Source organism: Vicia villosa, linkage group LG1 (genome assembly GCF_029867415.1).
Source record: "Vicia villosa cultivar HV-30 ecotype Madison, WI linkage group LG1, Vvil1.0, whole genome shotgun sequence".
In the NCBI taxonomy this organism is placed as follows: domain Eukaryota; kingdom Viridiplantae; phylum Streptophyta; class Magnoliopsida; order Fabales; family Fabaceae; genus Vicia; species Vicia villosa.
This window is the reverse complement of record NC_081180.1, coordinates 144,297,673-144,369,761: the sequence shown is the minus strand read 5'-3', so window position 1 is coordinate 144,369,761 and position 72,089 is coordinate 144,297,673. Positions and strand designations below refer to the sequence as shown.

Genomic DNA, 72,089 nt, shown 5'->3' with positions numbered 1-72,089 from the left:
CATTCATGACCAACTTAATAATACCAATATTTAAGTGCTGGGGTATGATTTGCACACATATCAGATCCATCATTTATAACATTTATCAAACTAATTTTTTTTTAAAAAAAATACTAACGAGGGTTCTAGAAAGATTGATTAAACTCTTAAATTGATAAGATTTTTTTTGTAAATGCATGTCTTCACTATATTAAAAATTAAAATAATTAATTTTTACAAAAAAAATTATTTTTTATTTAATATTGTTAAAAGTATTCCGAAACACTTGTTAACATGATTTTTTATTTATTTCACCATCAAATTTTTAAAAGATCTTATGTATGTCAAAAATATTTTCCTTTTAAAAATAAGCATCCGGTAGTCAACACATCCGGGCAGTCGTGTTAGATACAAAGAAATCAATGTGATATCCAGATAGATAATATAGCAACATCACACGCTAATACACAGAAACGTGGCAATCATATTTGACATTTCTTACAATCTCATCTCAACTTGTTTTTGACTTCAGCGCCATATCAAAATCAAAACTGGCAACTCAAAATGCATAAATAGAGCTACCTCTGCAACGTCCTCTCCAACTCAACCCATCATCTCTACTCATCTCTAACCATGGCTTACTCCAATTTCCATCACTTCATTACCCTTCTCCTCATACTTTTCTTCATCTCACCCACTTTCTCTCAACAATCTTTCAGACCAAAAGCCCTCGTTCTCCCAGTCACCAAAGATAGCGCAAAAACTCTCCAATACACAGCTCAAGTCAAACAAAGAACCCCACTAGTCCCACTAAACCTCGTCGTCGATCTCGGCGGCCAGTTCCTCTGGGTCGACTGTGAAAACAAATACATCTCCTCCACATACCGCCCCGCACGCTGCCGCTCCGCCCAATGCTCCCTTGCCAAAGCAAACGGCTGCGGTGATTGCTTCTCATCACCAAAACCCGGCTGCAACAACAACACATGCGGCCTACTCCCCGACAACACCGTCACCCACACCGCTACCAGCGGTGAACTCGCCGAAGACGTTTTATCAATCCAATCCACCAACGGCTTCAACCCAGGAAAAACCGTCGCAGTTTCACGTTTTTTATTCACATGTGCACCAACTTTCTTACTTAAAGGATTAGCCAGTGGTGCTTCTGGTATGGCCGGTCTCGGAAGAACCAAAATCGCTCTTCCATCTCAACTAGCTTCCGCTTTTAGCTTCGCTAGAAAATTCGCCATTTGTGTTTCCTCTTCAAACGGTTTCGTTATCTTCGGTGATGGTCCTTATGGTTTTCTCCCCAATATTGTATTAGATTCAAACTCTCTCACATACACACCGCTTTTAATCAACCCCGTTAGCACAGCTTCTGCTTTCTCACAAGGAGAGTCTTCAGCTGAGTATTTCATCGGTGTAAAAACAATAAAAATCGACGAAAAAGTGGTTTCAGTTAACACAAGTTTGTTATCTATAGACAGTAACGGTGTTGGTGGAACAAAGATAAGTACGGTGGATCCTTACACGGTTCTAGAAGCTTCTATTTATAAAGCTGTTACAGATGCTTTTGTGAAAGCTTCTATTGCAAGAAACATAACGAGGGTGTCTTCGTTTGCGCCGTTTGAGTTTTGTTACAGTTCTGATAGTGTGCTTGGGACGCGATTGGGTGCGGCGGTGCCTACTATTGAACTGTTTTTGCAGAATGAAAATGTGGTTTGGAGGATATATGGTGGGAATTCGATGGTGAATATAAATGATGATGTTTTGTGTCTTGGGTTTGTGAAAGGTGGAGAGAATTTAAAGACTTCGATTGTGATTGGAGGGTATCAGTTGGAGGATAATCTTGTACAGTTTGATTTGGCTGCGAATAGATTGGGATTTAGCTCGCTGCTCTTTGGACGACAAACCGGATGTTCTAACTTCAACTTTACCTCCAATGCATAGATTCATTTTGCCAACTCTAAATGGCATTGAAATTCATGTATGGCTTGGCAAAGTATATATTTGTTTGATGTTGTTTCCCCTTTTATATACATGGTTGGGGTTTATATGAGTATTACTATGATTGAATAATTTGTCTCAGACAAACCGAAATAAATATTTCATTTCTCATTGATTCTATTCCATGCATTAATCCTTTAGTAATATGATAATTGCCAAGTTAAGTCCTTTCATTTTAATTACAATGAAACCACTTTTAAGTTGGAAAATAAATCTTTTACACTTTCTGTTGGAAATATTACATGGAAACATATCTAAATTCATATTTTAAGAAACATCCAAAAAATAATAATTTTGAATTTATTTAAATTTTAATTTTTTTAATTAAATTTATGAAGTAATTGTGATAATGATTGAGAAAAAATATTATATTTATTTTTAAATAGGATAAATATATATATATCACCCCGCCAATAGGGCGAGTTTTGAATTTCCCCTTTTATAAACCACAAATTCCATTTTTACTCCTCCCTAAACTCATGTTTTGCTAACTGGCCTTTGGTCAATCCTTGTTGGCAACGTTTGATTTAGCGAGTTGGATTTAATTGATTTAAATTAACTTTTATAAATTAGGATTCGTCAAATTTGTTTTTTCTTGTACTTGAAAACTCATAGTATTCATCTGCTGACAACACTATATTGTTCATCATTCATGTTTGTTCATCTTCTCATACTGTTCATCGTTCTTGTTCTTTCTTCTACTTCTCAGCATACGCGATAGTTGTTGTTCATTAACCATGTCAACTAGAAACTCGATTGGAGGCAGCAGTACAAGCCATACGTTTCCAGGTCCACCCAGATGCGGATGCGAGCGTGCTATGAAGATGTTGTTAGAACAAGATTTGTTCTGATCAATTATCTTAGTTTTGATGATAACAATAATATGAATTTTGCTTAAGATAATATGGTACTCTAATCCAATGCAATTTCCTTTTCAGGAAATATATAAAGAGTACGCATAATTCAGCGCTCAGAAGCTTTGTCTCAAAGGGTTCAGCATGCAACATCAGAACATGGTCTGGCAAGACATCAGAAGATGGTCGAAGCAGAATCAGAACATGGGTCTATGGAAGCATCAGAAGAACATGAGATCAGAAGCACTGAAGTTCTGATGGTATCACGCTCAGAAGCACTTCAAGGTCAGAAGATCAGAAGATGCTTTGCACCAAGCTGTTTGACTCTGATGATATTCAAACGTTGTATTCACAAACATCAGATCAGAAGGAAGTACAAGTGGCAAGCTACGCTGACTGACAAAAGGAACGTTAAAAGCTATTATAGGCAACGTCAGTAGACACAGCGTGAACAAGGCTCGAGGTAGTTGACAAAAGCGTATAACATTAAATGCGATGCTGTACGGAACACGCAAAGCATTAAATGCACTCAACGGTCATCTTCTCCAACGCCTATAAATATGAAGTTCTGATGAGAAGCAAGGTTAACGATTCTGCACAAAACAACTCATATTAACTTGCTGAAACTCTGTTCTATTCAAAGCTCAGAATCTTCATCTTCATCAAAGCTCACTACATTGCTGTTGTAATATATTAGTGAGATTAAGCTTAAACGTTAAGAGAAATATCACAGTTTGTGATTATAGCTTTTAAGAAGCAATTGTAATACTCTTAGAATTGATTACATTAAGTTGTAAGGAACTAGAGTGATTGTGTGGATCAGAATACTCTAGGAAGTCTTAGAGGTTATCTAAGCAGGTTGTAACTAGAGTGATCGTGTGGATCAGAATACTCTAGAAAGTCTTAGAGGGTATCTAAGCAGTTGTTCCTGGAGTGATCAGTGTGTGATCAGAAGACTCTAGAAGACTTAGTTGCTGACTAAGTGGAGAACCATTGTAATCCGTGCGATTAGTGGATTAAATCCTCAGTTGAGGTAAATCATCTCTGCGGGGGTGGACTGGAGTAGTTTAGTTAACAACGAACCAGGATAAAAATAACTGTGCAATTTATTTTTATCTGTCAAGTTTTTAAAGCTACACTTATTCAAACCCCCCTTTCTAAGTGTTTTTCTATCCTTCAATTGGTATCAGAGCGCCGGTTCTAAGGTGCAAGCACTTAACCGTGTTTAGAAAAGATTCAGGAAGAGAAAAACGCTTCAGTAAAAGATGGCTGATGAAACTGCAAAGTCTACACCTGCATCTACATCTGGCTCTGCTGAGCAACACAACGGTAACAATGGTTATACTAGACCGCCGGTATTTGATGGTGAAAACTTTGAATACTGGAAAGATAAACTGGAAAGTTACTTTCTTGGTCTAGATGGTGATCTATGGGATCTTCTGATGGATGATTACAAACATCCAGTAAATGCCAGTGGCGTAAAGCTGACAAGGCAAGAAATGAACGATGATCAGAAGAAGCTTTTCAGGAATCATCATAAATGCAGAACTGTTTTGCTGAATGCTATCTCTCATGCTGAGTATGAGAAGATATCTAACAGGGAAACGGCCTATGACATATATGAGTCCTTGAAAATGACTCATGAAGGAAATGCTCAAGTCAAGGAGACTAAAGCTCTCGCTTTAATCCAGAAGTATGAAGCCTTCAAGATGGAGGATGATGAAGACATTGAAAAGATGTTTTCAAGATTTCAAACTCTTACTGCTGGATTGAGAGTTCTTGACAAGGGATACACCAAGGCTGATCACGTAAAGAAGATCATCAGAAGCTTACCCAGAAGATGGGGTCCTATGGTGACTGCATTCAAGATTGCAAAGAATCTGAATGAAGTTTCTCTGGAAGAGCTTATCAGTGCCTTGAGGAGTCATGAAATAGAGCTGGACGCAAATGAGCCTCAAAAGAAAGGTAAGTCTATTGTATTAAAATCCAATATCAAGAAATGCACTAACGCTTTTCAGGCTAGAGAAGAAGATCCTGAAGAATCAGAATCTGAAGAAGAAGATGAACTGTCCTTGATCTCCAGAAGGCTAAATCAACTCTGGAAGAACAAGCAAAGGAAGTTCAGAGGCGTCAGAAGTTCAAAGAAATTTGAACGTGGAGAATCTTCTGATGACAGAAGATTTGACAAGAAGAAGGTCATGTGCTATGAATGCAATGAGCCTGGACACTTCAAGAATGAATGTCCAAAACTTCAGAAGGAAAATCCCAAGAAGAAGTTTCATAAGAAGAAAGGTCTTATGGCAACCTGGGATGAGTCAGAAGATGATTCAGACTCTGAAGATGAGCAGGCTAACTGTGCGCTGATGGCGACAGAAGATGACGGATCAGAATCTACATCAGAATCAGATTCTGAAGAGGTATTTTCTGAACTTACTAGAGATGAGTTAGTTTCCGGTCTAACTGAACTTCTGGAATTCAAGTCTCAGATTAGTCTCAAATACAAAGAGCTGAAAAAGCTATTTGAATTTGAAACAAAGAAGCTTGAGTTGGAGAATTCTGAATTAAAAGAAAAACTTTTAAAATTATCCAATAATGTTGGATCTCCTTCTGATTCAGAAAAATCCACTCCTAGTCTAAACCATATTCTGAAAGAATATGATTTAAGTTTCAGGAAGTTCTTATCTAGAAGTATTGGCAGAAGTCAGCTAGCTTCTATGATATATGCTGTGTCTGGAAACAAAAGAGTCGGCATTGGTTTTGAGGGTGAAACCCCATACAAACTTGAACCTGTTGATGAAATGAAATTCACATACAAGCCATTGTATGATCAGTTCAAGTATGGCCACTCCCATGATATTAAGCACACTTCACATGCTCAAAGTTTTCACATAACACACACCAAAAAGCATGTGACACAACCTAGGAAATATCATGAAACTCACATTAAAAATTATCATGCTGTTTCTCCTATTGCTTACAATGTTAAACCCAAGTTCAATCAGAACTTGAGAAAATCTAATAAGAAAGGACCCAAGAAGATGTGGGTACCAAAGAAAAAGACTATTTCTTTTGCAGATTCTCTTGGCGACAAAGAAGATAAAAGTCAACATGTCATGTCACCTGGACTCAAGTTGGTCTCAACACTTGAAGGGAAGAAGGACTGTCTCCCAAGTTCTGGTACTTAAATCAGTGGAAGAATCTATATTCGTAGGAGATCAGAAAAGAAAGTTTATTAGTCTTGGAACCATCTGTTTTGTTTGTTTCTAAAGCAATGTTGTTTCGTTCCTGATTATTCTGAAGGCTCTAAATGTTACAGAATATACAATACTGAAACATTGATTGTAGAAGAATCAATCAATATCAGGTTTGATGATAAGCTTGGTTCTGAAAAACCAAAGAAGTTTGATAATTTTGCAGATTGTGATATTGATATATCAGAAGTTGTTGAGCCAAGAAGCAACGCATCAGAAGCAGAGCTTCTCAGAAGCAAAGAATCTGAAGATCAAGTATCAGCTTCTCTGGAGAATCTAAGCATTTCTGAAGAACCATCTGTCAGAAGATCATCCAGACTCATCTCTGGTCATTCAGAAGATGTCATTCTTGGAAAGAAGGATGATCCAATCAGAACAAGAGCATTCCTTAAGAACAATGCAGACTGTCAATTAGGTCTTGTATCTTTGATCGAGCCAACTTCTGTTGATCATGCTCTAGAAGATCCAGACTGGATAATTGCTATGCAAGAAGAACTGAATCAGTTTACAAGGAATGATGTTTGGGATCTTGTTCCTAGACCAGATGGATTCAATATAATCGTTACAAAATGGGTCTTCAGAAACAAGCTCAGTGAGAAAGGTGAAGTGGTAAGGAACAAAGCCAGACTGGTGGCTCAGGGTTATAGTCAGCAAGAAGGGATTGACTATACAGAAACCTTTGCACCAGTGGCCAGGTTAGAATCTATTCGTCTATTAATTTCATTCGCCACTCAACATAACATCACTCTCTATCAGATGGATGTTAAGAGTGCCTTCTTAAATGGTTATATAGATGAAGAAGTTTATGTCCATCAACCTCCTGGTTTTGAAGACTCTATGTCTCCTAATCATGTTTTTTAACTAAAGAAATCGTTGTATGGATTGAAACAAGCTCCCAGAGCTTGGTATGAACGCTTAAGTTCTTTCCTTCTGGATAATGGTTTCACTAGAGGAAAGGTGGACACTACTCTCTTTTGTAAAACCTTTAAAAGGGATATTTTAATTTGTCAAATATATGTAGATGATATTATTTTTGGAACATCTAATGCTACGCTTGGAAAGGAGTTTGCTGAGTCTATGCAGGCTGAGTTTGAAATGAGCATGATGGGAGAACTCAAGTATTTCCTTGGAATACAAATAAATCAAACATCAGAAGGAACGTATGTTCACCAAACCAAGTATGTGAAGGAACTTCTGAAGAAGTTTAATCTTCTAGACTGTAAAGAAGCCAAAACTCCTATGCATCCAACATGCATCCTAGGTAAGGATGAGGTAAGTAAGAAGGTAGATCAGAAGTTATACAGAGGTATGATTGGATCTCTTCTATATTTGACTGCTTCTAGACCTGACATTCTGTTCAGTGTTTGTTTGTGTGCTAGATTCCAATCAGATCCTAGAGAATCTCATTTAACTGCTGTTAAGAGAATTCTAAGGTATCTGAAAGGTACTACTAATGTTGGCTTAGTTTACAGAAAATCTAAAGAATACAACTTAGTAGGATTCTGCGATGCTGACTATGCTGGAGACAGAATTGAAAGAAAGAGTACTTCAGGAAGTTGCCAATTTCTTGGAAGTCATTTGATCTCCTGGTATAGCAAGAAGCAAGCAACTATTGCTCTATCAACAACAGAAGCAGAATATGTCGCTGCTGCTGGTTGCAGTACACAGATGCTCTGGATGAAGAGTCAGTTAGAAGATTATCAGATATATGAGAGTAACATTCCTATATTCTGTGATAATACTTCTGCTATATGTTTATCTAAGAACCCTATTCTTCATTCAAAGGCTAAACATATTGAGATTAAACATCATTTCATAAGGGACTATGTTCAGAAGGGTGTTTTATCTTTAAACTTTGTGGATACAGACCATCAATGGGCTGATATCTTTACAAAACCCCTGGCTGAAGATAGGTTTAAGTTCATTCTGAAGAACATCAGTATGGGTTTATGCCCAGAATGAGAAGATGAGAAGTTCTTACGTATGAGTATCTTCTGAAATAAATGTGGATGTTTTTTTTTAATCAGAAGTTCTGATTGAAATCTTTTAGAAATTATGATTCGGTTATTACTAACGTTTCATTGTCTAAGTTGATTCAGAACCTTTTTTAAAGCAAAACAGCTGTAACGTTTTATCTCGGGATGGTAAACCTGTCGTTACTGTTCATGGATAAGCGCGCGTGCAGTTGAAGGGACGCCGACCATAGGTAACTGTGCTAGTCACCTCATTTGTCTTTATTATCTCTCCTCATGTCACGTAACATTAAATGCTATCCATCATTTGTTTCATTTTATTTTCTTTTAAATACTCTTCAAACGCTTCTCCTTCCCTCTTATATTTTCTCTATTACACTCTGTCCTTGTTTTCCTTCTCTATCTTTTTGCATTCATATCAAACCCTAGCTGCTCATTATCTGCAAACCCATCATGAACTCTTCATCAAGCCCAGGAAACCATGAAAATGATCAAAACAAAAAGAGAAAAGCAGTTGAAACATCTTCTTCCAAACCCAAAAAGATAAAGATCACCTATGACCCTCTCAAGGTGAATCCATTCGAAGCAAAGTTATCTGGAAACTATTCTAGACGTGTGTTTCAACCCCCTGGTGAAAGCCCTCCATCATCTCCATCTTCTTCCTCATCTTTTTACCTTCAAGACTCAACTTCCTCCTCATCTAACCTTTCCTCTCCCTCAACCCATTCCAAAGAAATCTCTTCACCTACTGAGAATGTTGTCTCTGATAAAGATTGTGGAAGATCTGCATCAGAACCAAATCTCCCTGACCCCTCGCCTGGAAGCCCAAGAAGCAGTCAATGATGCGTTTCACTCCTTCATGGCAAGGAAAAATGCAACTAATGACAGGGTTCAAGACATGCTGGCACAGATTTTGTCTTAGCTAGGGTCTTAGTCTTTGGTCTTAGTAGTTTTCTTTCCTTGTTGCATCTGCTTGTTAAACATCTTCTCATGTAATATCTTTTGATTATCAATGAAAAGTTTCTTTGTTTTTACATTCCAGTGATTTTATTTGTCGTTTTATTCATCTGAATCTTTTGAAATATTCTTTTTGATGTTATGACAAAAAGGGGGAGAAGATAAATGATAAATGATTTGATTAATCTATCAGTTGCTGGGTAAAGCTCCCACACATTTTCTAACAAGAACTGCAAGTTCTATATGGTTTAAGTGTTTTGCAGGTATAAAGAAGTGAAGAGAATCTTCAAAGCAAACACAAGAAGCAAAACCATAAGAAGTGTTATTCTGTAAAAAGAATAAGCTCATGGAAACTGAAGCAAGCTGAGTGCTGTCAAGCTTCAGAAATCAGAAGAATGAATCAGAAGCACTGATAATAGAATTTGATCCATATTTGTCTATTTGCTGTGACAAAATTCTATTTGCTCTGATACATTATTTTAGCCTATATGGCTCTGATACATATCATGTGTTCTAATATACATTTTATGTTTTGACTCGTTCATGCTGACTTTTGTCGTTTAGTTTTTGTTCTGTAACATTTCAGGATGTAGAGATGCTCTGATGATGCTCTGGTACATTCAACAATGTTCTGATACAAATCTAGCATGAAGTGATGATTGGTAAAAATTCAAAGCTCTGAAGCTATCCGAGGGAAGCAGAAATCAGAAGCTGTGAATGTTCTAAAGATCCAGAAAACTCAAGTTCTGAAGCTGTCCTAAATGGAAGCAGAAATCAGAAGCTGTGAATGTTCTGAAGATCAAAGAAACTCAAGTTCTGAAGCTGTCCTAAATGGAAGCAGAAATCAGAAGCTGTGAATGTTCTGAAGATCAAAGAAATTCAAGTTCTGAAGCTGTCCTAGATGGAAGCAGGAATCAGAAGCTGTGAGTGTTCTAGGGATCTAAAGAAATTCTAGTTCTGAAGCTGTCCAATGGAAGCAGAAGTCAGAAGCTATGAATTCTCTAAAGACAGAAGCTTATGTGATCGTCTCTACCGAAATAATCAGGGAAGTCTTCTATTAAAGTTCTTCGAGTATTTATTTCAGGGGGAGATTATTTATCTCAGGGGGAGATTGTTAATCTCAGGGGGAGACATATTCATATGCTTATGCTATAGCTGTGTAATTTGTCTTTTGCCGTCTGCTCTTTCTGATCGCAAATTCATATCATTTATATATGTTTTTGTCATCATCAAAAAGGGGGAGATTGTTAGAACAAGATTTGTTCTGATCAATTATCTTAGTTTTGATGATAACAATAATATGAATTTTGCTTAAGATAATATGGTACTCTAATCCAATGCAATTTCCTTTTCAGGAAATATATAAAGAGTACGCATAATTCAGCGCTCAGAAGCTTTGTCTCAAAGGGTTCAGCATGCAACATCAGAACATGGTCTGGCAAGACATCAGAAGATGGTCGAAGCAGAATCAGAACATGGGTCTATGGAAGCATCAGAAGAACATGAGATCAGAAGCACTGAAGTTCTGATGGTATCACGCTCAGAAGCACTTCAAGGTCAGAAGATCAGAAGATGCTTTGCACCAAGCTGTTTGACTCTGATGATATTCAAACGTTGTATTCACAAACATCAGATCAGAAGGAAGTATAAGTGGCAAGCTACGCTGACTGACAAAAGGAACGTTAAAAGCTATTATAGGCAACGTCAGTAGACACAGCGTGAACAAGGCTCGAGGTAGTTGACAAAAGCGTATAACATTAAATGCGATGCTGTACGGAACACGCAAAGCATTAAATGCACTCAACGGTCATCTTCTCCAACGCCTATAAATATGAAGTTCTGATGAGAAGCAAGGTTAACGATTCTGCACAAAACAACTCATATTAACTTGCTGAAACTCTGTTCTATTCAAAGCTCAGAATCTTCATCTTCATCAAAGCTCACTACATTGCTGTTGTAATATATTAGTGAGATTAAGCTTAAACGTTAAGAGAAATATCACAGTTTGTGATTATAGCTTTTAAGAAGCAATTGTAATACTCTTAGAATTGATTACATTAAGTTGTAAGGAACTAGAGTGATCGTGTGGATCAGAATACTCTAGGAAGTCTTAGAGGTTATCTAAGCAGGTTGTAACTAGAGTGATCGTGTGGATCAGAATACTCTAGAAAGTCTTAGAGGGTATCTAAGCAGTTGTTCCTGGAGTGATCAGTGTGTGATCAGAAGACTCTGGAAGACTTAGTTGCTGACTAAGTGGAGAACCATTGTAATCCGTGCGATTAGTGGATTAAATCCTCAGTTGAGGTAAATCATCTCTGCGGGGGTGGACTGGAGTAGTTTAGTTAACAACGAACCAGGATAAAAATAACTGTGCAATTTATTTTTATCTGTCAAGTTTTTAAAGCTACACTTATTCAAACCCCCCCTTTCTAAGTGTTTTTCTATCCTTCAGATGTGGGTATCAAACACAGCTCGAAACCGTAATCGAAAGTTTTGGAAATGTCGTAATGCTAGGGTAAGTTTGTTGTTGAATATCTAGATGATTTCTCATATATTCTTCCTTCTACCCCTAAATTCTTGGTAATATTTTTGTAATTTGTTTATGCAGAATGAGAATAGCACAACTTATTTCTACGGGATGATGAATATGGTGACTCAATAAATCAGAATCAGACTGATTTTCAAGGGTTTTGCAAGTTGTGTGACAAGAAAAAAATGAAGTTAGAAAGTGTTTTGAAGAAATTAGAGAAAGCAAAAGTGAAGGTTGAAGTTGAGAGAAAGACAAACTTTATGATGAAGTTGACACTTGTTCTGTCTTGGTTGTTTTTTGCATTGATGTACACCCTAATGTAATGTTTTATGTATGTTGAAGTTAATGTAATGTTTCTACCAAACAATTGGTTTCTTGTATTCTTAATGTAATGTTTTCTGAATGTTGAAGATAATGTAATGGTTTCTATCAAATTATACCAGATTATGTCAAACAATTTGTAGCTACCAAATAGTCTTAATATTCATAATCATAAGCACCAAAAGTGCGCAATTGTCATTACATCATATCAACAATAGTGTGCAATTGGCATACCAAAAAAAAGCACCAAAAGTATGCAATTGTCATTACATTGAATAGCACCAAAATTGTGCATCACAAAATAGTATCAAAATGACATCACGAAATATCAGTTAAGTGCATTACAAAATAACAGTTAAGTGAAATCCTAAAGTTTGGAAATTGATTTCTTCTTAGCCTTCTTTGGAGCCTTCTTTCCACTTTGAGATCCACTGCATACTTGGGTCAGAATTCCTTCTTCCTCTTCACTCAAACACAAAGGCTGATCTGAGTTTGCACCTGGTCCAATGATGGGTTTTTGAAACCATCTCAGTTTTATTCTTTCACTTTGCCTTTCTCTTTGGTTTGTTTTCTTCTTTCACCTTTGCCTTGCCCTTCTTCATCTTTGGTTTGGTTTCTTCTTCATCTTGCACAGGTTGAGTAATATCAGGTAATGATAATAGCATTTCATCTGTTACATCTCCAAATAAATCTGCATCGGCATCAATATGAGTTGCAGCAGTTGTAGTGGCACCATCTGCATCAGTTCCACCACTTGCATTCAGGATGGAAAGGTTTGGTTTTTTTATAACATGACATAGTTTCAACTGTTAATAAATTGATGAACTTTGTGGTGATTCACTTATTTATTGTTAAATATATCCTACATCTTTGTGTTTCATTATGCTTTTATACATTTCTAGCATAGTATAACTGAAATGAACTAAACTGAAGTTTCAAAAATAAAATAACTCAGTAGAACCATTCCGCCTGTTTTTGTTTCATTGTTTTTTGGTGTAGTTCTGTTTTTCTTTATCATTATTTGTTCATGCTTTTCTAAAGATTTGTTGTAACATTAGAACAAATGTTGCCCTTTTTGATATTTGTTTCTTCAAACATGGCACAGGGTGATCAAATTCACGTCATCACTAGGAGCTGTATCCTTGAGGACTGACACAAGGATCATTGCAAAGTCTTGCCTTACTATTGGCACCTTCTTTCAAAACACACACATTATGTTTTCTCAATCTTTTCAAACAAAACAAAACGAGCTAAGCAAACTAAGAGTTCATAGATAACTACGGAAGAAAAGGGTGCTAACATCTTCCCTTTTCATAACTTACCCCCCGAACTCAAAATCTTTTAAAGGTCTTTCATGTACTTTTATACCTTTTCTAAAATTGGACAAAATAAAAGTCGGTGACGACTCTTGATATCCGCATATTTAAAAGTCAGCTCTCCCACCATGTTACAGACGTATACAGGATATCACCTGAAATTCCTCTATCGATCAAAATCTGCAAGACATCATGGAGTTCATTATAAACTAGATATTTACCCGCGCGATTCGCGGGAAGACTTAAAAAAGCTAGTTAAAAATATTCTCATATATTTTTAAAATATTTTTTATTTTAAATGTCTTAACATTATAATTTATTAAGATTATAATATTTATAACTTTAAAATTCTAAAAACTTGCTCTTCCATTTGTTTAATTTTGTCTTTTCTTCATGATACTTAGAAATGTTGTAACCAATATATAATTTATCATAGATATTTTAATGGAAATAGATATTTTTTATTGTCAATTATTAAGGTTGAATGCAATACTTATAAACAAATTCTTTATTGATGTGATTTTACATATAGTATATTGTAAAAATATATTGAGAAAATAAATTAGAGTTATTAGTAAAGTGAGATGGAGTATTTTTGTAGGTCTAACTCTTTCAATTTGTTTTAGAGAAACATTGTAATATGTTTTAAATTTGTTAATATGATATAATTTATTGAAAAAAAGAATTTAGGTTATTTTCAATACATTTTAGTCCTTCATACTTGAAGAAACTGTGGTGGTTTATTTTCCTTTTTCTTTTTGGTAGAAAATAGTGACATATATAATTGCCATAAAATAATTACTACAATAAAATAAAAAAAATAAAAATTTATAACAGAATAAATAAAGAGTCAAATAAAATAAATATGAAGAGAGTGACTTCAATAAGGTTTATGTCCATCAAATATTAAAGTATATAAAAAAATATTCATTTTATTTGTAACCAAAATACGTACTGGTAAATTGAGAGTCATATTTGGAGTTAAGTTTGTAAACACAATAAATTGATATAGTTACACTTTTTTATTAATTACTATTGTTCTATTATTATTTTAGAAGATTTTCTTTCCATCACACCAATCTTTGATCTACTTTTTTTTATATTTTTTTTAATGATAAAATATACATATTTTTGGACATTATATTTATATAAAATAATTAGTTAATAAATTTTAAAGTTACAGTTTTTATTAGAGTTCATTTTCATTTTATCAATATAATGCAAAATTTAATATGATATTATTATAAACTAAATGAAACTATATAGAGATCAAAAGATAGGAAGAGAAGAGAACAAGCAACATTGTATTATATTCTTCTCAAGGGTGAACTTTACATTGTAACATGAGTCTTATTTATAGGACCAAATGGAGGTAGGAAATTAAGTACATTAAAGTGGAATAGGAAGATGAAGAATAAGAAGAGGGATGGACATCCACTAGTATAAATGTTTATAACACTCCCCCTTGGATGTCCATTGAGGATATGCCTCGTTAAAACCTTACTAGAAAAAACTCAGTGGGAAAAAAATCTAGTGAAGGAAAAAGAGTACAATATCCTTTCATTTCTCCCCCTCAGTTGAACAGTCATTTCTTCGATGAAGACCAATCTTGTGTACTAGTTGATTAAAAATTCTGCTTGGGAGTGACTTTGTGAAAAGGTCCGCAAGGTTATCACATGAACAGATTTGTTGGATGCTTATATCACCATTCTTTTGGAGATCATGAGTAAAGAAGAACTTTGGGGAAATGTGTTTTGTCCGATCTCCTTTAATGTAACCATCTTTCAATTGAGCGATACATGCAGTATTATCTTCATATATGATCGTTGTATTTAATTTTTCAAAAGATAAACCACAAGTATTCTTGATGTGCTGAATTAAGGATCTCAACCAAACGCATTCTCGACTTGCCTCATGTAATGCTAAAAGTTTTGCATGATTAGATGATGTTGCTGCTATGGTTTGTTTCACCGATCTCCATGAAATAGCTGTACCTCCACATGTAAACAAATAACCAGTTTGTGATCTACCATTATGAGGATCTGACAAGTAACCTGCATCTGCATAACCTGTTAATTCGAATTGGGATACTTTTGTATAAAACAAACCCATGTCTATTGTACCTCTAAGGTAACGAAGTATATGTTTGACTCCGTTCCAATGTCTTCGTGTAGGTGAAGAACTGTATCTTGCTAATAGATTTGCAGCAAATGATATATCAGGACGTGTATAATTAGCAAGGTACATTAGTGCTCCAATTGCACTGAGATATGGTACTTCAGAACCAAGCAATTCTTCATCCTTTTCTCGAGGTCTGAAAGGATCTTTCTCCACATCTAATGATCTAACAACCATTAGAGTAGACAACGGGTGACTTTTGTCCATATAGAAGCGTTTCAACACTTTTTCTATATAGCCTTCTTGATGTACAAATATTCCTTTGTCCAAATGTTCAATTTGCAAACCTAGACATAATTTTGTCTTTCCTAGGTCCTTCATCTCAAACTCTTTCTTTAAACAACTCATAGCTTTTGGGAGCTCTTCAGGAGTTCCAATAATATTTATGTCATCCACATAGACAACTATTATTGCGAATTCCTTTCCTGATCTTTTTATAAAAATACAAGGACAAATGGAGTTATTTGTATATCCTTCTCTAAGCAATTATTCACTGAGGCGATTATACCACATTCGTCCAGACTGTTTCAGCCCATAAAGAGACTTTTTCAATCTTATGGAGTAGCGTTCTCGAGATTCGGAGTTGTGTGCATCTGGTACATTGAACCCTTCAGGGAGTTTCATGTAAATTTCACTATCAAGTGAACCATACAGATAAGTTGTTACAACATCCATCATGTGCAAATTAAGCCCTTCATGTGCTACTAGGCTTATTAGATATCGAAAAGTGCTTGCATCCATTACAGGTGAATATGTTTCATCAAAATCAATTCCAGGTCTTTGGGAAAATCCTTGAGCGACAAGTCGAGCTTTGTATCTCACAATTTCACCTTTTTCATTTCGTTTTCGTACGGAAACCCATTTGTATCCAACTGGCTTCACACCTTCAGGTGTTCGGACTACAGGTCCAAAAACTTGTCTTTTGTAGAGTGAGTTTAATTCTGCTTCAATTGCATCCTTCCATTTTGGCCAGTCCTCACTTTGTCTACAAATTTTGATAGACGTTGGTTCCTCATCCTCTTTGCCATTTATCTCATTTAGCGCTATATTGTATGCAAAAACATCATCAATGTCGACTTCGTTTCGGTTCCATTGTATTCCATTTTGGACATAATTTATCGAGATCTCTTTATTTTCATGAGTTTCAGGTACCTGATCAATCTCTTCTAGAGATGAAATGTCTATTATGTCTGACGATTTTTTTAGATTTTCTATATCCTCACTTGGGCCATCTTATTCTTAGCTCCCTTTCTTGTTCGAGGATTTTTATCTTTGGAACCGATTGGTCTACCTCGCTTCAGGCGTGGTTGAGACTCATTAGATTGTCCAACAGGGATATCAATTTTTATTGGAGCATTTGCAGCTGGTATATATGATTTAGTCACACCTTTTGGATAAGTGAACGCATTTGGCAATTGATTTGCTAAGTTTTGCAGGTGAATTATCTTTTGAACTTCTAGTTCACATTGTTTTGTTCGAGGATCAAGATGAGATAATGATAATTCATTCCAACTGATATCTTTTTCCACCTTCTTATTCTCTCCCCCTAATGCTGGAAAATTTGATTCATCAAAATGACAATCAGCAAAATGAGCAGTGAATAAATCTCCTGTTGTTGGTTCAAGGTACTTTATAATAGACGGATATTCATATCCAACATATATTCCCATCCTCCTTTGAGGACCCATCTTATTGCGACGTGGTAGAGAAATTGGAACATACACTGCACATCCAAAAATTCTTAGATGGGAAATATTAGGTTCTTTACCAAAAACTAATTGTAAAGGGGAAGAGGTGTGGTAACTCGTTGGCCTGATGCAAATTAATGTTGCAGCATGCAAAATTGCATGTCCCCAAGCAGAAACTGGGAGCTTGCATCTCATAATCAGTGGTCTTGCAATTAATTTTATTCGTTTAATAAATGATTCTGCAAGTCCATTTTGTGTATGAACATGTGCTACTGGGTGTTCAATGTCAATCCCAATAGACATACAATACTCATTAAATGCTTGAGATGAAAATTCTGCAGCATTATTAAGACGAATTTTCTTGACAGGATAATCGGGGAAATGAGCTCTTATTCGAATCAGTTGAGCTAGCAATCTCGCAAACGCCTGGTTACGAGTTGACAACAAACAAACATGTGACCATCTAGTTGATGCATCAATTAAAACCATAAAATATCTAAATGGTCCACATGATGGGTGTATTGGCCCACAAATATCACCATGTATACGCTCTAAAAAACTAATAGATTCATTTCCAATTTTTGTTGGTGATGGCCGAATTAACAACTTCCCCTGTGAGCAAGAGCTGCGTGAGAACTTATTCGATTGAATAATTTCCCTACTCATTAATTGATGACCGCATGAATTTTCAATTATTTTTCGCATCATTATATAACCGGGATGGCCCAACCAGTCATGCCAAATTAGAAATTTATCATTACTTGTAAACTTCTGATTTACAGTTGCATGTGCTTCAGTTGTACTAATATAAGTGTAGTACAGGCCAGAGGATAAAGCTGATAGCTTTTCCATTACACATTTTGTGTCTGAATTGTGTTTTGTAATACACAGATGTTCAATCCCTCCATCATCTCCTGTTTCAATATGGTATCCATTTAGGCGGATATCTTTGAAACTTAATAAATTTCTATGGGACTTGGGGGAATATAATGCATTATCAATGTGCAATATTGTTCCACCACGTAACAACATATGGGCTCTTCCAGAGCCTTTAATTATTTTTGAGGTGCCAGAAATAGTACTGACATCAGTTTTTCGATTCACTAAATTAGAGAAATATCTTTTATGCTTGAGAATTATGTGGGTTGTTGCACTGTCAGCAAGGCACATATCTTCATTACTGGAGCTAGCGTCCATATTCATTCTAAGAACAATAATATATTTTTTTTAACAATAAGTTATAAGCGCACATTAAAAACACAAATTATTTAAATAGTAAATTATGTAAACAAACAAGTAGAAAACACACTTTATTATTATTAGAAAATAAAATTCAAAACATCCATAAAACATAAAAAGAAAATTTCCACAAATTTTATTTCTTGACGCTTCCATCTCCAATAAGGTGATCAATTTTTCCATCTGGATCAGCAAAGAAGTCACCAATATCTAAATGGGTAACATCCATATTACCGTAATCTTGATCATCATCTTCATTAGCAAAGTGAGTCTCGATCCTTTCCTTTTTATTTTTCAGTGATTTTTAATAAAGATCAACAAGGTGTTTTGGAGTACGACAAGTGCGACTCCAATGACCTTTTCCTCCACAACGATAGCAAATATTTTCATTTGTTTTGCTACTCTGACCCTCTTTTTCATTCTTTTCAACATTTTTCCACTTCGGGTGGAAATATGTGTTTTTATGATTCCCATTGCGACCACGATCAAAACCAAGACCATGAACATAATTACGACCACGACCACGACCACGTGCGTATGCACGACCGCGACCACGACCACGATTTTTCCTATAGTGGTCGTGCCTTGCCACATTCACTTCTGCGAATGGAGTTGTACCAGTGGGACGGGCCTCGTGATTTTTCATCAATAGTTCATTATTTTGCTCAGCCACAAGAAGACAAAATATTAGGTCAGAATATTTAATAAACCCCTTTTCTCGATATTGCTGCTGCAGGAGCACATTGGATGCATGGAAAGTGGAAAATGTTTTTTCTAGCATATCTTCATCAGTTACTTTTTCTCCACATAATAATAACTTAGAAGTTATTCTAAACATTGCAGAATTATAATCACTTACACTTTTAAAATCCTGCAAACGTAAATGCATCCATTCATATCGAGTTTTTGGTAGGATAACCGTTTTTTGATGATCATATCTATCTTTCAAATTTTTCCACAAGACATGTGGGTCAGTTACGGTAAGATACTCATTTTTAAGATCCTCGTGAAGGTGACGACGAAGGAATATCATGGCTTTTGCCTTTTGCTGATCAGATGATTTATTTCCTTCTTTAATAGTGTCACCGTGACCTTCTGCGCTTAAATGAATTTGGGCGTCTAGGGCCCATGTCAAATAGTTCTTTCCCGAAATATCAAGAGCCCCAAAATCCAATTTTGTAAGATTTGACATACTTAGTAGTTCTATCATAAAAAAAAAATAAAAGAAATAAAAATATTATAATGAGATAATTATCATAAAGGAAATATTAAATGTTAATATTTAAAATAATACTTTTGTAAATTCTAATATTTAGAAATAACACAATAGTAAACTAGATTGTCACATTAGTCTTAAAATTATCTGTTTTTTTTTTTATATAAAAAAAATAAAATATCAACTTAGTGACAAAATACATCTTACATATACAATAAAATAAAATAAATAAATAAAGCATTATGAGTTCTTCATGAATTATACAATGTTATTTCACTATCCTTCAGGGATGCTTTGCTTTTGTTACAAACAATGATCTAAAAATTATAACCATCCTTCTGGGATGCGTTAAAATTAAAACCATCCTTCTGGGATGCAAAAAATTATTTCTTCTTTCTTTAATTCAATTCCACCGAATAAACAAAGATAATTCTTTCATGTTTTAAGCCAAATCCACCTTTTAATCCTTTGACACAATTAAATTTATTTGTGCATTATCCATCAAAATTGGAATCATTGTAAAGCCACATGTGTTATCCACAACCTCAACAACATCAACCCATCTTACTTAAAGTTGAGTTGCTACCTGAGATTTTTTTTTATATAATATTCTTAAACATACATCAATTCTATGACAAATAAAATTACAATAAAATTACATAATCTTAACCATAAAATTACAATAAAATCATTGAACAATAAAATTACAAAATTTTAAATGTCCTAATATGATTATATTGACTGAATATCATAAATAAATAAAAACAATGATCTCTTCCAAATCATACCTGAGAGCGTCGTGCTGATAACGTATTATAAACTAAATGAAACTATATAGAGATCAAAAGATAGGAATAGAAGAGAACAAGCAACATTGTATTATATTCTTCTCAAGGGTGAACTTTACATTGTAACATGAGTCTTATTTATAGGACCAAATGGAGGTAGGAAATTAAGTACATTAAAGTGGAATAGGAAGATGAAGAATAAGAAGAGGGATGGACATCCACTAGTATAAAATTTTTATTTTCATTCTAATCCATAATAACTAGTTTATTATAAAAGTATTTTTTACTTGTTTATATATTTATATTTATTTTATGATACCAATAATTTTATAAAAGATAAAGAATATCATTTTATGCAATGGTATTTAGATTACCAAACAAAATAATTGATGTTTTTTCTTTGAGGGAAGATCCATTTTAGTCCCTCACAAAAATTGCAGAGGTCGGATTAGTCCCTGAGAAAAAAAACTCTATTAAATCTTTTACAAAATTTAACCGAGTCATATTAGTTCCTCTACTAATATTTTTTTCAAACTGGTTTTTTTTACTTTTAAACCGTGATTTGACTGCCAATGAAGACCCATTTTAGTCCTTCACAAAAAAGGGAGAGTCCAAATTAGTCCCTGAGAAAAAAAAGTCTTTATTTAATTCCTTACAAAATTTAACTGAGCCATGTTAGTCTCTCTTTTAATATATTTTTCAAACGATTTTTCCTATTTTTAAACCGTGACTGGACTCCTATTTTACGACTGTTGATTTGAAATTATTTGTGAAGGAATTGTAGATAAATCATCGCAATACCACGATGTTCTTTTTTTGTTGGGATTATTATAAGGCTTATGGGTGGGTGACTACGATTTTTCTTGTTATATATTCTTGTGTGTAAGGTGTTGTTATTGTTTATGTTGTTAATGTTCTTTTAGGAAGGTTTAGTTCTGCTGCTGGGGTAATTTAGGCTAATTTCTTACTTTTGTAAATAATACTCGTGGCGGAAATAATACACATGATAGGTTGGAAAAAATTGGTTTATACCATTTTCCTTAGGTTCTGATGATAACAAAGTATTTAATGAACAATTAGGTATACTAGGTAACCCAGCTTCTGGTGAAAACTCAGAAAGACCATGTGCAAAGGAATTTAACCTCTGACCCGTACTCAATTTCTGAAAGCAGATCTATCTTGTCTAGTCTAGTCACGATTTAAAAACTAAAAAAAATCATTTGAAAAAATATTAAAAGAGAGACTAACATTAAATTTTGTAAGGGATTAAACAGGGACTTTTTTTTTCTTAGGGACTAATTTGGACTCTTTTTTTGTGAGGGACTAAAATGAGTCTTCATTGACAGTCCAGTCACGATTCAAAAGTAATAAAAAACCGGTTTGAAAAAAATATTAGTAGAGGGACTAACATGACTCGGTTAATTTTTGTAAGGGATTTAATAGGGACTTTTATTTTTCAGGGACTAATCTGACTTCTGCAATTTTTGTGAGGGACTAAAATGGACCTTCACTCTTTTTCTTTTATATTTTTTGTTCATTAAGACTAATAAGTATAATTGAAATTTACTGTATTGTTAAATAAAAAATTAATGAATTTCATTATAAAAATAAAAAACAATATAGTTATAACCTCATCAAAAATAAATTTAGTATTATTTTAGAAATGACAGAAATTCATTTTAAGAAAATAGATAATAAAATTAATTTTATTCATATTATCATAAACTATACAAAAATGAATTTTAATATTTATTATTCTAATTTAAAATTTATATAAAACTATTAAGATAAAATAAATATAATTATTAATATAAAATAAATATAATTATTAATATAAAATAAATATAAATTTTAGGAATATCACACCTATAATTACAAAAAATTATATAAATTAAGGTATTACTAAGATAAAATAAGTATAAAACATTACAAAATTAAAATAAAATTACCAATATCTAAACTTATGTAATTAAAAAAATAGATTAAAGATATAAATGACTTACAAATCATTACAATATAATAAATAGGGTTAATAGTAGTTTACCCCCTATAATATGAGTGTGTTTCGGTTTACCCTCTACCGTTGTCAAAGGCAGGTTTTGGGAACGGTTTTTTTGAAAAAACCGTTGCCAAAAGATAGGGAGGGGGAAAAGCAAAATTCTCTAACATTACAGGGGTAAATTACTATTAACCCTAATAAATATTATTGGTCCTAACACAAAAATCTAGAAAAACATGAAACAAATGAAGTTTAAAAGTTATTTGTTCAACTATATTCAACTCTTGATTCTAAATAAGAATACTTTAAAGACTTATTAGAAAATTTCTTTAGCCACCTCCCTATGGGGGTCACCCCCAGCGAAAATCCCAAAATACCCCTGCTTCGGAAATGAACTTCCGAAGCGTTTTTTTTTAAAAAAAATTTCCACAATTCGGAAGTGCATCTCCGAAAACACCTCATGGGGGTGTCTTCGGAGATGAACTTCCGAAAACACCTCATGGGGGGTGTCTTCGGATATGAACTTCCGAAAACACCTCATGGGGGTGAATTCGGAAATGAACTTCCGAATTATGCAGAAACTGTGTTTTTTTTTATGCTTTTTCTTAAACAGTCTCGCATTTTAATTAAACGCAAACGCCAAATAAAATAAGCAACAGATAAACTGAAAATACTAATATGATAAATCCAATCCAAATAATATATACAAACCGAAAATAATAATAATACTGTGCGAAAGATACAATCCGAAATCAAAAAATAAATAAACCCGACCACTACTGGGTGTGCCTAACCCTCTCACCCTGGGCCCTCCTCTGCCGCCTGTACCCCGCCGCACTGCCCGCATCAGTGACGATCATCTCCATCACGGCGACTGCCTCTGGACTGCCCTGATCAACGATACCTCGATCCAACGCGTCCCGCCCAAGCATCTCTATCTGCTGGCAGATCGGCATGAGATCAATGGCGTGGTCATCCTCGGCCTGCTGGTTCTCCAGGATCTCCTCATGTGCTGGCCTAGGAGCGCCGGGAACGTCGGGTCTCAGTAGAGGATGGGACACCCGGTAGAACCATGTGACGTACCCCTCCTCACTGTGCCAGTCCTTGGTGACCCGAGTGAGACGGTACTCCTCTGGTACCACATGATGCTCCCAGTCCTCCCATATGGCAGTGAGCTGCACTCAGGTCACAGTGTCGGGAGCAGCCTCAAAGGGTGACCTGGGTATCCGCTGCACGAATCCGAACTGACGCATGCACCGGTCAGGGAGATATCGAACCATGATGCCGGTCCCGCAAGCCAACCAGCCTGAATATAGTGCAATGCCGTCAAAGGCGACAATCTGAGCGTAGTCGCTGAACGGCCTCCATGTGACGTCGTCATGCATCGTGCGGTCCAAGTACAGACGGTATGGTCCCACCGCATCGTTCCCCCTCTAGAGAACGTATCTGGCGGCCCTGGGCATGGCGTCCACGTACGCATGATCGAAGTGAAAGCCGTGGATGCGGGAGAAGTAGGAGATGATCCAGCTCTGAAACAGAAACACGATAATGTATTAAAAATAAATACGAAACATAAATAAATAAATAAATACGATAATGTATTAAAATAAAACGTACCGTAAGCAGTGTGCAGGATCCGACCAACTGCCTCGTCCTCCAGTTGGAGGCCTCATTCAGCTTCTGGTAGAGATATGCCAGAGTAGCTGACCCCAGTTCCACTGGTGAACGATATCCAGGTCCATGAAATAGCGGAGGTAGGTCACGTCGACGTACCTTGCACTCTTGTCCACAAAGCAAGCAGCGCCTACCACATGCATGTACCAGCACCGGAGAGCGCAGCCGCGGTGGTACTGTGTGAATAGGTCATCACCTGCCTGCTCGGCATCGGCCGCCGTGTCCAGGTGGTGCTCGAAATAGCGGCTCTGTGTGGTGAACCGAATATGAGGCCTAGAAGTCGTGATGCACTTGAATTCAGTAACTTCGGGCTCCATGCCCAAATAGAGCGCCAACCACTGACTGGCCTCGACCCTCTGGATCCAGGAGTGGTGCAACAGCGGCCCCCTGATGGGCAGGTGGAGAAGACACTGCACGTCATGCAAGGTGATCGTCATCTCCCCCACCGGCAAGTGGAAAGAAGACGTCTCCTTGTGCCAGCGCTCCACAAATGCCCCCTGTATGCCGGTGCTGATGGTGGTGTACCCGGTCATGCAGAGCCCGCTAAGCCCTGAACCTCGCACATGGTCGTTAAACCACTGAGCTGCTAGTTTAAACAGACTAAAAATCTTCCTGGCGTGGTTCACCATTTTCAATGGCTCTCTCTCCTGTTACAAAAAAAAAAAACAAATAAGCGACATATATTAAATAAGCGACAAATAAACGGTAAAATTATAAAAAATGGTGACAAATAAACGGTTAAATTAAAAAAATACCTCTCCCTCCCAGATCCGCCGAGCGACGTGATCGTGGTAGTGAATCAGCACAGAAGTGTCAAAAGGCCCTCCCGGATAGCTGCCCCCCTCCTCATCCTCCTCCCCGGCTGGAGGGTCAACATCCGGTACCCCCTCCGGCTCGTGGTATGGCACTGGCATCTCCTCCTCCTCCTCCTCATCCTCCTCCTCTCGCTGGCGGGAAGAAGATACCCGAGCCAGCCTACTCCTAGACCCTGAAGCTGATGTACCCTCTCCCACGTCCTCGGGTACTCGCACACGTCGTCCCCGGCCCCGCCCCCGTCCCTGTGTCGACGCCAGCTGCGCCGCCGCCCGCTCGCGTCTAGCCGACGCAGTCTGGGTCTCCCTACCCTGTCTGATGCGTGCTGGTTGGTTGCCTGACATGTTCCTGTAAACAATTGAAATCGATTAATATGCGAGACAAAATAAAAAACTAAAAAATTTGAACTTCTGATACAATTCGGAAGTTCATTTCCGAAAACTGGGATGGAGGTGTTTTCGGAAATGAACTTCCGAAACACCCCTGGGATGGAGTTTTCTGCAACTTCCATGGCAGTCCCCAAAATCAAACATAAAATCAATTCAAAAAGCTTCTAAACAACCTAAATACTACTAACAACCAGTCCCATATATCATTTATGCAATTGAAACCCTAAATAACATGCATTTGAATAATGAATCTAACAAATTCAAAACTTACAAATTGAGTGATTTGAGGGCTTTTGAATGTTGTTTAGCAATGTGATTGGAACCTTGATGCAGCCTTAGAATTCTGTTTGCACAAATTTTCGCCTTTGCTTGTTGTTTTCGGAAATGAACTTCCGAAATAAGACAATTTTTTTCAAAAAAAAAAAGGCGCTTTCGGAGATGCTTCTCCGAAAACACCTTTTTCTTGCATTTCGGAAGTGCATTTCCGAAGTTACGGGTAGTATGGGGTTTTCACCAGAGGTGGACTAGAAGGTAGGGAGGTTGGCAAAGAAATTTTCACTTATTATCTCTCACCACATATGTTCAGAACATATTAAATCAGAAGTCTTCAAACACATTTTCATCACTAAATCAGAATTCTTCAAACACAATTTTAGCATGCAAGGTGTTTGAGTATAACCTTAGACAACATATGTGATCAATTTTAGACAAAAGAAAACTATAAAATCATTAGTTTTATAATATATGCATATCTCATTGAAGAAGCTTCAGAATATTATTTTTCGCAATACAAATTTTTTTTATCACATAAAAATTGACCTTTTAATAAAAATCTTGTATTATTTTTAAAACCTGCCCATCATTTTAGAAAATGAAAGAAAATATTTGTTTAAATAAATAAAAAAGAAAACAAATAATGAAATAAAGGATCCAACATTCATATACAAATATATGGGAGATTGGTGTAACTACTAATTTTACAAAATAAAAAAAAAATTTCAAAAGTTTATAATATTTAATGATAATATGAGTTATAAAAATAATAAAATGCTTTAAAGAATGTTAATTGTGATATAAATTATAAAAATTAACGACAAATTTATTTCACAGTGTTTTTTATAGGAATAATATATTTAAATATATTACCCAATATATATATATATATATATATATATATATATATATATATATATATATATATATATATATATATATATATATATATATATATATATATATATATATATATGAGTTTTGCTACAATAGACCCACTTGTTTTTATGAAGGTCTATTTTAGCAAGTGCACCTTAGGGTGCATTTAAGTATTTTTTTAGTTAAAACTTGCTAAAACACACCTTCATAAAAATAAGTGGGTGTATTATAGCAAACCCCTGTGGGGTTTACTATAATACACCCACTTATTTTTATGAAGGTCTATTTTAGCAACATGCAGCTTAAGGTGTATTTAACTATTTTGTAGTTAAGACTTGCTAAAATAGACCTTCATAAAAACAAGTGGGTCTATTATAACAAAACCCTACATATATATATATATATATATATATATATATATATATATATATATATATATATATATATATATATATATATATATATATATATATATATATATATATATATATATATATATATATATATATATATATATATATATATATATATATATGGAACATATCAAGTGAGAGCATTTTATAGTAAGAGATGATAGGAACATATATCAACCATTAGATTCATCAAGAGAGAGAATGTTAATGCATTAATGTGACTATTACTTTCTCTCTCTTGATGAATCCAATTAGAGGTGTGGGCCAATTAATTTGAGCCCCAGCCCCATAATAATGGGGCCTTTAAAAAATTCAAAAATAATAGGCCCTTAAACACATAGGGCCCAAACTTAAAAGGCCCCAAAATTTAAAAGAGGGCCGTTAGGCCCCAAATCAAATAAAATTAAAATTTTAATTTAAAAATAAAATAATAAAAAATTCAAAAAATAATAATTTTTAAACAAAATAAATATATTAAAAATTATAGATAAATAAAAAGTTTTTTAAAAAAGCTTTTTTTAAAAAAATTAAAAAATTGCGTTAAAGAAATTCTAAAACTAAAAAAAAAAACAATTTTTTAGAAAAAACTAAAAAAAAATTTTCAACAAAAAAAATTAAAAAATTCGTTTAAAAAAAATTCTAAAAATAATTATTGGTATATCAAATCCAATGTTAGCACATCCACATTTTCTTTAGTTTTGTTTGTTACTTTCTTGTTTGATGAAATTTTCTTAATAATGTACAGTATATAGTCATAGTGCTTAACTTAATATATATATATATATATATATATATATATATATATATATATATATATATATATATGTAAATATGTAAATTTTTTTGGTTGAAGTTATGCCACTACTTCAAATATTATAGCGAGATAAACTACTTGATTAAGTCTCACAAATCAATAACTCTAAGTGGAAATTGCACTGAGTGGAATTGTCAATAGTTCCTCAATGCGAAAAATCTATGTTAAACTTTAAAATTTGGACGGTTGGATTTTATTATATAAAATTATTATTTATTATTTATTAATTTTATAAGAAATATGAATTAAAATAATTTTATAAAAGAAAATAAGAAGTACATAAAAGTTTAATAAAAATGAAATTTTATAAAAGTTTAATAATAAGAGTAATAATCCATATTGGAACTAGAAATGAAATTTTTGAAACAAAATAAGGCCCCTCAATAGGGCCCAAAAATAACACATTAATTAAAGGGCCTAAAATTATGGGGCCTAAAAAATTTATCATTAACAAAGGGCTTAATAAAGTAGGGCTTTAGTGGGGCTAAAAAAATGGGGCTTTGAAAAATTGGGCTTATTTGACAGCTCTAAATCCAATGGTTAATACGCATTCCTCTCATCTCTCATTATAAAATGCTCTCACTTGATATGCGCTCATATATATATATATATATATATATATATATATATATATATATATATATATATATATATATATATATATATATATATATATATATATATATTACATTTGAAAAAAATAGAGTTGTATAAAATATTAAAAAAATTTGAAAGGTGAATATAGTATTGTATAAAATACATAATTATATAAAATATTATTATTATTATTTAAAAAATGGCAGCTGAAAATTATATTATTATTATTGCTACTACTTTATAAAATAGCAAAAGTATTTATTTGAAAAAACTATAGAATTTTATATAAATATTTTAAAATAATTTTTATGTAGGTAATATTAATATTATTATTATTATTATTATCATTATTATTACTAATATTATTATTATTTAAATAGTGGCAGTTGAACATTATATTATTATTAATATTAATTTATAAAATAGAAAAAGAGTGTTAAAAGTTTATAATATTTAATACTAATATGAGTTAATTGTGATATAAATTAAAGAACTTAATGACAAATTAATTTGTCAGTTTTTTTTTGCAAAATGTATTTGAGTTACATTTGAAGTAATATAGAATTGTGTAAAATATTTTAAAAAAATTAGAAGGTGAATATATAATTTTATAAAATATAGAATTGTATAAAATAACGAATTTTATAAAATATAATAATAATAATCATATTTTTATTTTTAATAGTGGTAATTGAATATTATATGATTTTTATTATTATTATTATTATTATTAGTACTAATTTATAAAATACAAAAATTAATTTAAAATTTTATAATATTTATTGATAATATAAGTTATAAAATTTTAGCTACATTTTAGAAAAATATTTAATATTGAGTTGTATAAAATATTAAAAATAATTGGAAACTGAATATATAATTGTATAAAATATTTATTATTATTATTAGTATTATTATTATAATTATTTTTAATATTGATATATGAATATTATATTATTTCTACTATTACTAATTTATAAAATAAATAAAAAAGTAGTTTAAGAGTTTATAATATCAATTATAATAGGAGTTATATATATTAAGATTAACATATTTTCAAAATAAGTATTTCAAATTTTAGGATTAATTATTTTAATTATAGTTATAATTATAATTATTATGTTTATTATTATTATTATTATTATTATTATTATTATTATTATTATCATTATTACTATTTTAATTATTATTATTTTGTTAAATGAGTTTTATTAATGGATAGAATTTTGTGAGCATGACACATAAGCATGAGGCTATGTGAGAATGACACATAAGCAAAGGCTAGGGTTTTATTCTAGGGTTGTCATCATCACAACCTTAGATTTATATTAAGTAGATGCCCCTAACTTTCTCGGAGTCCTGCAACCCTAGTATTGACCGATAAGGGGTTTTGGATGACGAGCCATAATTGTTTTTATAGATGGCCGTCATTTCATTAATCTTCCATTTGACCGTCCCTTTGGAAGAGAGTTTGCCCGAGGCGCGCCTCCGATGATGGTTGTGATATATAGGCATTTGCACACAATTGAAAGAATATAAACAGTTTGAGGAAAATGTAATACACTTAAAAAGTATAATAATTATTTCAACATTAGATTGGATGTTCTTGTACATTGAAGTTAAAAGATTGAAAAATCCATTCCACCACCACAAACACAAATTAAATTAAAGATGGTAAAATTTTAATAATAACCATAATCATAAATCTCTTGGATAAAAATCAACTTAATGACTTATCCTTTCCATTGAATAAAGTTTTCCTTATACATTAATACTTGACCAAGTTGGTGATATTTGTCTCCTCTAACATCAAGCTCCTCAATTATTTGAGTATTCAAATTTAAACAAACTATTTCACCATCTTCTTGAATGAAAAATATATCACCATTCTTACCTGACCCTATAGGATTTTCGATGCAAGATAATGGTCCAACACTAAAAAGTTTAGTCCATAATTCTTTTACACCGATTTCACTTAAAATTGATATGTCAAAAATACATGTACTACGATATGTCCAAGAGATCAAAGCAACGGAACCACATAACTCCACCAAATGTGTTGCCCCAAAATGTATATCTAATGGTACGAGTGTAGTACATAACACCTCATTGACCAAGTCAAATGATACCAAAACTACTTGAGCATCAGGAAGATCAATAAAATTCCACCAATGACACGTTCCATCCAAATACAATAGCTGGCCGTAAATATTATTGTGTGCACTACAATTATATGACACACCTTCAAAGCACACATTCATATCATCAAGTTTTTTCCAAGAGTTATTTCTAAGACTGTATATCTCCCATAAAGATTTACCATCTAATACACCTTCCCGTGGCACATCATGTAGGCCAAGATCTTCACAATCTCGATGGCTTGGGCGAAAGTAATATATATGCTTAATTAACTTATAATCATCGCTAACATGGTCATATCCAAACCCATTAATAATACTCAAAAACATTTGGTAGCGTGGTACGGATTCACCCGGACTTGGAGGAATGACTTTAAATTGTTGGATGGATGGATTCCAAAATACAATTGGTACTTCTTGGTCTCGATAGAGACAAAGAATTCCGGTAATACTACCAGAATCTAAAATTTTAAAAAATGGATCCTCCTCTTGAAATGGATTTGGTAGATCGACAGTGTTTTCAAATTCAAAATCATCATTATCGGACAATATATGAAACTCTCTACCAGTAACTCGCAAGAGGAGAGATGTATCATTATATAAAGATTGATGATTGGATATGAAATTGGAGCGGAAGATAGTCATAAAATAATGGTTTTCAAATAAAAGTGACCATGATTTGCTAACACAGCCAAATCGCTTCAGAGATTTTAAGGGCAATTTTGAGAGAATGTTAAATGAAAGATCATCGTTGATGAAGTTACTACTACTCACCTTCTTTTCACTTGTCGTAGTAGTTGATTCAAACATTATCGTGAGAGCAATCAATGGTAAAATCGCTGGCGGTTGCAGATCGGTCTCAGGAGTTTCCAGATCAGAGAATCAAACAGACTTCCCGGCGGTAACTCTTGCAGAGGCTTCAGTGGCAAAAAACGAGTGGTTGCAATTTTGAAGGTTACCGCGGCAACAAATTAGGAGAGCAGTTTCAAAACCACAGGAAATGTGTGATGCAACGGTTAACAAAAAAAATAAGCAAAAACTTAATTGAGAGTAATATTATATAAAAGATTCCGGCGATGAAGCAGCATAGCAGTTCCGAATCAAACGCAGAGCATTAATGGTGTGTTTGGAACAAGAGAAACACATAAGAAAGAAATAGGTGAGAGAGAAGTAGAGGAGAGATAGACAATTTCTTTTGCTTGGGATTGAAGAGAAGTAGGGAAGAGAGACCAAATAGTGGTGGGACCCACACCTTTTCTTATTCTCTCCAATTTGAGAAGAAAGGAGATGACTAAGTGTGTTTCCATTTTTACCCCAATTATTTACACTATTTTTTTAATGAACAGTTATATAGAGATAGCAATGGCATAGACACGTGATTGCTTGGTAAAAAAAGACAAATTTTCAGCAAAGTAATATGTGTTGATTAGTTCATTAACGTTAAACCAAAAATTTAGATATGATAAATTAATTAATAATTAAAATTATTATTTTAAATTATTTGAATTAGTAATGCGTGATTTTTATTTTTGGATTAGTGAGATTAATTTAACTAATTAAATTGATTAAATCAAATAATAAGTAATTTAATAAATTATTTTATTTGAACTAAAAAATAAGGGTATTCTTGTAATTTTAAAAATATTAACACTTCTCTCTCTTCTATTTCTCTTCTCTTTCTCTCAAATCAAACAATACCTAAAATCTACTCTATTTCTTTCATATTTCTCTCTTTTCATACTCTCTCTCACTTATTTCTCTCTTCTTATTTTCTCTTTACAACCAAACAAAGCCTAAAAGCTATAATGTAGCGTTTTCAAAACCACCAGAACTCTCAGGAAATGTTAAATGTGTGATACAGCTGTTAATATTTTTCTTTAATATAATCAACATGAAACAAAATTAATAAGTCAAAAATAAATTTAATTTAATATTTTTATATAAACCAAGAAACAAAATTAAGAGTAATATTATAAAAGATTATTTGTTAACTTAATTGAAAAGTATACATAATAAAATTCATTGAAAAATAATTGTAATATTATTCAAATTTATTTGGAATATACTAACGGCGTAAAGAAGTTTCACACCATCAATAAATCACAGTAGTTAATTTATTGGAAGTGTTAGACTTCTATTTTAATTTTTTTAAAGTAATGAAATTGAATGGTTGTGATACATTGATAGTGTAAAAAGTTTTACACTAAGAATGTATAGCAATTAAGCCCATATTATTATTATAGAAATGACATAAGAAATAAAGAATTTTTCCTATAATATAATCAAGCAGCTTAACCAAAAATTTAATTAAAAAATATTATTTGTTAACTTAATTGAGATGTATCCATAAAAAAATTCATTAGTATTTTGAGGTCAGACTTATAGGATTCTGGCGATTTCTCGAAATACTAGGATGGAGTGAAAGTTGTAGAAAATTTTTGGGTGATACATAGTAATTGAAACAAGAATGCCTTAGTCTATACGCTACAACAACGGAATAACAATATTGACTATTGGTCCCCAGCAACGGCGGCAAAAATTTGTTGAACCCACAGAGACCAATGTCAACCTACTGTAATCTATCGTCGCTTTGTAAAGATAAGGCTAGTTAATGTTTGATTAAGGGGAAACTAAGAACTAAAACTGAAATAAAAATAAAGATTAAGTTAAATAGAAGAAAAGAGAGATCGGAGTGTGATTCCGTGTACTTCGGGAACTCTGTAACTTGTTGGCTTATAAAAATGTCAAAAATATATTTAGTAGAAAATACTAGCTTAAAGACTAAACCTCACTCTCGTGGTTTTGAATAAAGTCACACTCTTTAACCGTATGATTTGGCTCTCGCTCGCCCACTTAAATCAAGGAACGCGTTTTGAAAACTAAACAAGTTCTAATTAATCCTAAAGTGCTCTCGCTGTGTTTAGGATTAATGCATAATTTTTACTATCTGGTTCGACCCCCACGCTCTCGTAGTGTCGATTCAAACCTTAATAGATTTCTCACTCTCGTGACGAAATTGTGATAAGTAACCTTTCACCCTCGTGACAAGGTTACCTAAATTAATATTAAAAACATAAATCAAAACAGAATTTAATAAAAATTAATTAGGCCAAGACAATTGTTCGCGTCGAGCAGAACAGATGGCCAGCAACAGTAGGCTTGATCTCTGGTGATGGTTGAGAAAAAAGGGGGTTGTACCTGCAAGGCACTCCAATGCCAAAGTAAGTAAAGGGACAACGAAGGTACAACAGAAAGTATGAGATTTTGGTTGAGAATATGATTACCTTGTCCTTTAGAGGTATAAGGCTATTTATAATGCTATTCTAGGGGAAATGGATCTCCTATCTTCATGGGCTTAAGCGTGACTTCCGGCCCAGAATATAGGGGATCGTTGACTATGTCTTGACTAGTCATGTCCGGATACTAGCCGTTGGCAGGGACGATGTCCAACGTGCCCGACTATTGCCCATTCGTGCTCGGGGTGAAAGAGAGATGTCCACCCGGTTGGATTTCGTGGGTTGGGTCAATGCTTGTTGGGCCGGTTTATGCCAATAGTGGATTGGGCCAAGTGGGACACTTAGGCTAGTCCATAACAGAAACCCCCTAAGTCGTTGCTTCTGGCCTTGGGAGCAATGACTTAAGGTTGCTGCAAATGGTCATAAAGGACCAACCAAGGAGAATCATGGCTACCTGTCGAACAGGGCTAAGCTGTCCGATGAGAGTGGTCGTCAGACGGGGAGAGGACCAATTGTTTAGTGGGAGAAAGGTAACGTGTGAGTGACAACCTTGAGCTTCGTGCTGCATTTAATGCGTCATGATGATAGTTGGCCTAGTGGCTAGGGTTTAGGGTTTAATGATGACCCCATCGTTTCCTAAGCCCACGCGTGCACGTCACGTGAGGATTTTGTCACCTATAAATAATTTTGAACATTCTCCCATTTGAACCTTTACGCTCTCCTTCTGTTCTATAACCCTTCGGTGCTTTGCTGCCTCCTTCACCGTTGTCTCCGCCGTGAGTGTTCAAGTTCTCCGCTCCTTCTTCAACATTTTCAAGTAAGACATCTCACCTTCTGCACTTGTTTATATATAATTTAGGAATGCATGTGATAAGATAGTCTTAGGGCGGTTGGTTATTTATTTTCCAGTGAAGTGTTGGTGGTTTACGGTGGCGATGTAGCATTTTTCACCGTTAATGAGAGTTAGAACGTAGGTGTTCCATTGAGAATTGCGTCTTTGGCCTTATATTTCTGAAATTTCCATAAGATTCTGATTGGAATTCCCCTTTTGCATGAGTTTTCCTAACTGTTACTAAGCAATATCTAGTGCGACTTCAATCAGAATCTGAGTTCTCTATAAGCTTTTCATCTATGCTTCTGATGATTGGCTTTTCTAGTAGGGGCCTGCCCGGGAGTTTTTCGTCCCCGAGTCAGTTTCAAGCCCTTTCACTTGATTAGCGGTGGAAGGGTGGATTTGATTTTATCGTTGAATTCACTTGTATCCTCTGCTTTTCAGGTGAACATGGCCGAACCCAGAGATGATCGGACGCTCCTTTCCACCTCGGCATCGCCCTTTGCTACACTCATGTTAAAAAGCAGCTTACTGTGGAGGAATGGGTGATGGCTGAGGTGCTGGACTCAGAATGTTATTTTGCTTCAGATAGCTCTGACGTCCATACCGATGTTGGTGGGTACGTGGACCCGGGCGGAAATTTGGCAGAATATCATTGGGTCGTGTCAGTGCGCGATATGGACGAACGTGTGTGTGACGTCTATCCTCCTGACCTGATCCCTATGTATGAGATTGATTTTAGGGAAATGGGGTTATGGGTACCCTTCACAGATTTCCAAATCTTTGTCTTTAACCATCTGGAGCTCGCGCCTAGCCAACTCCATCTGAACTCGATTGCCTTCCTCCGGGCTTTCGAACTGACTTGTCAATACCTCGAGATTGGGGCCACCTTCTCGCTGCTCTTTTACTGCTTCAACGTGCAGCGCAAGATGGACCATGGACGGTGGGGCTGGGTCTCTCTGAAACAGTCGAATAAGCTCTTCATGCCTTTCTCTGACTCATTTATGTATTTAAAGATGCGCTACTTCCTTCTCCGACCTCAATCGACAGCTTCCCGGGATACGGTCTGTGATCACGTGCCAGTGTTGGACGCCCGTGGTCGTCCGGTCAAGAAAGATATCGATGACCCGAGGATGATGAGGAGGCCGAAGTTCCGGTTTCAATGGTCGCCCGATCACTTTGACTACACCATCGATCAGTTTATTACTAAAATCGGGGAGATGCACGATGATGGGCGAGCCAACTTTAGGGTGTTGTCTAAATTTGTGCAAGATTTTTCTCCGGTCCAAAGGACGGACTGAGCTGGAAGGTTAATGGTTGATGATGACGGGGAGCCAGTCATAAGGGCCCCGTTGCATTAATATGAAAGAGCTGGCTGAGTGCGAATCGGTTGAGGAGGCCATGGCTCTCCTTGGTACCCCTTCTACTTTCAAGATTTCTTCGTTAAATGTATGCTCGTCCTAGTTACGTTTAATAACCAGTTTTCTTGTTTGCATATTTTGCAGGATCGACGGCGAGCAGACAAGATCGAGTTCAGCTACATGCCCAGAATAAAGCCAAAGCGGCTAAGAGAATTGCCACCAGTCGTCAAGCTAACGTGCAACCTGCTCCGGAAACGGGATCTAGGGACTCTTTGTATTCTCCGGCTGGCGCTAGGTCACCGCTTCAAGCTATGGACCAACAGGGGTTCTCTTATGCCCACCATTGTTCATCGCTCTCCTCCCCGTTCGGAATCCGATTCAGATGCCTTGGTCCGGACGAAGCGTGCTCGGACAAGTGTTATCGATAGCGTGGACCTAACTCGGGAAGATGCTTTCGACTAGTACATGTTGCCTTCCTGCTTTCTCCAGCGTAACTTCTTCGACGGTGGGCCTTCCCTCACAATTTCTCGGGCTGAATCTCTTCATATCGAGGGGCTGGAGGTTGGTTAGGCAGAGGATTATAGCTTAAGATGATGCCTCAGTGATGCGGGTCCCTGAGCTGGTCGTACTGTACCCTAAGGGTCCCTCTCACTCCATGGAGATACTGCAGAAGGTTGCGGATGATTATAAAGGCAAGGTAGCGGCTTTGGAAGAGACTCACAAAGAGGTGTTGGCCTGCTTTAAGGGACTTGAAGGAGCAACATGCTTTGAGGGACTTGAAGCTGCAACATGCCCTGCTCATCCGAACTATGTATGGTTTAATGCAATCCACTGTTGTTCGGGAAGCTGCTCTTCGTCGGTCCCTTGCCCCTGTTGAATATGAGACCTATGAGGAGAAAGCTCTCCAGACCCGGGCGTATTTGATTAACTATATCCGCATCTTGGGGGATGACTTCTTTGCTACTGGCCAGGATACCTATGACTCCACCATAGCCCAACTAAAGCTCAAAAATTTGGGGGTGGAGTTGCTGACCGAGGGCACGGGGCCTTTCCACTAAATAGAAGATGGTCGGATCGTGTCCCCGGGTATTGGAGATGGGAGTGGCATGGAGGAATCCGCCGGTCAGGGGAACCCAGACGTGCGTATGGAAGAAGCAGCCTGATGTTATCTAGTTATTCTGTTTACAAGTTTGGGCCTGCGTGCCGTTTTATTTTGGATTTTTGTTTCTATTTGGGGGGGGGGGGGTATGTCCCCCTTTTGGTGATGTATGAATATTTTACCGTTCCGACCATAATGGCTTAGAGTCAGGCACAATTATGGGGCTCTTTCCCCTCATTTAATTTCAGCTTGTTTTATGCCAGTTGGCTTTTATAATTAATGTTTTATCCGAGCAGGTCGTTCCGTGTCTACCTGTGACTATATTTATTTTCACACTATTCCCCATACTTTTTTTAGGCGTTCGATGCCTGGTTCTCTGTGCGCTCTTTTTCCCATGTTACCTTGGGTATTTCATTTCAATATTATTTATGCAGAGCCTGTTTCCCCTTTCTTCTATAAAAGGGGGTGGTTTGATGACTTATTTCCTCTCAAGTTTCTTTTTCTCTTGTAGTGATGGACAACCATGTGAGTAAGAAAGCCTCAAAAGCGTCTCAATCTCAGATTGCGAAGAAGAAGAAAGAGTCCTCTGAAGCTACCCGCTGCTCTGAGAGGAACCATGCCATGAACCAAACCGCACACTTCGATGGTGGAGGAGGTTTCTAAGGAGCATGATTCTGATTCTGAATGGGATGAAGACTACCTTCAGTACATCAACTCGGAGGAATTCAAGCGCCACAACCAAGAAGTTTGATGTGTGACCCTACTATTTCCTTGTGTGCTGAGCACGTTGTTGTAATAATATTTAATGGATGAATACTAGTTTTTCTTTTTGTTACATACTTGTGTCTAGTAATGATCAGGGATTTTGCTCGGTTTGATTACATGTTCTCCAAGTGGGTGGAACTTAGTCGATTATCGGGGTCACGTGCCTGGCTAGGGTGAATCTCGAACTCCATTGTTCTGGGATCTGAATTTCACGGCGTGAACGGTCCCTTCGCGAGCAGGGCGTTCTACCTTCGGGGTACTATTACGACGGGGATGCTCGATATACGTGACCCCCCCGAAGGATCAAGTGCCCGTTCGATTAGGAGAACATACACTTGTCATTTCGTCCCAATAAGAGGTGATAGGCTTGTACCCAGGATGCACCTGTGCTTTCAAGCGCTCACCACGTGGGTATGTCCGGCTCTTAGCTGTAATATTGTTTGAGCTTTTCAGCGTTCCATGGTCGAACATGTTCTTCTCCCTGTAAATTTTCTAAGTAGTATGCCCCCGTTCCCGTCTTTGCTCGGTAGGTAGTCCTATATATTGGATGTTTAAGGGACAAGCGAAGGGTCATCTATGGTCATTGAAGGCAACATGGTAGAGATACTTTAGCAATGTTTAAAGGGACTATCATCATTTTCCGAAGGGACTCCGAGTGACAAGATCATTTTATTTGTAGGCAACATCGAAGGGACATTGAGGGATTATGATCTTTCTATGATGATATATTTGAGGGTCATCGTTTGCTAAAGTACCTCTACATTCGAGAGACATGACCATGTAATCGAAAGGCAACAAAGAGAGGATACCTTAGAAGTGTAAGTGTGCAAGTGTGCTATATTCAATTATTTTTTATCTTGAGCTTTAAGTGATCTAACAGTTGATTTTATCTTACCATACAATCCTAAGACATACATCTAACAAGTATATAAGATGCATAAAGTAAAAGCAAAAATATAGTCCTAGTTACTATTACATGGCTTTGGGAGAGGTACATAATAAGAAAACCAACAGGAAAAAAATGTGAAAAATAAATTCTAAACTATTACATCCCATAGGCAGTTACAATATTTAAAAAAAATACGAGCAAATTGAATCTACACAATTACAAAGCTTTGTGCAACCTATACAGTAGTTCTAAGAATTTTAAATAGCTATGGAAAATAAAATCAGGAAATTGTTAGTAACAATATTTATAACGGATGAAGAAATGATAAAATTATGAACAAATATTAATCAAACATTAATAAAAAGAAACTAAACTTAACAAATAAAATTAAAATAATTATTTTTGATATTATTTATATAGAAACAAAAACTTTAACTAATTTAATATTTTTGTTAAGAAAATATTTTTATATTTTAATATTTTAAATAACATTAAATGGAATAAAAAAAATTAAACTATATTTATAAATTAAAAAAAAAGGACGTGGAGTTCTAACTCCAAATGATGGGAGCGTCCCTCATTTTACTTATTTTTATTATATTTGTTTAAAAAAAAAACCTTAAAATCTAATGATTAAAATTCTAAAAAAAACAACAAATTAAACAAAACCGAATCAAGTCACGTTCACCTCCCCAATTTTCTCTCATTTCTTTTATTTTTACTAGCGTTCAAACAGCACTCCCATGCCCATTTGTCCCTTTTTCAATTGTGTTAATGTTTGAAAATATTAACATTATCCTTTTATATAAGTTTGATTTTAATATAAATTATTTATACAATGAAATATATGGTATTTATTCACCTGATTCAATCATCAATTATGTGTTTGTGTCCATTGTTATCAATTAAAATCAATTTCTTAAAACTTCATCTATTCGAAATAAGAAATCCTCTAAATTTTTTGGATGTTCACGATATTTCCCATCATTACACCGAACAATAGTTAGATTTTTTTTTATAGATTTAAAATTGGCTTTGCTTTTATTATTATGCTAACATGCATATGTTTTATTTATGAAGATTTTCGCATATATCCACTTAGTTCATGACTTACAAAGTGTTATTGAGAGTTTCAATTGTTATAAATTTGAGATTTGATGTCAACAATCTCTCTCTCAATTGATTATGTAGATGAGATGGACTAATATAATTTTGTAATCAAAGTCTGACTAACTTTGCTTTACAATTGATCTCTTCACACTCTTTTTTTAGTGTGCGCATGCGTCCAAACTCCAAAAATAAATGTATTTTTAAGGACACAATTAATAAATAATTATATAAGAGTGTCTAAGTTAAATGACTGAATAAAATTTTTTATTTATTGGAAAAAGTACGGTGAATAATGTGATAGTTCTTTTTTCTATTTATTTATGTCTTGTTAGTTGGTTCAGTGATAATTAACACTTAATTTAGTATGAAAAATTACGGTTTAATCCATTACAACACAGATCAAGAGAGACTGAGAGAGAGAAAGTTAAAGAAAACCATAACAAAAATAATTACTTTTTTAAAAAGGCAAATGAAGGATAAATGAAATCTCTAACTCACCATTACAATTGAATGAATTTATATAGGAAACAATCAAAACCACCATTAATTAAAGTACAGACAATTTCTTTCATAATTCCAAACAACCAGTACTTCCATTTTGAATACAATTTTCATGAATTAAACATTAGAAGATAAAATAAAACTAAGCTGATTAAATTATAAAAATAAATAAACCTCTTAATTACTTCCATTTTGAATACAATTTTCATGAATTAAACATAAGAAGATAAAATAAAACTAAGCTGATTAAATTATAAAAAACAAATAAACCTCTTTATCAAAAGCCACATTCCTTCTTTGTCTTCTTGACCTTTCTTCTCCATTTTAATGTAAATCTATATTTTTGTTATTAGTTGTCTGTGAATCTATTTTTAAATTTTTTTTGAATCAATACTATGAAAAAGCCAAAAACAAAAACAACCACAAATTCATGTAAATGTATGCAACCAATTCACGTATAATTAAACATCATCAAGAATAAAAGATGGAAATAAGTTAACAATTAAAAATAATTATTAATCAGAATTAAATTTACTCTGATTCACAATGAAAATCTCCATCGTCCATCTATTAAATTTACTATGCAGATCCTGCGGCGTTTTCTGCGGCAGTCAAATCCGGGGGCTGTGGACTTGCGATTAGCTGCAATTGGAATCGTGCGGATCGCCGGAAGGGAAGGCTGGAGGTCGCGTGTGTAGTGGCGGCAGAAATTGTTCATTAGTCGTTCAGTGGGGCTGCTGATTTATTCCATCTGCTTCCTTCTTTCTGTTTTCACAAGTTGTCTTGCTGGTGATTGGAATTTATTGCATAAAACATAAACAAACATTGTTGTAATTGTCAATAAATCATGTAATGTTAGTTTATGGATTTTTCCTACCCCCTCAACGTTCTTGTAACCTTCTAAAATCCACGTGTTCTCTAGTGAGAGAAGCTCTAACCTCTCTCTAGGAACTTATCGTGTTATCTCTTTTACCCTTTCTAGGGTTAGAAGCGCCGTTTTCGGCTACACCCAGTTTTCTTCTGGCTTTCTCCCCCAATTTCCTGTTGGTTTTTTCTCTTTTCCCCTAACAGGAAAAGCTCTCTTCTCTCTTTTCATCTTGTGAAGTCTCGTTTTCTTAGGGCCATGGAAAAATGGAGAAACATTCCATTATCAGAGGAGGAGGAAGCAGGCATTACAGCGGAGGCGGACGAATCCTGTGAAGAAGAGGTGTTTCAAAGGACTCTGGCAGCAAGGCTATGGACGGAAAGTAGCTTCAACACCAGGGCTTTTACTAATACGATGATAGGAGCATGGAAACTCAAAAATCCGGTGGAGGTTCAGGAGCTTAGTAAGAACCTTTTTCTCTTCAGGTTTGCTACTAAGAGAGATTTGGAAGGGGTGTTGAAGAACGGGCCTTGGAGTTTTGACCGGAATCTGTTGGTCCTTGCTAGAGTATCCGGCGAGGAGCAGCCATCTGAGTTGAATATGCACTTCGGAACGTTCTGGATTAGGGTGTATGAACTCCCACTTATGCTTCGGTCAGAATCTATGGCAAGGAAGTTAGGAGGTATATTGGGGGATTTCGAAGAAATGGATCTCAAGGAGGCACATAGAAATGGCAGGTTCCTACGCCTGAAAGTCAAGGTGGATCTCAAAAAGCCACTGAAAAGAGGAACAGTTATCAGATTCAAGGAGAAAAACCTACGAGTATATTTCAAATATGAAAGGTTGCCAACCTTTTGTTTCATTTGTGGAAGAGTGGGCCATCTGATGAAAGACTGTGAAGAGATAGGAGATCTTAGTGATGAAAGTTATGAAGACTTGGAAGAGCAGGACCTCTCATATGGAGCTTGGTTACGAGCTTCACCTTTACCCAGAGTCCAGGAAGAGCAGAAGAAAAAAGATTCAACCTCAAGTTCCTGCAACAGGAGCCTTTTCAACCTGTCTTCGGAACAGAGCAAATGCGATCCAAAAGGAAAAGGAAAAGATATTGAAGGAGACGAAGGGGAAGTGGAACAGAACAAAAAGATAGAGGAGGTAGGAAGGAAGGTGGAGGTACCAAAGTTGAAAAAAGGGAGTGGTAAAGGAAGTCTATTGGAGATCGAGGCGATGGCGGAATCTCTAGGAGCGGTTGACATCTCTAATGTAGGACAAGGTTCGGGAAAGGATAGTCGAGAGGGGATGACTAAGAGAAAGAAGTGGATAAGGAAGCAAGTAGCTAGGAAAGGGAATCAATCTAAGAAACTGGAAGTGGAGTGTGGGAAGAGGAATTTGGTGGATGTTATGATAGTGGATGGGACGGTGGAGGGAGGTGGTATGGGTGAGAAGAAATTGAAAGGCCAGGAAACTGTTACTGTACAAGAAATGAACAATCCAGAGGTGGTGTTGGAGACCCAACACCGCCTAAGTCAATGAAAATCATCAGTTGGAACTGTAGGGGGTTAGGGAGTCCCCGTGCAGTTCGAGCCTTGTTGAGGCTCATTCGTTTAGAAAATCCCGATGTGATCTTTCTTATGGAGACTCGCCTTAGGAAGGATGAATTTCAATCTTTGAAGTACAAAAGTGGCTTTGATAACTGTTTAATTGTTGACTGTACAGGAAATGGGAGAGAGAGGGCAGGAGGTCTTGCTCTGATGTGGAAGGAAGGATCACAACTTACCATAACTTCCTTCTCCAGTAATCACATAGAAGCTTCGGTTATTGATAATGTGGACAACCAGCCTTGGTCCTTGAATGGTATATATGGCTTCCCTGATGAACAATTCAAAAGGAACACGTGGAGGCTTATTCAGGAATTGGCTACCAGAGGTGCAGAAAGACTTATATGCTTAGGAGATTTGAATGATGTGTTGCTGGATCAAGAGAAGATGGGAGGAAACGTAAGGAGTTCACAGCAACTGTCTTGGGGGAGACAAGTAATGGAAATTTGTGGGTTAATCGATATGGGTTTTGAAGGCCACCCTTTCACGTGGACAAACGGAAGAAGAGGTAGAGAGAATATCCAATGTAGGCTTGATAGAGCTATAGCTACAGCCAGCTTCATAAATCGTTTCTCACCCTGCAAAGTTAATCATCTCCCTCGATATGGTTCGGATCATGCTGCCATTAGAGTCATCCTTGAAGCTGAGGTTGGTAGTCAAGGGCGAAAGAGAGTTCACTTATTCAGATTTGAAGAAGCTTGGAGTAGGGACAAAAATTGTGAAGCGGTGGTGAAGAATTTATGGCACGGGGCACCATGGCAAGGAGTGGCTAAGCTGAATGCTATGCAGAATTTGGAGGATCACTTCAAAGAGTTCAGAGCCAGCTCGGTTAGAAAAGAATTAAAGAGGCTGGAATCCCTATTAGAGGAAGACAAAAATTGGGATCCTAGTGACGCATCCGTGGCAAGACACCGAGCTCTTGAAAATCAGAGAAACAATTTGTTGCAAGTTGAAGAGATAATGTGGCGACAAAGGAGTAGGGCGGTTTGGCTTCAGCATGGGGATAAAAACACGAAATTTTTTCACAAGAAGGCTGAGCAAAGAAGGAAAACTAACTGTATTAGCAAGCTGAAGGATGAGAATGGCGTTTGGTGGAGAGGGCAGGATCACTGTGAACGGCTGCTAGTTAATTATTTCAAAGAACTATTTACTTCCATCAGTCCCAGTAATTGCTCTGAAGTTTGTAAGGTTGTTAGTGGAAAACTTAATGAAGATCATAAGAGGTGGTGTGGGAGAGTCTTTACCCCTCTAGAAGTTGAAGAGGCTATCTTCCAAATGCACCCTTTGAAGGCCCCAGGTCCAGATGGGCTTCCTGCTTTGTTTTTTCAGAAATACTGGCATATTGTGGGATCGGATATGATAAAGCTGGCCCTTGACGTGTTGAACAACAATCGTGACCCCAGTGACCTAAACACAACCCATATTGTGCTCATACCTAAGTGCAAAAATCCAGCTACACCTAAGGATTTTAGACCGATAAGCCTTTGTAACGTGGTGATGAAAATGGTGTCGAAGACCATAGCAAACAGAATCAAAAGAATTCTCCCAGATATCATTGATGAGGAACAAAGTGGCTTTGTGAGCGGAAGATTAATCACTGATAATGCCTTAGTAGCCATGGAATGTTTCCATTGGCTCAAGAAGAAGAAGAAGGGTAAAAGAGGGACAATGGCGCTTAAACTGGATATGTCTAAGGCTTATGACAGGTTGGAGTGGGCTTTCGTGATCGAAACTCTCGTTTCTATGGGCTTCCCCATTGATTTGGTTAATGTGATCAAACAAACTATCTCCACTGTGTCTTACAAAATTCTCATCAATGGACAACCGAGCACTTGTTTTGCCCCGGAGAGGGGTCTCCGACAAGGAGATCCCCTTTCACCTTATCTTTTTATCATTTGTGCTGACGTTCTTTTAGGTTTAATAAAGATGGAGGCTGTAGAGAAGAGGATCCACGGTCTGCAGGTGGCAAGACATGCTCCAACCATCACTCACTTATTCTTTGCAGACGATAGCCTCCTGTTCGCTAGAGCTACGGAGCAGGAAGCAGCGAGAATCATGGCAGCTCTGAATACTTATGAGTCAGCTTCTGGTCAGGTTGTCAACCTCGACAAAACAGAAGTTTCCTTCAGTCAAAATGTGCGAGAGGACGACAAAATTTTGATCCGGAATAGGATGGGAGTCAAGACTGTTCAAACACACTCTAAGTATCTAGGATTGCCGGTGATATTTGGTAGATCAAAGAAAGAGGTTTTCTCTATGGTGGTGGAAAGAGTTTGGAAGAAGATAAGAGGTTGGAAGGAACAATTCCTTTCAAGGGCTGGTAAAGAAGTTCTTATTAAAGCTGTTGCTCAGGCGATTCCAACATACATCATGAGCTGTTACAAACTTCCAGAGACCATATGCCATGAAATTGAAAGTATGCTAGCTAAGTTCTGGTGGGGAGCAAGAAATGGTGAGAGAAAAGTGCACTGGTTGAGCTGGGAACGTATGTCTTTAGCAAAAAGCATTGGAGGAATGGGGTTCAGGGGGATTCGTGAGTTCAACAAAAGCCTTTTAGGAAAGCAGTATTGGAGATTGATGACCAGCGAAGGCTCCCTTGCTGGAAGAGTTTTCAAGAGCAGATACTTCCCAAGGAAATCTATAGATCAAAGCAACAAAGGTTATGCTCCAAGCTATGCGTGGCGGAGCATTTTTGACACAAAGAATCTGTTGCAACAGGGGTCACGATGGAGGATAGGGAATGGTCAATCGGTGGAGATCTATAATGATAGATGGCTTTCCATGAATCCTGGTTTTAAAGTCAAGAGTCAGCCCAAGAATCTGAACGCAGGAAGCAAGGTAGCGGAGCTCATTGATGGAGACCTGGGAACTTGGAAAAAGGATTTAATTTTCTCCTCTTTTGAAAAAGATGATGCTGATCAAATCATAAGCATTCCTCTTTCCTCAAGAACCTTGCAGGACAAATGGATATGGCAGTTTGAGAAGAGTGGAGATTACTCAGTCAGGTCTGCTTATCACCTATGCATGCAAGAGAAGATTGCAAATAGTCCTGGACCCTCGAAGCCTCCTTGCAAGAAACTGTGGAAAAAAATTTGGAATTGCCCTGTTAATACTAGGATAAGGAATTTTTTATGGAAGGCGGCAAAGAACATTCTGCCAACAAAATCCAACCTTCAGAAAAAAGGAATTAGCCTTGACCCCCTCTGTACTTTGTGCCAAACAGCCACTGAAACTGTCCACCATCTTTTGTTAGAATGCGATATGTCCAAACACTCGTTTTTTGCTTCTGTTCTAAGTTACAGGATTCCTGGTGAGGTTGACGTCCAAGACTGGCTGCTGAATGTGTTGTCTTGTGGGGACGTTTTCAGCACTCAACTGTTGTGTACTTTGGCTTACAAAATTTGGCAAGCTAGAAATTTTAAACTGTATCAGGCCAAGGATGCTGAGGCTGGGAAAATTGCTGAAGAGGCGTGCAATGATGTGCTGGAATTCAATAGGTGGAACTCCGTCAAAGGGGTGGATCAAGCAGCCACGGGAAAGGAGGACCAAAGCAAAAAGGATGTTCAAGTATTGCAGGTGGATGCTAGTATAATGGAGGAAGGTAGCATAGGTCTTGGCTGTATTTTTAAAGATCATAACAAGGAAGTTCTTATGGCGGCGTGCAAGAAGGAGCAGGTCACGGTGGACATTACTATGGCAGAGATGCTGGCTGTCCGATGGGGCCTTTCGATGGCTAGAGATCTAAAGCTGGAGAGGATTATTGTTCAGTCAGATGCAAAAGCCATCGTTGATTGTATTAATCTGAACCAAAATTATGCAGTGTTGGATCCAATTGCTGTGGATGTTAGAACTTTGCTGAGTAGTTTTAAGTTTTCTTCTCTTATGTATCTTAATAGAGCAAACAATTTGGATGCTCATAATTTAGCTAGACTAGCTTTTTCTGTGGGATCCAAAACCTGGTTAGGGTCTGCTCCAGTTATGGAGGCCCAGGCAATTGTACCAGCTTCTCTTCTTTAATGAATTCATGTTCACATCAAAAAAAAAAAGTTTATGGATTTTTTTATATGTGAGTTATTTTTAAATTGACGCGGTTGTCTGCAAGTTTTTATGGTGATGCATTGGTAGTGAATTTGCGGAGATTATGTAGGTGCGGATGATATTTGATGATTGTGAGAATGGTTTGAGTGCGTGTAAAAAAAGTTAATGGCTGGAAAATGATTTTATGAAAGCATGGATTAGTATGAATGACCTCTGGCCCTCTTTAGTGTCTTTTGCAACTCCTTCTTATAGTCTCAAAACTCAGTCACAAATGAAATTGAACAAATTAGTGACATCAAGTAATCGGTACTAGGTGGGTATTTCGCAACAAACTTGACGAAAATGGTGTAATCACCAGAAACAAGGCTCGGTTAGTAGCTCAAGGCTACAACCAAGAGAAGGGCATTGATTACGAGGAGACTTACGTTCCCGTTGCCCGTCTTGAGGCAATTCACCTCTTATTAGCTTATTCATGTTCTAAAGAATTCAAATTATTCCAAATGGACGTAAAGAATGCTTTCCTAAACTGATATATAAATGAAGAGGTGTATGTAGCTCAACTACCCACCAGTTTTGAAAATCATGAGTACCCTAATCATGTTTACAAATTGAAACGTACTTTATATTGTCTAAAGTAAGCCCCTCGGGCTTGGTGTGAGAGACAACAAGTTTCTATTAAATCAAGGATACTCTAGGGGTAAGGTTAATACTACTCTCTTTGTTAAACGCAAAGGAAAACATGTTCTTTTCATTCAAGTCTATGTTGATGATATAATATTTGGGACTACTAACATACAAATTGTCAAAGAATTCTCTAAGCATATGCAAGGTGAGTTTGAAATGAGTCTAATGAGAGAGTTGAACTACTTCCTTGGACTTCAAATCAAACAACTCAATGAGGGAACCTTTGTGAGCCAAGCCAAATACTACAATGACTTGCTCAAACACTTCGGCATAAACGAAGCAAAGACAATTGAAACTCCTATGGCAACAAATTGAAATTTAGAAAAGGATGAAAATGGTAAAGATGTTGACGTCAAGACATATAGAGGTATGATATGATCTCTCCTCTATCTTACCGCATCTAGACTGGACATAATGTTTAGTGTTTGCATGTGTTCTAGATATCGATCATGTCCCAAAGAATCTCACTTAAAAGCGGTTAAGCGCATTCTTAGATACCTTCGTGGTACCTCTAACTATGGGCTCTGGTATTCTAAAGGAAGTGATTTTAGTTTAGTAGGTTACTTCAACTCTGATTTACTCGGGTGCAAATCGGATAGGAAGAGTACCAGTGGAACATGTCACCTCTTCTCCAAATCCTTAGTCAGTTGGCATAGCAAGAAACAAGTTTCTATGGCATTGTCAACTGCCAAGGCGGAATACATTGCGGCCGGTAGTTGTTGCGCATAAATCCTATGGATTAAGCAACAATTGCTCGATTTCGATATTAAACTTGATCGTATTCCTATCATGTGAGACAACACTAGTGCAATCAATCTTACTAAAAATCTTGTACTACATTATCGCACTAAACACATCGAAATACGTCATCAATTCCTTCGCGGTCATATTGAGAAAGGCGAAGTCGTGTTTGAGCATGTTGATAGTAAAAATCAACTTGCCAATATCTTTACAAAACCACTCGCAATCGAACCTTTCTTTAACATACATAGGTAATTAGGGATACTAGATATCTCAAATTTCTATTAAAGTTATATATGTATATTTCCTTTCTCTTATGACTAACACGTCTTCAAGTGTTAAAGGAATGTCTAGTTATTTTTCATTCTCCATCCACTATCGTCAATTGAGGTAACCTCGTTCCGCTCACTTTGGTATGACAAAATGTATTATTTATTATGTCCTAAATATATGTTACATGTTGATGATTGATGATGATATACTGATACTCACTTCCAAAAATCTTATTGATTAAGTGATATGTAATTAATTAATATGCTTAAAGTGACAACTCTTAAAATCTCTTTGTCTATATGTAATAAAATTGCCCAAGATAGAAAATGTTTGACACCTTTAGTTAAAATACGAATATGCATATCATCTATTTGTTGTGGTTTGATATGTCTAATTTATCAATATGTTTGATATTTCCTACTACTTTCATAAGTTTAAGCTAATATATGTTATTCCTTTGCAATATGCATCTAAGTATCCATATGTGTGTGTTCAATACTGCTGTCATATATATATATATATATATATATATATATATATATATATATATATATATATATATATATATATATATATATATATATATATATATATATATATATATATATATATATATATATATATATATATATATATATATATATATATCTTCTCTTGTTTTTTGATATTGTCAAAGGGGGGTAAAGGCGCACACGCACATAATAAGCAATATCTCAAGATGATGCACCAACTAAGGGGGGAATCAACGACTACTAAGGGGGAGATCAACAACAACAGAGATACATTAAATAAAGGGGGGAAATGGAATATGGTTTGTGCTTCAACAATATTTGCCATCATCAAAAAGGGGGAGTATGTAAATGCATGCACACCTAGCACAAGTATTTTGAATGATGTCAAATGTTCTCTATTGGTCTATGTTATACCCCAAAATTTGCCCACATATTTTTCAAGAAAACTCCAATCTGAAAATTAAGAGTCTCATATAATCATGGATTTTTATTTCAACAAATATCCTGACATATGAAATACTTAGTTTTTAGAATTTTTCTTATACAGTAATTTGGCTTGCAGTTGAATTTATTCTTACGCAAACACCAAATACTGTTTATTACTTCACACATGCTATTTATTTATTTACAGATAAATGGTACTGACACAATTGGTACAGAGTTAAATCTTTTTTCAGGCGCAGAATCAGGAAACTCAGACTGTACTGGTAACAAGTAGATTATTATTATCTTTTGTTTCCCACTAATTTTTGTACTATATTCCATTATTTGCAAAAATCTTTTCAAATCTCTTTTTCAAAAATCAAATCTCTCCTTTTTCCAACACTATCATACACTTTCTTTCAAATCTTACTTCCACTCAAATTTTCCTTTTGTACGGAATCACATCATTCCCCAACGTCTCTATCCTTCTTTCCATTCTATAAATACCACCCATTTTCTTCCATAAAATCTCACATCAAATTCTAATTCATCTTTCAAATTCCTACCTCATATCTATTTTCTCTTCTTCCCTAACAAAAATGGCAAAATGGATAGAGACACTGTCTCTTACAGTCATCACCATTGCTACGGTGATCATGACTTTCTTCTGCCTGCACAGTCCTGAGGAGTGTGGACCTGCAATGGTTATGCTCCCAATCATCTACATGTTATTGTTCATAGCATGGGTCATTAATCGTCATTCTTAAAATTTGCCGTATTTCTTATTTCTTAAATGTACCGTTTATTCGTCGTACTGTTCAATATAGTATGTGATATTTGTACTGTCAGTATTAAATGTTGTACTATTTGTCATAATATTGCTTAATTACTAAGATAATATTTTGTGTGTTTTCTGCCAGTCAAATATTCCTATTTCTGTGCATTAAATGATTTTCAGGGTTATTATCGGTAATTTTGCCCGCATACTGTAAATATTAGTTATTTATTATGTCTGTGTTTTTCTAACAAGTCATGTAAATAAACTTTCATTTTTTACATAAAACAAAAACAAAAAAAACAACAAAAAAGAAAATTAACTTTGACTGTTGATTTTTCACTCTAACTGCTACATCAATACCTGAACAGTCAGTTGACAGCCAAACTGCTGGCAGTACAATTCACAGTGTTTTGTACCATCAATCAAATCAATCTTTCACAATTCAAAATTCCAAGATCTTTTGTGCTAGAAGTCTTCTGAATATCACGCGATTAGCAGAGACTCAACACTGCACAAAAATCAGGTACGCTTAACTGTCTCCTACACAAACAGTCCCTAATCAGGGTTTTTCTTGTTTTTACAGGAGCAACAAGTTTTTGAGAGCTCAAATGGATTTCATACACATCCATATATCTCAAAGTACCATCATACAAATTTTCAAACTTCAATTCACTCAGACGCACCGTCAGCAGCTCAAACAGTCAACAGACGACCCGTTTGACCAAAAAGTCAACAGACAGTCAAAAATGAATTTTTTTGTCAAAGTCCATATTTTGTAAAAGGATTCATCATTTGATCATTGGATGATCATAATTCATCAAGGAAAGATCAAAAATCAACAAAACCCTAAGATTCAAAATTAGGGTTTTTGCCTGAAAAGTCAACTCAACTTTGACTGATCATAACTCTCTCATCCTTCATCCAAAAAATTCAAACCAAAGCTTGTTTTGAAGGAAATTCAATTATCTTTCAAATGCCATTGATCCCATGGTCATTGGATTCACCATTTGAAAAATATGATCAAAGACATTACAGGTCATTTTCAAAGTCAACAAAAAGACACTTGTTTCAAAAGGACACACAAGGAGCTTCAAAAATCATTTTGACATGAGACCAAAGGCATTGGTTAGAGGACTCTTTGAGGTTTCCAAAAAGTGCAAGATCTCCTTCATATGACAAAAATTGAAGGATTTACACCTTGTTGAAGTTGGCTAAATTTTGGAAAAATACATGAAATCAACATTGTTCAAAATGGCATTTTTTCCAAATGGGGCCAAGTTTTCAGCATTCAAACATCATTTCCATGTTACTATGGGCCTCCCACGACCAAGACTAAGCCCATACCTTTTTTTTATCCATTTTTGCATGATTTTATCTTATTTTAAGATTAAAATTAAAAGGAAAATGCATGGATAATGGTAGCTTAACTTCCAAGCATGACTCACCTCAAAGAATCTTCATCTTTCTGCAGAGAATTGAAGGACAAGGCAGGTGCATTGAAGGCAAGATGACTTGGTCAAGAATTCAAGCTTTTTTTATATTAAAAAATGCAAAGTTTCAACAAAGGCAACTAAGGCACATCTTAGCTTCAATTCTAAGCACACATAGCTTATAAATAAGCTATCATAGTTCAGCAAACAAAGAGAGACGAGTTCAGAAGCATCCCTAAGCATATAGCATACTTGTAACCACTTGTAATTTTCAAAGAAACTTGAAATTCGAATTTTAAGTTTCAGTCCATTTCAATATAAAATAAACATTCAAACATCATCTCTGAGCTACACTGAATCAATTCCAATCATTTCCAACTCATAAACTTCACTGAATCGAGCTATATAAAGCCACGGTTTGTTCAAACTAAAACCAACTTACATCTCATAACTCACGCACATTTAACAAGATGTAGATGCATAATTGTGTTTGGTTTGAAGCTCTGGTCGTTTCTGGAGCTTCAATTGGACTTTAATGGCCGTTTGTAGCATATACCATTTTAGGGTTTGCTTAGTTCAAAATTAGGGTTTTTCATTAGGGCCAAAATTAAGCAAAATTAAGGACATGGTTAAACTCAGCGGAACAAGACGAATCGAATGGTACCATTGCGCCTGATTTCTATGCTTGTTTGACCCTATTCGTAATTTTGCAGGTTTGAGGTTCATCAACTACAGCGCTTGTTTCATAAAAGCGCTGTAAAAACCCTTGTCTGAAGGTTGAAGACGATGAGGTGTCTCCACCTCATTGGACAGTCAGCGCGCGTATTTTTTTAAATTCTCTCTGATTCTGTGCCTTGCAGGTCTATCTTCTACCACGTGCCTCAATTTCTGGACCCTCTGATTTCATTTAATGAATCATCCAATGATCCAGATCACGCAGGCACACCATGCTCCCTCACTGATTACCACACAGGATCAGTATCCTTTTATTTTCTATTTTATTTTCTATTTCATTTTAATTTCTTTGTTAAATTAATTTAAAATAGTTTTAAAAATCCAAAAAATACACAAAAAATATTTTTAGACTTCTAAAATAATATATTATTTTCTGAAATAAAAATATTTTATTTTTCTTCAAAATTCCAATATTTTGCATAATTAATTAGTATATATTTATATATTTGCTTTTTAATTATTTTAACCAATCAAAAAATCATAAAAAAAATTGTTCTTTGTGTTAAATATTGTTTATATATTATAAACTAATTTTGTACATATTTTGAATAATTTTCTTTTTAAGTTTTAATTATTTGTATAATTATTTGCATAATTATGTTTTAATTAACTTAAATCAATTTCAAATCAATTTCAAAAAACCCAAAAAAATTAGTTTTGTTTTAAAATTAATTGACGAATATTTTTGTACATATTTTAAACTTAATTTCTAGGTTTAAATTTATTTTTATCTTTTTTCTTCATTTTAATTTAATTAATCATGCATTAATTATAATTAAAATAAATCATAAAAAATCCAAAAAACATGCCTTTTATTTTTCTTGCAATTTAAATTCCTAGATAAATGTATAGGATGTCAAATTGATGTAAATAGGCTAGTTTACATTTCCCGCACAATCGATGTAATAGCGTAGATTTACTTTCCGCACTTTACATTTCCGCATTTTAATTTCCAGCACATATAAACTGCGTGTATGTCAAAGATAAAATTGAACCGTTAGATCACTAACTTCAAAGATAAATATCTGAATCCAATCACAATCACACTTGCACCTCTTAAGGTAATCCCTTCTCATTCCTTTCAAAATCAAAGTCAAAATTCCACTGTTTTGAGTACAAAATCGAACCTTGCTTTTATATCCGGTGAAAGGATAGATTTTTAAAGGAAACAGGATAAAGACCTTACAACCCAGGGTAGACCTCCTAGTTTGCTTGCTCAAATCAAAACAAACAAAATTCTCATACACTGTTATTTTTCAAAACTTTCAAAAAAGACAATACTTTGTATACATCCAAACACGGGTTATTACAAAGTTAACGTTCTTTTCAAAACATCTTTCGAAAGATAAACAAGCATTTTGTATACATCCACACACGGATCATTACAAAATTCAATTTACAAAAGTATTTGAAACCACATATGAGCAATTTCAGAGCAATTGAAAAGTGATCGAAAAACAAGTGAGCTAAGCAAACTTAAGAGCCCATGGATAACCATGGATACAAAGGGTGCTAACACCTTCCCTTTGTATAACCTACCCCCTTACCCAGAATTTCTTAAAGGTCTTTTTTCTGTTTCTTTTATAAACCTTTCCTTAATTGGATAAAATAAAAGGTCGGTGGCGACTCTGTGATATTTTCAAAAATGCGAAAGCATTAAGCGACAAAAAAGAGTCAGTTCACGTATCTCTACAGAACAGAGGTATGGCCCGGTATTAAAAAAAAATCGGAGGTCCACAGTCTATATCACACAAAGCCAATATATAAATCCACAAAGTCACTAGAAAGTTTTTTGGTCTGTTTAGGTTCACTCACAATACTCTAGTTCGACTCATGGAACAAAGAAAAATAAGCCAGTCATCTCTACCTATTTTAGGTCGACTCATTGATCTAGTAGGTAGACCTGTTCTGTATCAATATCACGCTGAAACTCTCTGCCTAAATTTGGTCTACCCACAAGCTCCACCAGACTGGGTCGACGCACATTGAACCATTATCCAGTTAAAACTCACTGCATGATTCTCGTCGCCACATGGGAACTAGGAGGTCGACGCATCGACATCAAACATCCAATTGTAACTCTCTGCATAATTTAGGTCGAAGCACAACCTACCGAAGGTTGACACATCATTGGCATAAACAAAATTTTTATGCATCCTATTGTTGTTTCAGCTCACCAACTCTCACACATACATATATACTTTTTCTGCACAACTTTGAAAGTAACATTGAAACTTGAAAGATACACAAGTCTTCTTATCTTCATTTTTCTTCCTACTCATAACACAACTACACATAATCATTTTTGTGTTACGGGTACATGTTCAAGTTTGATAACGTCCATGGATAGGAATTGAGTATTACTTTGGGTGAAGATTGTGGTGGTTTGATTGAATAAAATCTCTAGGATTTTGTCCTCCAAGATCAAGGTGATTTGGGGGTTTTTGATAAGAGGATTTGCTAAGGATTCAACCGAGTGAAGGTCTTGAAGAACAAGGGTTCATTCTAGTGAGTCACGGTAGACGGAGGATCAAGGAAAATTCTTGGGTCGACTTGATCTTGCTTAAGATTAAGGGGAGAGAAGATAAAGAATCAACATTAAATTGAGTTTGTTTGTTCATTGCTTTAATATTATCTTGTAATAACATTTGCAAAGTAATAATAAAAACTATCTCAATTCCCGTTTGGAATTGGGGGTAGACGTAGTTGTAGCGAAGATGGACGATGAACTGCCTAAACAAATCCTTGTGTTCTTTTCTCTCTATTTCTCTATTGCTTGCTATTAATCCTGGTTCATAATTGTTAATTTGGAATTGATCGAAGTGTTAAATATTGATACAAAGCATTTATGTATAAATAAATTGTATATGGTAATTACAATTTGATATCACAATTAACCATACTTAGATTGTATTGTCAAGTTAACTTCTGCATGCCCAGTGTTTGATATTTTGTCTGTGCATCATATTATTTGCAGATTACATGTTTGATAAATTTCCTCAGTCAATTTACTAAACCTATTCTCATTGGAAGTAGGTAATCAAGTTATCCATTCAAACGAGTAAGTTTTTGAAAAATAAAATTAGTTCCTTTTTCAAGCTCTTTAGCACATCAAACTTCTTCGTGTTTTGTAGCATATCCGATCCTACCAATAGCGGTTTGGAATAGATGAAAGTCGATTTCGGGACGCTTCCGTTAACCAAAAGTTTTAAAAACACCACAGGAAATTCTGTTGATCTATTCACACCCCTTTAGATCATTAGCCTGCCGTCTTACAAATCCTTCTGAAAATTCATCGCGTCCCTTTTATGGCCATTTCTATGACTTATTCCAACCTACAAAACATGTTAACCTTCCCAAATTGATTAAAAAAATACCAGGAACACTTAAAACATCGACATAACTATTTGGAAAATGCAAATAATTTGCATACTTTCACCAATTAAAATGATGATAAATAAAGCCGAAATGGTGACTAATTACAACCCCCAGACTTAGCTTATTGTTTGTCCTCAAGTGTTGCACCCCAAAATTTGCCCAGTCAATTTTATTGGCTTAAGTTTCATATTCATGTACATACATTAGATCATTTAACACTCATGCCTCCATCAATCATATAAACATCTGGAGCAAAGGATCTAAGGTCTTGGAGAGCCATGGTTTTGACTTCTTTTTTAGATTCTCATCTTCATTCAAGGTTGCAAGGTTACCTTCATCGAAGTTTACAAAATCAAGTTCTGTGTCCCATGTTTATGGTGATTCAAAGAATACTTTTCATTATTAATTATTGAATAAGATTTGAGATATAAATGACAAAGTAGGTTTTCATTGTCTACAAAGGTTACTTGATTACTTGATTACATGGATCATTAATCGGTTTTGATTCTTACGCAAGAGGAAGAAGTGGAGTCATTCGGGTTCATTTCGTCAATTCAAATTGATTCAACTTTAAGTTACTTTGGACTATTTGTGAAGTATGGATAAGAGATATATCGCTGTTCAAGGCTAGGGACTCAAGGAAATGTTTTGACTAAAGGCCATCTCAAGATAATTTTTGGTCATGTTTGTTGGTGCTAAATTCAAGCTACATATTTGAGAACCATCGAAGTTTTAAGTTCAATTAATACATATCAAAAGGAGAAGGGATCCAATTTGATTTGAAAAGAAAGACCATTTAGATTCCTAAAGGTCAACCCAATCCATTCTCAATAAGTTTAATCCGTTTCAACTTCATTCTAATCCATCATAGGTCTCATCACAATACTTATACCATAAAGGCCATTACAATTATACTTCAAAAATCCAATTGCTTATTACAAACTACTCATTACAAATTTACACCAAAAATATACAAAAATATCACTTTATCATTCAAAACCATTACAATTATGTTATAACACCATTCTTTCACAAGTCAATGTTCCTATCCTAAACCATTTCTCTTCATTTATCCATCTTCAAGCCATTTCCATTTCTTCTTGTATAGTCTCGTCACCGTGTCATGCCACTTCTTTGTTTTAGATGCCACAGCTTCTCGCTTCAAACCTCCACAAAAACCATGCCCTGTATTCATACAATACCACACACAATCCAATCAACTTTGTTAGACGCTGGCCTTAGGATCTAGAGGGGGGGTGAATAGATCTTAAACAGTTTTGCGGAATTAATTGAACTTTAAGCGGAAGTGATTCTGAATCGACTCGCGTCTATTCCGAACCACTATTGAAACGATTGTATATGTGTTAAAACCACTAACCAGCTTGAGATAAACGATAAGAGAATACACTATAGAATCAATACGTCGCTCTATTGAAAATCAATTAACTTCTTATATGATGAACGACGTTTGCAATGCAGTAATGGTGAAAGAAGCAAAAACACAAACACTTGGTGATAATGATCAAATTGATGGTGATTCAATATGTGATGGATTGTGATGTTTATATAAGTTCTTAATTCACAATCTTAACACTCGAATCATTGATCAATTTGCTATTATAACCAAATATGAACAGAACGTAAATGAAAAAGTAAAAGCGACAAGAACACGATATCTGTTTAGGCAGTTCGTCGATCGTCCTCGCTACGACTACGTCTGCCCCCAATTCCAAACTGAAATTGGGAAATCTTTCATTAATGTTGAAAGTAGTATATGCAAAGAAGATAACAAAGCGATAAACCATAAACCAATTATGTCGATCCTTTGAATCTTCTTCCCCCTTAATCTTGAGTCAGATCAAGGTTATCCAAGAGCTTCACTTAATCCCTTTTCTGCAGTGTCTTGAATTGCCTCGAACCCTTGTTCTTCAATCTTCACACTCAGATGGATCCTCGATGAAACCTCTTGATAAAAACCCCCAAGAAACACCTATCTTGGAGGACAAAACCCGCAGATTTTATTCACCAAAAAACCCCACAAATCTTCACCCACTAGGAATCTTCAATTCCGTTCCATGGACGTTATCGAACTCTATCACTAACCCTCAACGCAAGAATGATTATGTGTAATTGTGTTGGAGATGACGAAGAACGAAGATGAGAAGCCTTTGTGTATCTTTCAGTCTTTGGTGTTAATTTCAATAATTGAACCTTGGACAATATATATGAGAGCTAATCAGTTGGAGCAGAGAAAAACAAAATTTTTGGCATTCTTGATCAGTTAGGTCGACCTCTTGTGATGCTTAGGTCGACCTAACAGAGCTGCTTATCCTTTTTGATCAGATAGGTCGACCTCTTGTGGTGCTTAGGTCGACCTAACAGAGCTGCATATCCTTTGGATGTTATTTGTTCCCAGTTAGGTCGACCTGGTAAAGGAGTAGGTCGACCAGAATCCACTTCAAATGCGTTTTGGGGAATTTTTCTCAGATTAGGTCGACCTAGTTGATGTGTGGGTCGACCTAACAGAAGTGTATGAGTTTTTCTCCATTTTAGGTCGACCTGGATTGACAGTAGGTCGACCTAGCTGCTGCTTTTCTGCATTTTTCTTGTTTTGCTTGTGTTGAGTCGACCTATATGCATAGTAGGTCGACCTGCTCTGTTATAAGTAACCAATGCTTGCTTTTCTTTTGAGTTCTTCTGCTTGTGCCTTGTTGCTTGTATGCTTGTTGAGTTTGCCATGAATCAAAAACATCTTTGTGAGTGTGATCTTGTATTCACATACTCCCCCTTTTTGATGATGGCAAACCGGTAGTAGAAGCTTTGGCAATAAGTGGTAAAAGCTCCCCCGTACACTCAGCATTTACTCAGCTGAGCTCCCCCGTACACTCAGCATCTATCTATCTCCCCCTTTGACAACATCAAAAGAGATACAAGAAAAAAACAGAAGAGGAGAGTAACGAGAGAAACATAGATAAAATGCTAGCATTCATAGTATAGTAGATAAAAGGTAGATAGTGATAGCATGAGAGCCAAATATGTTTAAAGGTGTATTAAAGATGAGACACATATATGAGCAAGAGCGATTATATGCATGAAGTCACTATAAGCATGTTAGTTGATAGCATATTATAGTATCAATAATATTTTTGGAAGTGAACAACAATTACGTTACCGCTTTCTCAATATGTAGGTGTCAACTTTAGTGGCAGCCTTTAGTCAATGTGGAATGACGCCTGGCTTGATGATGAACTACCTTTACGCTAAGAGAAATGTTAGCAGAAAAATATATATATAAAGTAAAGGAATAATATTAAGAGAGAACAAACGTAATTAGCCCAAATTAGAGATATCGAGTATCCCTAATTCCCTACGAATGTTGAAGTATTGCTCCGTTGCTAGAGGTTTGGTGAAGATGTCAGCTAGTTGCTTCTTGCTTTCTACATGTTCAAATGTAACGTCTCCTTTCTCTACATGATCTCGTAGAAAGTGATGTCTTATTTCAATATGCTTGGTACGTGAGTGTAAGACAGGATTTTTACTCAAGTTTATGGCACTTGTGTTGTCGCACATGATAGGTATGCGATCAAGCTTAATACCAAAGTCAAGAAGTTGTTGCTTGAGCCATAATATTTGTGCACAACAACTTCCAGCAGCTACATATTCTGCCTCAGCAGTAGATAATGCAACCGATACTTGTTTCTTGCTATGCCAACTTATCAATGAATTTGAGAATAGATGACATGTTCCACTGGTGCTTTTTCTATCGGATTTGCAGCCAGCAAAATCTGAATCGGAGAATCCTACCAAATGGCACTCATTTCCCTTTGGATACCATAGGCCATATGTAGTAGTTCCACGTAAGTATCGCAGAATTCTTTTGACAGCTTTTAAGTGTGATTCTTTTGGACAAGATTGATATCTTGCACACATACACACACTAAACATAATGTCTGGTCTTGAGGCAGTAAGATACAATAGTGAACCTATCATACCTCGGTATAATTTCACGTCAACCTCTTTACCTTTCTCATCTTTGTCTAGATTAGTATTTGTTGCCATAGGTGTGTCAATTTCCTTTGCTTCACTCATTCCAAATCTTTTGAGCAGTTCCGTACAGTATTTAGTTTGATTCACAAACGTTCCATGACTGAGTTGCTTGATTTGTAGGCCAAGGAAGAAATTTAGCTCACCCATGAGACTCATCTCAAATTCACTCTGCATAAGCTTAGAAAAATCTTTGACAAGTTTTGCATTAGTCGACCCAAATATAATATCATCTACATAAATTTGGACTAAGAGAATATCTTTATCTTTTCTTTTAATAAAGAGAGTAGTGTCAACTTTACCCCTAGAGTACCCTTGACTAAGGAGAAATTTGCTCAAACGTTCGTACCAAGCCCGAGGGGCTTGTTTAAGACCGTATAGAGCACGTTTCAGCTTATAGACATGAGTTGGATACATGTAATTCTCAAAGCCGGGTGGCTGAGCAACATAGACTTCTTCATTTATATAGCCATTTAGAAAGGCACTTTTAACATCCATTTGGAATAGTTTGAAGTCTTTAGAACAAGCATAAGCAAGTAAGAGACGAATAGCTTCGAGACGTGCTACAGGAGCGTATGTCTCTTCATAATCAATACCTTCCTCTTGATTATAACCTTGGGCAACTAATCTAGCTTTGTTTCTAGTAATAACGCCGTTTTCATCAAGTTTGTTACGAAAAACCCATCTAGTGCCTATTACTTGATGATCTCCCGGATGAGGGACTAAGTCCCAAACATCATTCCGTTTAAATTGGTTTAATTCTTCTTGCATGGCCATTAGCCAATGCTCATCAAGTAATGCATCCTTAGCGTTTTTTGGCTCAACTTGTGAAACAAAAGCAAAATGATGACAGAAGTTACTTATCTTTGAGCGTGTTGTAACGCCCCTTGAGATGTCTCCTATTATATTGTCAATTGGATGGTCTTTCACATTTGTCCAGGCCTTGGGAAGTTCTTCATTGTTTGAGATGCTTTCTTTTTCATTTTCATCGTGATACTCATCTTTCTCTCTCTCAGCATCTTTCTTTACAATACTTTCATTCTCGTCTTCCTTATCCTTGACAATGTCTTCAGTGGATGGACTTGCACCATTAAACGAAAGACCTTTCTCAACATATTTTGTATAAGATTCATCAAAAGACACGTGTACTGACTCTTCTACTATAAGTAATCTCTTATTATATACCCGATATGCTTTGCTAGATTGTGAGTAACCAAGGAATATGCCCTCATCAGCTTTAGCATCGAATTTACCAAGATTATCCTTACCATTGTTCAAGACAAAACACTTGCAACCGAATACATGGAGATGAGATACATTTGGTTTTCTACCTTTTAGTAATTCATAGGGAGTTTTGTTCAGTATAGGACGTATTATTATCCTATTTAAAACATAACATGCGGTGCTAATCGCGTCAGCCCAGAAATACTTGGGTAGATTACCCTCATTCAGCATTGTTCTTGCCAGCTCCTCTAGAACCCGATTTTTACGTTCAACTACTCCGTTTTGTTGAGGTGTTCTAGGAGCTGAAAAGTTATGCTCAATTCCATGTTTATCACAGTATTTTTCAAAAAGAATGTTTTCAAACTCTCCACCGTGATCACTTCGAATTGCAACTATTTTGTTGTTCATTTTGTTTTGACATAATCTTGCAAATTGTGTGAAAGCTGGAAAAGTTTGATCCTTACTAGGTAGAAAGATTGTCCAACAAAATCTAGAGTAATCATCGACAATGACAAAACCATAGGTGTTTCCACCTATGCTTTTAGTCCTTGAAGGGCCAAAGAGATCCATGTGAAGTAGTTCAAGAGGGCGTGATGTTGAAACCACGTTCTTTGATTTAAAAGAGATTTTTGTTTGCTTTCCCTTTTGACAAGCATCACATAGATGATCTTTTGAAAACTTCATTTTAGGTAAGCCGATTACTAAATCTTTTGAGACAACTTTATTAAGTAAGTCAAAATTTATGTGGGCGAGACGTCTATGCCAAAGCCATGAGTCTTCGCCCAGAGCAATTAGACACTTGGTACTAGACTTAGATACCTCATCCAAGTTTAGCATGTAGATGTTGTTTACTCTTAAGCCCTTAAACATAATGTCTCTTTTCTTAGTATGTTCTATTGTGCAGGCAGAATTTGTAAACATTACTTTAAAATCTTTGTCACACAATTGACTTATACTTAAAAGATTATGTTTAAGACCTTCTACTAGCAGCACATCAGTTATAGTAGTGGTAGAAGGGTTACCTACACTTCCTTTACCAAGTATGGCTCCCCGATTGTTATCTCCATAGGTGACATACCCCTTTTTCTTTGCTTGAAACTCAACGAAAAGAGATAGGTCTCCCGTCATGTGTCTTGAACATCCGCTATCAAGGAACCACAACCTTTCGGCAATGTCAAGACACTTTTCCTGCAAGATTAATTTAGAGAGGGAGGTCCCCAATTTTCATTGGGTCCTTGGTGGTGAGTACACAATTTGTTGCACTTAGGCAACCATTGAAATACTCCTTTAGGAACTAAAATTCTCCTAAATTTGCATTTTTCAATGGTATGACCCTTTTTGCAACAATAATGACAGGTAATATGATGAGAACATGCTGTTTTGCTAGTTGATACTTTTGGTACAAAAGTGTATTTGCTATATAAAGGAGTATACGATCTTTTGAACTTATTTGGATCAACGGCAAAAGTCACTTTTGGTTGTAGAGCCTTGTCTAACTTGGCTTTTAGATCTCTTACTTCTTTTTGCCAAATGTGACATGTCTCACAACCAAACCATGATGTAGGATCTATTTCAACTTTATCCTTTTGAATGTCTAGCATAGATTGTTTTAAAGCTTCCATATCCTTTTCGGTTTTCTCAACTTTTGATTCAAGATATGAAAAGATTTTCTTATTTGAGGCCAAAAGTTTGAAAGCTTTAATTGCATCTCTATGTAATTCTTCAAAAGCAAGTTTTAGTTGAGAGTGAGATACCTTATCTACGAGTTCAGGTTTAAGATGACTTACAGCTTTCTTTTTCTTGTGTTGATGAGCCATGAAACATAGGTTTGCTGATTCTTCTTCATCGCTTGATGAGCTTTCACTAGATGAATCACTTTCCCATGCTATGTAGGCTCTTTTAGATTTGTTATGACCTTTGCTTTGGTTCTTCTCTTTTTCTTTCTTAAGGTATGGACAATCCGGTTTGTAGTGACCGGCTTTCCCACAATTGAAGCAAAGGCCTTTGATTTTTCCTTTGTTGTCGTCATCTTGTTTGAACTTGTTTGATTGCTTTCTATAGTTGATCAAGCCTTTGTCAGAATGTTTTGCTCCATTTTTCTTTAGATATTTGTTGTATCTTCGCACAAACAGTCCCATTTCCTCATCATCGGAGTCTTCGTCATCACTTGTATCACTATCCTTTAGCTCTTGTCTTGAGGTCTTGGAGCTTGAAGCTTTTAGAGCTATTGACTTCTTCTCTACCTCTTTCTCCATGTTCTTTTCTTTCTTTGCCCTTTTCTCATGCATGTCAAGGCATTTAAGGTGTTGTTCATGTTCCTCTAGTTTACCAAAGAGAGTGGTAATGTCTAAGGTGTTTAGATCATTTGCTTCCTTTATTACTGTAACCTTGGGTTGCCATTCCCTGTTCAAGCATCTTAAGATTTTGTTAGTAGCAACTGCATTGGAAACAGGTCTATCAAGAGAATTTAACTGATTTTTCAGGTGAACAAATCTCTTCTGCATGTTTTCGATGGATTCACCATCTTCCATGTGGAAGAGTTCGAACTCTTGAGTTAACGTATTGATCCTAGCTAGTTTGACATCATCCGTTCCCTCGTGGGCAACTTGCAATGTGTCCCACATAGCTTTAGCGGATCTACAATGGGAAACGCGATAGTATTCATCAACTCCTAGAGCTGAGATTAGAATGTTTCTCGCTTTCCAATCGTATGCATATCTCTTTTCATCTTTAGCATCCCAAGTATTTTCTGGTTTTGGAACAACTGCACCAGCTGCATTTGTCATGGTGATCTGAAAGGGACCATTGACAATAGCTGTCCAGATGTTCCTATCAATTGCATTGATGTGGACACACATACAATTCTTCCAATAGCCATAGTTTTCACCGTTGAAAACTGGAGCTCTATTGTGAGCCCCTTTAGGTCCGGAAGCCATCTTTCCAATAAGTGTTTCACGTAGCACGAAATAAACCAGACCTCTTGATGCCACTTGTTAGACGCTGGCCTTAGGATCTAGAGGGGGGGTGAATAGATCTTAAACAGTTTTGCGGAATTAATTGAACTTTAAGCGGAAGTGATTCTGAATCGACTCGCGTCTATTCCGAACCACTATTGAAACGATTGTATATGTGTTAAAACCACTAACCAGCTTGAGATAAACGATAAGAGAATACACTATAGAATCAATACGTCGCTCTATTGAAAATCAATTAACTTCTTATATGATGAACGACGTTTGCAATGCAGTAATGGTGAAAGAAGCAAAAACACAAACACTTGGTGATAATGATCAAATTGATGGTGATTCAATATGTGATGGATTGTGATGTTTATATAAGTTCTTAATTCACAATCTTAACACTCGAATCGTTGATCAATTTGCTATTATAACCAAATATGAACAAAACGTAAATGAAAAAGTAAAAGTGACAAGAACACGATATTTGTTTAGGCAGTTCGTCGATCGTCCTCGCTACGACTACGTCTGCCCCCAATTCCAAACTGAAATTGGGAAATCTTTCATTAATGTTGAAAGTAGTATATACAAAGAAGATAACAAAGCGATAAACCATAAACCAATTATGTCGATCCTTTGAATCTTCTTCCCCCTTAATCTTGAGTCAGATCAAGGTTATCCAAGAGCTTCACTTAATCCCTTTTCTGCAGTGTCTTGAATTGCCTCGAACCCTTGTTCTTCAATCTTCACACTCAGATGGATCCTCGATGAAACCTCTTGATAAAAACCCCCAAGAAACACCTATCTTGGAGGACAAAACCCGCAGATTTTATTCACCAAAAAACCCCACAAATCTTCACCCACTAGGAATCTTCAATTCCGTTCCATGGACGTTATCGAACTCGATCACTAACCCTCAACGCAAGAATGATTATGTGTAATTGTGTTGGAGATGACGAAGAACGAAGATGAGAAGCCTTTGTGTATCTTTCAGTCTTTGGTGTTAATTTCAATAATTGAACCTTGGACAATATATATGAGAGCTAATCAGTTGGAGCAGAGAAAAACAGAATTTTTGGCATTCTTGATCAGTTAGGTCGACCTCTTGTGATGCTTAGGTCGACCTAACAGAGCTGCTTATCCTTTTTGATCAGATAGGTCGACCTCTTGTGGTGCTTAGGTCGACCTAACAGAGCTGCATATCCTTTGGATGTTATTTGTTCCCAGTTAGGTCGACCTGGTAAAGGAGTAGGTCGACCAAAATCCACTTCAAATGCGTTTTGGGGAATTTTTCTCAGATTAGGTCGACCTAGTTGATGTGTGGGTCGACCTAACAGAAGTGTATGAGTTATTCTCCATTTTAGGTCGACCTGGATTGACAGTAGGTCGACCTAACTGCTGCTTTTCTGCATTTTTCTTGTTTTGCTTGTGTTGAGTCGACCTATATGCATAGTAGGTCGACCTGCTCTGTTATAAGTAACCAATGCTTGCTTTTCTTTTGAGTTCTTCTGCTTGTGCCTTGTTGCTTGTATGCTTGTTGAGTTTGCCATGAATCAAAAACATCTTTGTGAGTGTGATCTTGTATTCACAAACTTATGCAGTCCAGGATCAAAACCAATTTCATAATCAAATAGTGTATCCATACATTTCAAAACAGTGTCCAAACCTGCTGCCAAAACAATCTATACCTGCATAAGATTAGGTGCAAACAACATCATCATTCCATTCATGAAAATTATCCAAAATAAGAGAGAAGTTGCTCAGCATTTTCAAAGCAGCCATACGAAACCAAAGGCACACTTTCAGCTCAACTACGCATACGAAACCGGTTCAGTTTATACCGTCCATCCGCAGCCATTCAAACCGATTCAAATAAACCAAAGAAACTGCCATAAAGCTCCTAACTAATCAACCTTCTCACAATTTCCTAGTTAGCATATAACAGAATTCAGTTTCAACTTAACTAACTCTCAAAACCTCTAACAGAATTCCCAAAACCAATGTTAACTACTTCTAACAGACCATAACAGAAGGACTGACCCAATCACATCCTAACGATTACTAACAGAATCAGTTAACAAAAATCAGAAAGAGAAACTCACCTGAACCCGCATCTTCTATATAACAGATATTCTTCACAATTCATGAGGCTGACCATCATTCACCACAGAACACCTCTTCCATTCTCTTCCACGATTCATCATTTCACTCCCATTTCTCTCTCAATTCTTCACTCTCACCATCATTGACCACAACTCTCGATCCCTTCTCTTCAACCACCTCCACCACCTCCCATTCATCACCCTTCAATCATCACTTCACCACAGAACCACCGCCATTTCCACCTTCAAGCTCACCTCATCATCATCATCAACAGAAAAGAATCCGAAAATCAGAAGAGAAGGAAAAATTCTCAGAACAGAAGAGAAAGAATGATAACAGAAATTGAAAACTCACCGGTAACCTAACAAACTTCTAACGAAGATAACCTTCTCCACCATAATCTTCAGTCACCATAACTCTCAACACTCGTCAAGCTTCTTGCAACTGAATTGCATCCGTCATCCTCGTTCTTCAAAGCACTCAACAATCGTTGATGCTGAACTTCAACGCACCATCACCACGAACAACAACAAATCATACAACGCCTTCAAATCATCGGCGCAATCTTTTCTTGATCATCATCGCGCCTCACTCTGTTGTAACTTCAAGCTGAGACGCGACAATCTTCATCATATCGCAACAACAACGACTGCAATTGCGAGGCAAAGAGAAGGAGTTCGTCGTCATTTTCATCACAGTGGCTCATCGGAGGAGAAGAGAGATTGAACGGATAGAGAACTGAGATGAGTTCGAGAGAGGACTGAAGCGGAAACAATCAGAGATTGAGGCGGAGAGTTTGATCGGAAAGATGAGAAACGATTCGTGTTTTTTGTCCACGGCGGTGATGATGGAAAGATTGAGATCGGAGAGATTGGGGGAAGGCCCACCGCCGCGAGTTCTTGCAAGGGGAGGAGATAAGTCTCGTGATAAGCTGAAAGGTCACCCCTCTCTTAAACCTAATTCCCTTTTGTTTTATTTTTTAATCTGATTAATCAATTGGTACAATTAGTGTATAATATAATGTTTAATATCTGATTAATTGAGTTAAAACCTAATTAAAGTGCTTTAAACATGATTAGACTAACAAATAAATCAAATTGGACTAATCTGTATAAGAAAAACACTCCCTGGGCCACCGACTTGTTTACTACACCCCCAATTTGGCCCATAGTGCTCTTTCCCAGAAACAAATCTAAAAAAACAAATCCTTGGGCCAAGCTTCTATTCGCACACCCCATTGGCCCACTCTATCCATTTTTGGCAAGCAAGAAACCTGTAACAAAAACGTCTTTGGGCTGGACCCAGCGCCTGCTAGGTGCACCATTGTATTCATTTTGTACCCCCTGATTCCATTTTATTTTAATTAGTAGATTTAGATTTTACTTAGCTTTTTACCAATTTCTTTTAGGCAATAAAAATACTAATTTTTCTCCTATATTTTTAGGCATTAGTATCAATTTTTGACATATAAAAATGTTCATAAAAAATATTAGTTTTTAGGCTATTTGTTTTTTAGTCTTTTTACTTGACTTGTAATTCAATTTCCTTCCTAAAAACCATATAAAAATAATAGTACTTTTAATTCACTTTTGTGCTATATTTTGGCTTGTTCTATTTCATGCTCTTGTACTATTTTCATGTATCCTACTTGTTGACTTCTAATTGTGATCTTTATTTTCATATTCTTTTATTCCTAACCTTAGGTAGAAACCATGATAACATTAGGTAGGAATTCCCTTCATATTAGGTTAGTTTTTCTTAGGCTAGTTTCTTTTTCTTTTCAACTTCAAAACATTAATAAAGGACGACGCGAATCATGCTAATACCTTTTTTTTAGTTGGAAAGAAATGATTGGGGCGTAGGCTACGCCCCGATGTATGTTCTTTCCTACTTAGTGAAAGAAATGATTGGGGCGTAGGCCCCGATGTATATTCTTTCCCATTTAGCGGAAGAGAAATGATTGAGGCGTAGGCCTCGGTGTATTTCTTAACCGTTATTTAGAGAAACGATTGTGGCGTAGGCCTCGATGTGCATTCTCTAAATATCCAAAACTTTGTATTTCTTAACCACTGTTTAGAGAAACGATTGTGGCGTAGGCCTCGATGTGCATTCTCTAAATATTAAAAAAAAAAACTCTTTTTAGGCATGATTCAAGTTACAAATTAATTTCCCTTAAAAGAAACCCAACCAAAAACATTTCAAAATATCTAATAAAGGCTCAGACCTAAACAAAGTAAGGAAGTGATGCGAAGCCTTGTAGTGGGTTTTCGTCCATCATGGAATTACACCTAAAAGACACAAACCAATTTTCTCTCTTCTCTCTCTTGCCTCCGAGGCATTCTTCCTCTTGCCTTCAGGGCTTTCTTTCTCTTAATCGGACACGTTATTTCCGCTCCATTCCCAGCTTAAGACTCCAGAGGTCGAGCAGCAGAGTGCGAATGTAACTTCGTCCACTAAAAAACACAAAAACAAACAAAAACTAAAGAGCCGAACTACGACGCTCTGATTCCTGAAAAGGATACGTAAGCATTAGGTCGCGGGGCCTAAGCGAGCACAACTATTTATAAACCTTATTTTCCCTGTGTTTCTTTTCTTTCATTTGCATGCATTCCCTTAGTAATTAAGCTTTATATTTATACACCCTTAGAATAGAGCAAACATAGGTGGATACCATCGAGTACGATGGGCGTGAGGGGTGCTAGCACCTTCCCCTTGCGTAACCGACTCCCGTACCCTATCTCTGGTCGAAAGACCTCGTTCTTATTCATCTTAGGTTTTCTGATATTCCTTTCCCTTTATGGGATAAATATATTGGTGGCGACTCTGTTCACATTTCGCGAGCGTGCGACATCAAGAAACTTTCATAACTATCTTCTCATGTCAACTCAGATAAATTTAATTTTTTTGAAATACCATACTATTGAGATCTTTTGTGGTTCTCAATTACTATGACCTTAAGTTTTGCTTGTTTACAGAGGTCGATTGATCTTCCACATTTTCAATTGATAATAATGTTTCACCTGTCACCTCATTGCACACTCTCACAAAATCTCTCAAGTGTTTTCATTCAAAATTACAGATGTACCATTATACCATATGCTTGAATAAATTCTAAATAGATGACAATTGTTGTACTCCAATTTTTACCCTAAGATTCCATCTCATTTGCATCATTGCATTTTATCAGATTATGCTTTATGTTTACTAACCCTTAAAATTGCAAAAATATGTCTTGGTTCTCTTTTTGTTATTATGTAAGACATGGAATGAACCAAGAATATCTGGATTTGCGAGATGATCCGAACAAGTTTGACCTAAAAGTTAACATTTCGAGTCCATTCCAAATTGAGGTTTAGAGTTCCATTATCTTCATTTTAATTTCATAGTTTTAGTTCTTATTCAAAAATCTAAAAATATATAATCACCATGATTTTATATTAACTTTTAGTCTTAATTTTAATTATAATTCAAAATTAAAATATCTTCTTTGCTTTGAATTATTATTAAAATTAAATTAATTTTTAATATAAAATCATTTCCTTTTTATTATTATTATTATTTTACTTTTTTTTAGTTTATTTTTATTACTAACCATTTTGTTTTTACTATTATTATTTGTATACATATTATTGAGAAAAACTTGTATGGATACGAACATAAATCACTAGTGTTAGGAACAACCAATAAGAAAAGAGAGATTTTTAAATTTATTTAAAATTTAACTTCTTTTTTAATTGGATTCATGGGGTGGTTGTGATTAAGTAGGAGAGAGAGAAAAAATATTTTTGTTTTTTAATTAATAAAAATTTATGATTGGTTGTTTGTAAAGTCACTTGTTATGTTTGTGTTCATGCAAGTATTTTTCCATATTATTATGTTTAGATGTTATGTCCAAAATAATAGGAAAATAAGAGAAAGTTGGCAAGGGACCACTCAAAGGCATCTAATGTTTTTCTTCATGTATCAACAAAGGAACTTCTTTTTTTTCACAAACCATTTCCATTTCACCAAATGGCATCACACAAAAGACAAAGTTAAACAAACTTCTACCAACTAAAAATTATCACACGGTTTTCCTTTGCATCACATTCTAACAATTTTGTTTCTATTTTCCTTTGAATTTTCCATATTGCCCTCATTCACCTATTACTATATAACAAGCTGCACATTACATTGCAAAGGGAGGAAGAAATATTAGTAAAACTCTGCACAAACCAAATCCCATTTCTTCCTCCAATCAAAATCTCAGTTAAATTTTTCCTCCACCCTATGGTAATTTGAGATTAGTATTGGTCCCTTCATATTCTTTTTCAGCCTATAATAAAACTCTGGCATCTTCTCTTTCTCATTCTCCATCATCTTTATTCCCGTAAAGATTGAGATGATGGATAATGAGAAATAGAAGACGATAGAGTTTTATTATAGGCTGGAATAGAATGTGAAGGGACCAATACTAATCCTTCGAATAACAAAATCAAATCACCGTTGGTTGTGACAATGAAGTTAAAAGCCATTATTGTATCATAAAATGTATTTTTTGTGAAATTCTAAGTATGTCATTTATCTTATTTATAAGAAACAAGGTTCAAGTGTGAATGAAACCATTAATTATTGCTGATGTAATACAAAAAAAATTAGTTTTATTATTTTGTTCAAACTGTTACTAAACCACCTCTAAATTATATTATTTGAGAGTTACTTAATCCACCCTTTGATACTTTTAGGTACCTAGTGTAATTTTATTTATGCCTCATGATTTCGGAGATACATATCAGGAAGTACCTTTTTTTTTTGCCAAGATTTAGTTTTTTCTTGAGCTACATCTACGAAAGTATTTTAAATTGGTAAACTTTGGGAAAAACTTCAAATTAATTCAGTTCAGGGGATTTTCCGTAGCTATACCTACGAAACATCTTAGTGCCAGAATGTTTCGTAGATATAGCTCTGGAACGTCTTAGCGCCAGAATGTTCCGTAGATATAGCATTCTAGATTTGATGGCGGACATATAAGAACAAAGATATTTCTTATGATGCATTGAGTTCCATTTGGCTTTGTCTTTTAATTTTATTTTATTCTTAACCCTCTGATTCTCGAAGGATAACTCGGGTTTCGTCAGTCGGTAAGTTAAGTCTGGCCAATGATTGTTCGAAAGTGAAGCGACTTGGTTATGTTCTGATTTATATTTTCCCTTTTGAAGTTTTGAGCTGAATTTGAATGTTTTATTTTAGAATTTCTTGATTGTTATTAGACTAAGATAGTGATTTTTTTCTGTTTTCAGAATCATAAAAGAAACATGAATCGTTTTGATAAAGACGAAGTTTCGATTCTGTTAGAATCGCGTGCACAATGATCTGATGAACCTGTGGATTCTAACTTGTGAAGGAACATATCAAGGACACGAAGTGCTTTAATCTCTATTTTTATGGCTGCGTCGGATCCATATGAGAGACAACCATATTTTGTCGGACATACTGGTCTGCTTCGTTCTGCAAGGAAAACTCTGGTCAGCCAAATGAGTGGACCACCATATCCTACTCCTGCAACTGGTAATCCTTTTCAGAATAGTATTGTAGTGGCAGGTAACAGTAGGAGAGAACAAGGCAGAGAATTTTGATGACAATGATACATACAAAAATTATGAGTTGTTTAGGAGAAACAAGCAACTTATAGAAGAATTAGGCAAACTTGCTTATGGTTCAAAGGATCTATCTATATGTTAGAGATGTTAATGAAGCGCTTCTAAAAGCTATAGGAAAGGAGAGTGGTGAAAATGGGTCAGAAGCTTGACAATCATAGTAACTTTTGAATTTTTTAAAGATGTTAATTTGTTTGACGTCTTGTGTAGCTCAACAAGTTTTTACCTATTTTATGTTGCTATATATAAATATGTAAAAATATTGTTGAATGATGACATGAGAATGATGAATATTGTTTTGAAAACTTGAATTCTTGTTGTTGGTTGTAATCAAATGTTTTTAAAATAGGGTGTGATGTAGCATATGAAATAGGTTGTAAATCGTATAATTTGTTCGTTTAGGGTTTAGGGGTATAAAGGATGTAAATTATATTAAAAAAGGTGTCATTAAACATATTTACATCCAATTTTTATTAAAATATGGTGTAATTAAGAACGTATTTACACCCGATGTTTATTAAAATAGGGTATAATTAAGAACATATTTTCATCCGATTTTTATTAAAATAGGATGTAATTAAGAATGTATTTACACCC

The 72,089-nt window shown here is 35.6% G+C and overlaps 4 protein-coding genes across 4 annotated transcripts; 2 read left to right on the top strand and 2 right to left on the bottom strand.

The window, feature by feature from the left end:
• The first annotated feature begins 496 nt into the window (after positions 1-496).
• On the top strand, positions 497-2,103 carry LOC131618715 (probable aspartic proteinase GIP2). Its single transcript, XM_058889885.1, has one exon. It carries the CDS (start codon positions 613-615, stop codon positions 1,924-1,926), a length of 1,314 nt encoding a protein of 437 aa, XP_058745868.1. The 5' UTR covers positions 497-612; the 3' UTR covers positions 1,927-2,103.
• Positions 2,104-18,594: 16,491 nt separating this feature from the next.
• Positions 18,595-19,482, bottom strand: LOC131656392 (uncharacterized). The gene has a single exon (XM_058926125.1). The coding sequence runs from the start codon at positions 19,480-19,482 to the stop codon at positions 18,595-18,597; it is 888 nt and encodes a 295-aa protein (XP_058782108.1).
• Positions 19,483-29,878: 10,396 nt separating this feature from the next.
• Positions 29,879-31,093, bottom strand: LOC131656381 (F-box/kelch-repeat protein At3g06240-like). Its single transcript, XM_058926116.1, has one exon. The coding sequence runs from the start codon at positions 31,091-31,093 to the stop codon at positions 29,879-29,881; it is 1,215 nt and encodes a 404-aa protein (XP_058782099.1).
• A 10,106-nt stretch (positions 31,094-41,199) lies between these two features.
• LOC131656370 (uncharacterized) lies at positions 41,200-42,471 on the top strand. The gene has a single exon (XM_058926106.1). It carries the CDS (start codon positions 41,200-41,202, stop codon positions 42,469-42,471), a length of 1,272 nt encoding a protein of 423 aa, XP_058782089.1.
• Positions 42,472-72,089: the final 29,618 nt, after the last annotated feature.

Bases quoted from the DNA above. Each gene is read 5' to 3' on its own strand.
- LOC131656370 (XM_058926106.1), top strand. From the start codon at position 41,200: ATGGAAAAATGGAGAAACATTCCATTATCAGAGGAGGAGGAAGCAGGC.
- LOC131618715 (XM_058889885.1), top strand. From the start codon at position 613: ATGGCTTACTCCAATTTCCATCACTTCATTACCCTTCTCCTCATACTT.
- LOC131656392 (XM_058926125.1), bottom strand. From the start codon at position 19,482: ATGTCAAATCTTACAAAATTGGATTTTGGGGCTCTTGATATTTCGGGA.
- LOC131656381 (XM_058926116.1), bottom strand. From the start codon at position 31,093: ATGTTTGAATCAACTACTACGACAAGTGAAAAGAAGGTGAGTAGTAGT.